General features: G+C 39.3%; 4 protein-coding genes across 7 annotated transcripts; 2 read left to right on the top strand and 2 right to left on the bottom strand.

The window, feature by feature from the left end:
* Positions 1–16,021: 16,021 nt before the first annotated feature.
* On the top strand, positions 16,022–17,857 carry LOC132628673 (uncharacterized). The gene is made up of 3 exons (XM_060344436.1): positions 16,022–16,237; positions 17,491–17,559; positions 17,642–17,857. The coding sequence occupies exons 1-3, from the start codon at positions 16,022–16,024 to the stop codon at positions 17,855–17,857; spliced, it is 501 nt and encodes a 166-aa protein (XP_060200419.1).
* A 4,658-nt stretch (positions 17,858–22,515) lies between these two features.
* LOC132626628 (pectinesterase-like) lies at positions 22,516–24,707 on the top strand. Its single transcript, XM_060341559.1, has 2 exons — positions 22,516–23,775; positions 24,010–24,707. Exons 1-2 carry the CDS (start codon positions 22,716–22,718, stop codon positions 24,705–24,707), a joined length of 1,758 nt encoding a protein of 585 aa, XP_060197542.1. The 5' UTR covers positions 22,516–22,715.
* A 2,771-nt stretch (positions 24,708–27,478) lies between these two features.
* On the bottom strand, positions 27,479–32,549 carry LOC132626630 (uncharacterized). 4 transcript variants are annotated; one of them, XR_009577524.1, is made up of 3 exons: positions 31,789–32,549; positions 28,333–28,396; positions 27,479–28,201 (listed from the first exon to the last, which is right to left on the bottom strand). XR_009577524.1 is itself a non-coding variant. In XM_060341561.1 (3 exons), the coding sequence occupies exons 1-2, from the start codon at positions 32,342–32,344 to the stop codon at positions 28,386–28,388; spliced, it is 567 nt and encodes a 188-aa protein (XP_060197544.1). In that variant the 5' UTR covers positions 32,345–32,549; the 3' UTR covers positions 27,479–28,201; positions 28,337–28,385. The 4 variants fall into 4 exon arrangements, 2 of the variants coding, with proteins under 2 accessions (XP_060197544.1, XP_060197545.1); XR_009577525.1 differs by having other exon boundaries at positions 28,333–28,393; XM_060341561.1 differs by having other exon boundaries at positions 28,337–28,396.
* Positions 32,550–33,315: 766 nt separating this feature from the next.
* On the bottom strand, positions 33,316–45,193 carry LOC132626629 (large ribosomal subunit protein uL3m-like). The gene is made up of 5 exons (XM_060341560.1): positions 44,710–45,193; positions 44,268–44,477; positions 41,965–42,069; positions 35,328–35,441; positions 33,316–33,669 (listed from the first exon to the last, which is right to left on the bottom strand). Exons 1-5 carry the CDS (start codon positions 44,980–44,982, stop codon positions 33,496–33,498), a joined length of 876 nt encoding a protein of 291 aa, XP_060197543.1. The 5' UTR covers positions 44,983–45,193; the 3' UTR covers positions 33,316–33,495.
* Positions 45,194–72,089: the final 26,896 nt, after the last annotated feature.

Below are 72,089 nucleotides of genomic sequence, written 5' to 3'. Positions count from 1 at the left end.
AATAACGAGCAAAGCATAAAGAGTTCCTGTTCCTAAAAGGGTTCTATAAGGATTAATGTCCCTAACTTTCATAGGCGGTCTCAGATTGTTTTGAAACGTTCGTAGAGGTTTCTGTAATGAATAACGTCCATAACTTTCTTATGCAAACTCAGGTTGACTCGAAACGTGTTTATGATCCTTCAAGTGTCGATTAGTGTACTTACCTATCGAGTCTTAAAAATTGATTTATATGCATATAGTTTCTCACTACTCTGCTCGTGCATGCCTCAATATGTCCTTCACTGAGTCCCGGGCCAGGACACGTTCTCGTGCGTACTCCACTGCATTGTTCACCGCGTCCCTCACTAGAGGGCCGGGGCACGTTATATATATATATATATATATATATATATATATATATATGATATGATGACATGATGATATGATGATACGGGCGTGGCGGCCAGGATGGCATATGATGACTCTATTCACCGAGTCCCTCATTAGAGGGCCGGGACACGTTATATGTATATATGATATATGATGTTGACATGCATGATTTTCACTTCATAAGGCAAGTGTATTGATGTTATTAAAAATCATACTTGTTTCTGGTAAATTTCTATTTTAGTTATGGTCCCCTTTACTGTATTTCATGCCTTACATACTCAGTACATTGCTCGTACTGACGTCCCTTCTATGGACGCTGCGTTTCATGCCACGCAGGTGTATGCAGATGAGTAGAGGACATTGCTAGGAGATGTACCAGCTGGATTGGCGAGCTCCATTTCCTTCCGGAGTGTTGCCTTGTCAGATTATTCATGTTATGGTATCTTGATTGATGTTAGAGACTTTGCAAACGGAGTCACGTATATAAGATGTGATTCTTGTAAGCGTCTCTGCAAGCCGACGTACCATTGTGCATTATGTTACAAATTCCATATGATTACAGATTTCACTTGATTTGAGAACGACGAAAAGAACGGTTTTGACAAGTTTTCATCATGCATTTCATTTCGTAACTTAAGAGTCCAGTGAGGTTATGAACATAACGAGAACTAAAGGGGTTCGCTCGGCTCTGAGTATGGGGTCGGGTGCCCATCATGCCCTATCAAGGTTAGGGTGTGACACATAGTATGCAATGTTATCCAGATATGAGTATAGAGGTGTTTGGTCACTAGAGATCAGGCACTCGTCGCGGCTCATCGGCTTGGGTCGTGACAGAAGTGGTATCAGAGCAGTTTCGTCTTAGGGTTATCTACAGACCGTGTCTAGTAGAGTATTTTTTATGGGTGTGTCGTGCACTACACTTATAAACAAGAGACTACAGGACATTTAGGAAATTGCCATTCTTTCTCTCTTAGATCGTGCGATAGAGCCGTGTGTTAAGAGTTCGCTTCCTAATAGTTTGTTCTGATTTCAGTGATGCCCCACGAGAAAGCTACAGCCGCCTAGAAGGGTAAGGGAGTGGCTGGTGAGGCCACTAGCTGTACTCAGTCGGCTACCAGGGCTCGGGGCGAGTCCCAAAGTGAGAGCCCCTCCCAGACTTCACATACACCGCCTGCAGCACCTGCCCCAATGCCCCTAGTCCCTCAGCAGATGCACCGGGCCAGGATATGTGGGATGCTATACAGCTATTGACTAGATTAGTAGCCGCTCAGGCGCAGCATCAGGGAGTTGGTGTTGATCAGCGTCACGACCTGGCTAGGGCCATGACGGGTACCCGAGGCTAACCACCGAGCACCACTCGTTCTATTACTCATTCTGCGTACAATCGTATTTCTTATACTTATAATCGCAGGAAAACCATTTCCATTTGAAGCTTATTTACCTCTATATACATAAGCCCTTTGGCTATCAAAATAATATATATATATATATACACGTGGGAAATCGTGAGACCATGCTACCCACACATACGTATCTACGAGCCTCTACTAGAGTACTAGACATATGGACGGGACAGGACCCCGTCGTGCTCAAATCATATATGTACACAAAGTAGTAAATCAATGGCACCTCCGGAGTAATGGAGTGGTCTCAAAAGTCTGCTTATCGGCTTCTATAAATCTGGGTTGCCTCCCTGTCTACCTGTGGGCATGAACACAACGTCCAAAGAAAACGGACGTCAGTACGAATATTGTACTGAGTATGTAAGGCATGAATGAAATGAACATAATAGAGAAATCATAAGACATAAGATGAAGATATAATCTGCATAACTTTTAAGGGTGGATACCTTTCATGCCTATATCATATATAATCATAGTACATGTATCATCATAGCGCATATATCATCGTATCATATATATCATAGTACCGTATCTGCTCATACACATTAAACATTATTCGTATTCGGCCACGTAGTGGCTCTACAGTATCACATACATGCCCTCCGGGCTTTTCATACATTTGAATACACAGTAGTATCATACCCGACCATATAGGTTCGGTGTCTTACGTACCCAGCTATGATAAAGCTTGGTGTTGTCCGTACCTGGCCCTACCAAGGCTCAGTAGTATCCGTACCTAGCCCTACCAAGGCTCAGTGTTATCCGTACCTGGCCCTATCAAGGCTCAGTGTTATCCGTACCCAACTGCAGTGGTGCGCGCGCATTATACATATATATATATATATATTCTACCCGGCCATATAAGCTCGGGGTTTCATAATAGCCATACATAGGTACATATACATCAAAGCCCATAAACATTTTTAGCGTCATCACTATTATCATCGTCATCATTATCATCATCACAATTATCGTCGTCATCATTATCGTTATCACTATTATCGTCGTCATCATTATCATTATCACTATTAACATCGTCATCGTCATTATCATCATCACTATTATTGTCATCGTGCTCATAACATAGCTGTTACCTTCATCCCATATGAAACCCCCTATGAACATAGACTCGTAATTTTTCGGAACATTGGTCATAGGACATGCATTAGAGGTTATAGACAATCTATAACAATATCGGGGTGACATAAGGTCGAGAACCCCCGATTACATTATGGAGTGATCATATTCATCATATCTCACCTTGAAGGAACTAACATTTTAAGGTGAGTGTACACCATGAACAACATCAAGGGATCGTAAATAGGATTATTAACTTCATAGACATCATATCTTGCTTTAGAATCTCTAGGCTTAAAGTTATCATCATTATTATCGCATTTATGATATATTTCTCATCTTTATCTCATAAGAAGCTCTTTATCCACGTTAAATCATAGTTCCCGGAATGTAAGAAAGTCAAGGAGAAGTAGGGAAAATAATATCATAGGAATCATATAAGGGTCATCAGCTTCGTAGGAATGTCATATCATGAGGTTGAGGACTTCTAGACTTAGATTCATCATCAGTATTGTCATGCTCGTAACGTATCTCTTTTCTTTATCTTGTATGAAGCTCTTTATAATCGTAGACTCATAATTTTCAATATGTAGGAAAATCATGGAAAGATAGGAGGATTCATGCCATAGGAGTCATGCCTTAGAAAGAAGGGACTAGTCTTACATACCTCTTTCATTTAACAATTCCATCGCTTGATTGTTCTCCTTCAATGCTCACGTTTCTACCTTCAAGAGAATTCGCATTAACATTAGCTAATCGATTATATGAACGTGCTTACTAAAGCTAGAGAAAATTGGGCAGCATTCCCTTTATTTATACGACTTTCCCCATATCATCTATCAACTCCCAAACATCTATAATAACATTCTCAACATTATAACCAACAATCTTCATTCATCTACATTATCCACATTTCACAACTTCACTTCAATTCCTCCATAATCATGGTCATGGTACACTATTACGTTTTCTTGCATATAATGTTTAACCCATGTTCTTAATATCATTTATAGCATAATAATAATCACAATATATCAAGAATCATGACTCATACTCAAAATCTCATTATTCTCATCTTTATAACCCATTTTCTATCTCCTTTCATAATCTAAGTCTTTCAACCTCTCAATATCTTAAACAACATGGAATGACCATAAAACTTACCTTAGATAGAGTAAGAATAAGCCTTGAGTGGAAATACTTCTTTTGCACCAAAACCCTAGTTCACTTCCATTGGAATTTCTTGGCTTAGATGAACTCTAATGAGTTTCTTACACTTGATTCTCTTGGATTTATGATATGAACCTTTGATTTGTCTTGAATTTGTGTTGATGAAATATTTAGAACCCTCTAGAAGTCTTGAGAGAGATGGAGAAGTGGAAAGAATGAGAAAATAAAAGTGGGAACATGTATTTATACTTGCAACTTAATCAGCCTGTCGGGCATTATACGGACCACTTATACGGTCCGTATAACATTGTACGGTCCGTGTAAGTGTCCGTGGTTGGCCATCAGGGAAATAACATTTCTGTTGGGTGTTATACGGACCCTTATACGGACCGTATAAGTCAGTCGTATAACCCCATTTCCCTGGAATGATCTCTGTCGTTCGTTTGATCTCCAATCCTTATGGAACCTTTTTAACACCTGTTTAACACTTCATTACCAATCTAAGGGACATTATAACACTTTTCCAAAACAACATTAAGCCATCATTAATTCGATACTCGTAATTCTTTCCCGACACACAACATATACCTTGCTTTCCTTAACAACTTTCGTCTCCTACCTCAAATGTCTTTGAAATCTCATTTAGAATCATCAAATGTTATTTCTTACTTATCAAAACATCGTATACGTCGTGCCCTTCGTCAGTCTATTCACCGTGCATGAACGAAATGTTTTTCGAGGTGTAACAATCAGGCAGACCGAGTGGGCAGTGCGAGGGTTAGGACTTTCCTTGGGTTAGACCCTCCAGAGTTTTATGTGTTGAAGCAAAATATGGATCCTCAGGATTTTATTGATAGTATGCAGCGGACTTTAAGGATTATGCATGCCGATGAGGTCGAGTCAGTGGAGCTGGCATTTTATAGGCTCCGTGATATTGCAGTACAGTGGTATCAGACATGGGAGCTGTCTAGAGGAGAGAATGCTCCTCCAGCCATTTGGTGAGAGTTTTCGAATGCTTTTATTCGTCATTATTTACCACTGGAAGTCAGACGGGCCCGAGCAGATAGGTTTTTGCGTATTGAGCAGGGCAGTATGAGTGTTCAAGAGTATTGTGTACACTTTGACTCTTTGGCTAGATATGCCCCAGATATGGTGGTTGAGATGGAGGACAGAGTTGATCGCTTCGGGGCGGGTCTAGGGCCACATTTGATTGATGAGTGCACGACAGCCGCGTTACAGCCGGGTATGGATATTTCCGGTATACAGGCATGTGCCTAGAATCTGGAAGATCGTAAGCGTCAGCGGGGAATAGAGTGTGAGGGTGACCTAGGCCATGGTAAGAGGGCTAGGTCTTTAGATATTGCTGGTGTGTTCAGAGGAATACGGAGACAGCAGCATTCCCGGTATCTATTTCATTCAGCAGAGGGTGTACCTCTATGGTTTCCAGGCCCTAAATTTGATTGGTATCCTTATTCAGGAGTGGGCCAGAGTTCCAGAGCCTCAGGTTTTCAGCATTGACCCGAGTCAGGCCGGATGAGGCCACCTGTACTGCGGTGTGCCCAGTGCAGTAGATTACATTTCGGGCAATATCGATTTGGATCGGATGCTTGTTATGCTTATCTCCAGCTAGGCCATGTGATGAGAGAGTGTCCGTCACGGGGTGGTGTAGGCATTGTTCAGCCCACCGGGTCCGTATCTGGTTCTTCTTCTTCTTCAGTACGCCCTTCAGGGTAAGTTCCTCAGACATCAGCGGGACATGGTAGAGGAAGGATTGGAGCCTCTAGCTCGAGTGGGCCTCAGCACCATGTTTATGCATTAGCCGATAGACAGGATCGTGAGTTGTCTCCTGATATGGTTACAGGAACATTATCAGTTTCTTCCCATGACGTATACACACTGATTGATCCAGGTTCCATTTTATCATATGTTACTCCTTTTGTTGCTAGCAAGTTTGGGATAAAGCCTAAATCGATTAAACCGTTTGAGGTGTCTACGCCAGTTGGTGATACGGTTATAGCTAGGTGAGTATATCGAGGTTGTGTAGTGGCAGTTTGTAACCACCATACCTTAGCAGTTTTGATTGAGTTAGACATGATTGATTTTGATGTTATTATGGGCATGGATTGGTTGGCCTCTTGTTATGCTAATGTTGATTGCAGAACAAAGATAGTTCGATTCCAGTTTCCCGACGAGCCAGTCCTAGAGTGGAAGGGAATTGCTGCTTCGCAGAGGGGTAGGTTTATTTCCTACCCTAAGGCAAGGAAGATGATCAGAAAAGGGTATATTTATCACCTAGTTCGAGTTCAGGATGTTCAAGCAGATTCACCGACCCTTCAGTCTATCCCTGTGGTCAATGAGTTTCTAGAGGTATTTCTAGATGAGCTTCCAGGCATTCCGCCAGAACGGAAGATTGATTTTACTACTGATCTATTGCCAAATACTCAGCCAATATCTATTCCTCCTTATAGAATGACACATGCGAAGTTGGAAGAATTGAAGGAGCAATTGCGGAATTTACTCGAGAAAGGCTTTATTAGTCCTAGCACATCACCGTAGGGGGCGCCGATATTAGTTACAAGAAAGAAGGATGGTTCTTGCGAATGTGTATTGATTATCGGCAATTGAACAAAGTGACTGTAAAGAATAAGTATCCTCTGCCGAGGATTGATGATTTATTTGATCAATTGCAAGGCGCCAAATATTTCTCGAAGATAGATTTAAGGTTGGAATATCATCAGGTTAGGGTAAAGGAGGAAGATATTCCGCAGACGACATTCAGGACTAGATATGGACACTATCAGTTCCGTGTCATGTCATTTGGGTTAACTAATGCTCCAGCTGTATTCATGGACTTGATGAATCGTGTATTCAGACCCTTCTTGGATTTTTTCATGATCGTGTTTATAGATGATATTCTGGTTTATTCACCGACAGAGGCTGACCATGCAGATCATCTACGTGCAGTGTTTATAATTCTTCGTGATAGAGAATTATATGCGAAGTTTTCTAAGTGTGAATTCTGGTTGAATTCTGTGGCTTTTCTGGGTCACATTATTTCAGGTGAAAGCATTAGAGTGGACACTCAAGGGATTGAAGCTGTGAAAACTTGGCCAAGGCCCACGACATCAATGGAGATACGCAGCTTCTTGGGCCTAGCTGGATATTATAGAAGGTTTGTGGAAGGATTTTTTTCTCTTTCAGCCCCATTGACCAAGTTGACTCAGAAGTCAGCTAAGTTCCAGTGGATGGATGCATGTGAGCGGGGTTTCCAGATATTGAAAGACAAGTTGACCTCAACACCTGTCTTGACTCTTCTAGAAGGAACAGAGGGCTATGTGATTTATTGTGATGCTTCAGGTATTGGTTTAAGTTGTGTATTAGTGCAGCATGGCAAGGTTGTTGCTTATGCTTCTAGACAGCTGAAGCAACACGAAAGGAATTATCCAACTCATGATCTGAAGTTAGTTGCGGTGATTCATGCTCTGAAAATATGGAGGCATTATCTATACGATGTCCATATTGATATCTATACTGATCATACGAGCCTCTAGTATATTTTTAAGAAGAAGGACTTGAATTTACATCAAAGGCGATGGCTAGAGTTGCTGAAAGATTACGACGTGGATATTCTGTACCATCCTGGGAAGGCTAATGTAGTGGCTGATGCTCTTAGTCGTAAATCTATGGGTAGCCTGTCATATATATAGCCAGAGAAGAGGGAGATAGTCTGCGAAGTTTGTCAACTAGCCAGCCTTGGAGTTTGGCTGTTAGATTCAGGTGATGCAGGAATTATGATCCAGGATACAATGATGTCATCTTTGGTAGCGGTTATAAAGGAACGTCAGTACCAAGATTCTGTGCTAGCCCATACCGAGATATGGCTCCTCAGAAAGAAAAGACACCCTTTGTAATTACAGGAGATGGAGTACTCAGTTATTGAAGTAGGGTATGTGTTCCTAACGTTGCAGGACTTCGTTAGCAGGTTATGGGAGAAGCTCATTATTCTCGGTATTCTATCCACCCTGGCACAACAAAGATGTATCATGATCTCAAGGAAGTTTATTGGTGGGATGGAATGAAAAGAGACATAGCAGAATTTGTCGCTCAGTGTCCAAATTGCCAATAAGTCAAGATAGAGCACCAGAAGCCTAGAGGTTTATTGCAGGCTATGGAGATTCCAACATGGAAATGGGAGGTAATCAATATGGATTTTAGTGCAGGTTTTCCCTATACTCCGCGAAAGTACTATATGGGTCATAGTTGATAGGCTTACAAAGTCAGCCTATTTCGTGCCTGTCAGAACTACTTATTCAGCTGAAGATTATGTGAAGCTTTATCTTAAGGACATTGTACGACTTCATGGTATTCCTACAACTATTATTTCAGATAGAGGGGCGCAGTTCACAGCTAATTTCTGGAAGTCTTTTCAGAATGGATTGGGGAATCAGGTAAGTCTTAGTACTGCATTTCATCCACAGATAGATGGACAGGCGGAGCGTACTATACAGACACTTGAGGACCTACTAAGAGCCTGCGTGATTGACTTCTAAGGAAGTTGGGATGATCATTTGCCTCTTATTGAATTTGCATATGATAACAGTTATCATTCTAGTATTCAGATGGCCCCTTATGAAGCTTTATATGGGCGGAGGTGTAGATCACCTATAGGATGGTTCGATGTTGAGGAAAATTAGTTAGCAGGCCCAGACTTAATACAGCGAGCAGTTAACAAGGTGAAAGTAATTCAAGAGAGGTTACTAGCGGCGCAGAGTTGATAGAAGTTCTATGCAGATAACCGGCGGCGCAAGCTAGAGTTCGAGGTAGGAGTTGGGTCTTCCTAAAGTTCTCACCTATAAAAGGAGTGATGAGATTTGGAAAGAATGGTAAGTTTAGCCCTTGATACATCGGGCCATATAGAATCGCTCGTACTGTGGGTAAGGTAGCATATGAGCTGGAACTACCTTCAGAGTTGGTGTCTGTACACCCAGTATTCTATGTATCCATGCTTCGTAAATGTATCGAAGATGGTTCGAGAATTGTTCCAGTAGATGATATCCAGGTGACTGAGCAGTTATCATACGAAGAGATTCCTGTGGCTATATTGGATAGGAAAGTTCGTCGATTGCGAACTAAGGATGTGGCTTCCGTTAAAGTTCTATGGAGAAACAATAATGTTAAAAAAATGACTTGGGAAGCTGAAGAGGAAATGAAGGCTAAATACCCGTACTTATTTCCATCATCTCAGGAGGCTCAGTCTAAGGCATCATCTTCTCCAGGTATTGATTTCATCTATAGTTATTGTGATTGGTCGTGTGAGGCCATAGTGTTGCATATTTTAGCATGTGGCCCTGTGTGGTATTCTTTTGGGTTGCTGTGTACAAGATGGATTGGCATATTTACAGGGAAGACTCTGCCGAAATTTTTATAGCCAATGACCTATATGAACATTCGAGGATGAATATTTCTAAGGGGGGGGGGGGGGGGGGGGGGGAGAATGTTACACCTCTCGTTTTGCCGCAAGCGATCCTTGGCGTATGAGTGGTTTATACCCTTAATATGGATATTCATACCCGAGTTTTTGAGACATTAAGTGCTTTACCTCGTGGGTACCAAAGTATGAATATATGTTCTTTGCAATACAATAGGATTAAAGCTAAATAAATAGAATCGTCGCAGCGAAATGGACTCAGGGAACTGGCAGAAAACTAGTCCCTTTTGACGAACCATCGATGTGTCAACGGTGGCGTCAATGCACGCTGTCGAGACGCCACCGTCTCTGATTCACTGATGGTTGATCGACGGCGCAAGTCAACGGACCGTCGACATGTCGACGAGCCGTCGACCCGCACATCAAACCGCACCTCTGGAACTTTCTAGTTCCATCTATATATAGTTGACCCTTACATTTTATTTTCATTATTTTCACTCCCAAATTAGAGAAGGGCCTAAAATACTCCTTTTAGTATTTTCTATCATCATAGTGAAGATTTAGCAAGATCCGAGCCCCGTAAACCCGAGCTTGTGAAGAAAAAGTTGTTCCTAGGTTTTCTTTGAAGTTGATGAGCTTGGGAATTGGAGTTAGAGATTGATTCTTGATATCCTAGTTTCTTCAAGGTATGTACAGGATTTTTATCCTTGTGTTTGAGTTAGTATCAAGAATTTTGGTGGTTTTAAGAAAAGAGAATATAGTTATGAAAGTTGTAAGTTGAATAAGAGTAGAGTTGGACTTGAGGGCTATGTTGGAGGGGTGATTTGGAGTAGAACTGGTTTTATTTTGATATGTAAGTATTGATATGGTTGTTGTTAGTATTATTGTGATATTTAAGTTAAATTGGAATTAAGGGATTATTGAGTTATGAAGGGGGTGTTGTCCGGACCTCGTTAAGTCCCCTTTTCACTTGAATTGGATGGAAGTGTTATAAAGGGTCTAATTGTTGCCTATGTTATCTTAGTTGTAGACTTACGAGTTTAATAAGTAGACGTTGGACGAGTAGATACGCTTCAAGGTATGTTAAGGCTGTCCTTTTTATTATTTTTGGCATGATCTTTACTGTCGGAACGAACGAGTAAGCGAGCAAGTTCCAAAGACTCTACTCTTAGATGGTACAGGATTCATCGTATCCTTGATTCCTTATATTCATGTTCATGACTCTTGCTACATTCCTTTTGCGGCGTAGATGTGTTTTCAGGTTGTTGCTTGGAGGTTTTAGTGTGTCGCAGCTGTAGATATCCTCCGACAACTTTTGTATATCTTCTTCCAGACAGAAGCTATGTCATTATTTTATTTTATTTGACCTTTCTTGAATGTCATAGAAGCTCTTGTACACGTCTAGACTAGGTCCGGGGAATTCGTATTGGTTTAAAATTGTAAGGTGTGAATTTACTAGAAAAGCATTTTATTTACTTACTTATTTCAATATTGTTGGCCTTAATTGGTAAATCTATTTTACGAAGGAAGTGTTGGGTAAGGGTTCGCCTACCAGGTGGGATAAGGTAGGTGACCACACGACTCGTGAAATGGGGTCGTGACACTGTGTAATTTTAGTCTGATGACTAACAGATCTGCTAAAACTAAACAGAGCGTTAGTGGATAGTAAGGGTACTTTAGGTATTTAAAATATTATGGTTTTTGCGATATAAACTGCTGGAAAAATACTACTTCTGCATACCCTAATTCTACACATATCAAAAGTACTCGATAATCCTTGTTCGGTAACAACAGAATTGCGTTCTGAAAGTGGATTACTCTTCACCCCATCATGTAAGTACTCTTATGTAAATGTAACACTCCGGTCAGGAGTGAATGTATTAAATGAGAAGTAATGTGACATTTTAGGCATATGAAGTCCTATCAATATGAGTTTGGCTGGAAATAGTTGATTTAAGATCAATACCAAATATTGAAGTTCGTAAGAGTTCTGAAGCTCATCTAAATTTCAGTAGGTCTGACTTCTAAGCCAGTTTCGTGAAAATAGATTAGGAATTTGGGAAAACTTCCTTAATTAAAGTTGTAGATCTTTAAAATACCTTTCCAACGGTAGGTTTCCCAGCTCCAACAGAGGTCTGTGTTAGGAGTTATGCCCATTTTACTGAGAATCATCTGTCCAGTGCGAAAATTAGGCGTGCGCGGCTCCCTAGGCGGCGGCACCCCATGGGACGCACCAGGCCATTTTACACCGTTGAAATGGATACACTATGTGTGCTGCCCTGGGCGACGCCCCAGGCCACGCACCAGGCCATTTTACGCCTGAAGCGATTTTTCCCGAATTTTATAAAGGCCTAACTTCGTCATATTCATTCCCACTTCGTTTTGGCCGACTTCCTGAGAGGAAACAACCCTAAAACATCCCCAAAACATATAAGGTATGTTCTTGATCAACTCCCATCATTACTTCATCAATCTAACATCAAATGAACACTAGTTCATCTTCTAAAAACCTTAGATTCTTGAAACCCAAGAAAGAGAAGAAGAAAGGGATGTTTGGAGAAGTTAATATTCCTTCAATAAGGTAAGATCCTTGACTTTTGTGATATTATTGAAAGGGTTTAGACTAGTGTAGGTTGTCCTATGAGATTAAAATCCATGATTGATTCATGAAGTGTTCAAGAACACGTTCTAGTCATGAAAACCCTAGTTTTCGTTTGTAAGAAGGGTTTATGGGTGGAAATAGGTTAGAGTTCTAACCTTTCCTATCTAAAAATATTGTAGAATAATTGTTGGATTGTGGGAAGTACGCTTGAGCGGGAATTATGGTATGTCTCTTGTTGGAAACTTGTTTTGGATGTATATCTCTTTTTTAAAGGTTTTTTATTGAATAAAGGGTGAACTTTTCAGGCTTTTGAACTCTATTCCTTGCATTGATTATGGTTGGTGTGCGTGAGGGGGAAAACCCACACTAAACCTTGATTGTATTATCCTCTATATACGTATATGAAATCATAATCGTTTTTCCTCGATAATAGATAATCAATAATGATGGCTAAGTATTGGTCTTAATGTTTTCATGATGAATTATGACATTAAGATCTTTGTTAAAGAAGTGTAAACGTTTTCAAGACATTCATTGAAATGATTTATCTTTACGATATGGCATAATGAACTTTAATGCTAATTGATGGTGTAACATACTTTGAGACAAATTGTGAATCGGCTTCTATGCTATGAACTTTGTTGTTATGTTTGGCCCAGCTACTCGGGAGGAAGGGTAGCTACTATGAATCCTAGTGTGGTAATTGCCTAGCCATTCGGGAGGAAGAGTGGTCGCTACAGGGTTCGCTACCCGGAGTGCGGTTAATGCCTAGCTATTCGGGAGGAAGGATAGCCATCGAGAATTCCATATTTTGTTGTGGTGCGCTGTGATAAGGGAACCTCTACGGTCACCCCTTCGATGTGCTTGATTCTTGGGCTTGTATTGGCATGTGTGATATTCTTATTCATTCATGGCACTGTTGTTGATAGTCTTCATCAATTGTAAAAGGCATATTTGAAAGTTGTAATTGACAAGAGGCTTCGATTTGACAATGCTTGTTGAGATACACCAGTTGAATAATTGGTTTTACACTGATTTCATACGGTTTTTAGAACTGACTTCTTAATGTATTATTGTACCTTATTTTCATATTACTTGTTGTCCCCGAGGCACTCACTGAGTACGAAGTACTCAGACATACCATTGTTATTTTTTATGGTATGTTAGGTAACGGTGAAGAGCAAGTTCTTGATACTCCGGACGTTTCGGAAGGACTTGCTGTTGCTGCTGATTTGGTGAGCCCACACATTCATTCGTGGGACACCCTATTTATTTAATTCCATTTATTTATATTAGTTTATGGGCTGCGTCCCGATGAGTTAGACATTTATTCCTTATTTTTAGAAGCTCCTTAGTATACATTCGATGTGGGTAGAAGAAGAGTTGTTATTTAACTCTTTCGGGCACACTATCATGTTTTGGCTGAATAATTTAAATTATAAATACTTCCACTGATTTAATTCATATATTCATGATTTGTTACATTTATTTTATAAACTGTTGGAGACGAATATTGAGCCTAGAACACTATGATGATAAAATACTTGTTTGTCATAAATTTGTCGAACTCAATTGAGTTATATCTCTCTCAAATCTTCCAATTATCTTCTTATTGAACTCCTACTAGTAAGAGTTCAGATCTGAATATTGTAAAGGAAGATGTCATCTTTATCTATGTTACAATAATAATTTAAATTGTTTTGATTCGAAAAATGACTGTGTCAAGAAGCATAAAGGTTTACTGATAAATTACAAGATGAAGTACAATATAGTAGTTATTGTACACTTTGATACAACAATATTTGTTGCAATACTTACAGCTGCAAGACCCAACTGAAGCAAGCATTGGCACACTGTGGCTTTCTCTGCAATACTCTTTCCTTTTATGAACCTCTTTCTCCTCATTTTCTCTGGTTGGTGATAAAATTCCTTGTCAATATAATCCATGAAAAAGTTTGAAGTCACACTAAGAATATCCAAGAGGTAAAGTCAATAAAAGATTGCTTAATTAAACTCAACCAGTAAACATTTTTTTTTTTTGATCAAGTAACAACTAGTAAACAGTTGTGGATAAGTGTTGAAAATGAACTTAAACATTTTTGCAGATGATTCTGATTTTCATGATTGTATATTCTCATGCGTTAATAATATATTTACTTGGTTTCAATGAAACCTATACCCTCATCTTTCCACAAAATCCATATCTAGTTTATTTGAATGAAACTAAAACATTGTCCTTTTTTAAAATCTCTTTACAGATGAAGGTGAGGATCAAGATATGTTTACAATTAAGCTGCATTATATGGGTAGGTGGGTGTTTGAGCCAAAGATGGATTATATCGGCGGAAGAATAGATTACTATGACTATTGTAAGGGAGGTGAAAACTCTATTATTCAGATGAGACAATGTATGAAAAAGTTGAAAGTGGATGATAGAAAAGTAAAATTTTGGTTTAAGTTTGGACCTCATTTCGAGACTAGTATAAGACTCTTAACAACTGATTCAGATATATATAACCTCATCTACGAATTATCCGAGAATAGAGAATAGCAAATATTTGTTGAGCATATAAATGAGGAGCAATGGAGCTATGATGTGAATGATTTAGAGGGCCAACTACAAAGTGAAGAAGGCTTCACAGATGTGAATGTCATACAAGAAGATAATGACAGTGATGCTACAAGTGAAGATTGTTAGTCATTCCATGACTGACTATCCTGTGGAAGAAGATAACATAATCTTAGATCAAACCAATGAATCTATTATAAAGTCAGTTGCTATCAAAGGAAAAGACAAAGCTAATCCGGTTTGTGGAACTAAGAAAAGCATGAATTTTGGAGTTGTCTCAAATGTGCTTGTAGAGTTTCCTAATCACACTCAAGAAGATGATTTTGTTTCATCAGACGAGGAATTAATGAGCTTGCAAGGAGATTCTGATGATGATGATGATGATGATAACCCTAAAAGATCCATTGTTTTTAATCCAAGCAAGGATTTGGAGGATCCCAAGTTTGAATTTAAGATTGATATGATTTTTAGTAACAGTAAAGCGTTTAAATGGGCAGCGGAAGTACATGCTGTGAAGCAGAGAAAAGACATTAAGTTTCTAAAGAATGAAACTACGTGGTCCAGAGCAATTTGTGAGGTGTCAAGCTGCAATTGGTTTATATTCGCATCAAAGGCTAATCAAGATGAACCTTTCAAGATCAAGTTAATAGGCCCAAATCATTCATGTGGCAACCAAAGAGATAACAGGACAATTGACTTTAGATTTTTTGCTAAGAAGTACAAAGAAGAGATATCAATCTCATGCGATGAGAACTCACAAGTGTACAGTTAGTAGATATCAATCTTACAGGGCAAAAAGAAAAGCAATGGACTTGATCACTGGGACTAAAGAAAAAACAGTTTAACATGTTGTGGGACTATTGTGCTGAGCTACGAAGAAGTAATCCAGGGACCACATGTATCTTGAAGCTAGATGATAATCCAAAAATAACATATAAAGGCAAGAAAAGATTCTCAAGGTTCTATATTTGTTATGCAGCTTGTAAACAAGGATTCTTAGCTGGATGTAGACCTATTATAGGGGTTGATGGAAGTTATTTGAAAGGACATCAAAAGGGTGGACAACTGTTGACAACGGTAGATATTGATGGAAATAACATGTATCCCATTGCATTTGCTGTAGTAGAAGGTGAATTGAAGGAAACATGGAGTTGGCTCACTCTTATGGATGAAGACCTGGGAATCCCAAAAAATTCATTTGTATGGACTTTTATTTCTGATAAGCAAGAAGGTCTACTTCCTGCATTTGATGAAGTACTTCCAAATGTCGCACACAGGTTTTGTGTGAGGCACCTACACAACAACTTCAAGAGTGAAGGTTTTGGAGGGCAAGAATTGAAGGATATCTTATGGAAAGTTGCAAGGGCAACTACTGAACGAGAATTCTCCAGGCTATGGAAGAAATGATAAAGCTGGATCCAAAAGCCCCTAAGTGGTTCATTAATAAGCCTCCTATTAATTGGTCAAGGGATGTTTTTTCTTCTTTCACAAAATGTGATATGCTATTAAATAATATGTGTGAATCATTTAACAGTGTATTGTTGGTTGCAAGAGACAAACGCATTTTGACAATGCTTGAGTCAATCAGGATGTACATGATGTCAAGTGTTGTTTTCGAAGTAAGTTCTCAAAAAAGCATTAAATTAAAGAACGGAAAAGGTCCAAAAATACCCTTAAACTATTGAAAAAGGCTCATAAATACCCTCCTTCCATCTTTTGGTCTAAAAATACCCTTCCATCCACCTTTTAGGTCTAAAAATACCCTTAAGGTTTGTTTTTGGCTCAAATATACCCTTTAAACTAACAGAATATGTTTTTTTGTTTTTTTTATCGGAAAAGGTCCAAAAATACCCTTAATCTATTGAAAAAGGCTCATAAATACCCTCCTTCCACCTTTTGGTCTAAAAAAATATGAACGAAATATGTTTTTTTGCATTTCATGAATAAAAAAATGAAATAGGAAATTATAATTTTTTTTTTTGCATTTCGTGTATTAAAAAACAAAATAGGAAATTATAAGTTTTTTTTCATTTCGTGTATTAAAAAACGAAATAGGATAAAAAAAAATTAATTTCGTTCATATAAAAACGAAATTGGAAAATATATATATATATATATATATATATATATATATTTTATTTATTTCGTTGGTATATATATTTTCCAAGTTCGTTTTTATATGAACGAAATTAATTTTTTTTATCCTATTTCGTTTTTTAACACACGAAATGAAAAAAAAACTTATAATTTCCTATTTTGTTTTTTAATACACGAAATGCAAAAAAAAAAATTATAATTTCCTATTTCATTTTTTTATTCATGAAATGCAAAAAAAACATATTTCGTTCATATTTTTTTAGACCAAAAGGTGGAAGGAGGGTATTTATGAGCCTTTTTCAATAGATTAAGGGTATTTTTGGACCTTTTCCGATAAAAAAAACAAAAAAACATATTCTGTTAGTTTAAAGGGTATATTTGAGCCAAAAACAAACCTTAAGGGTATTTTTAGACCTAAAAGGTGGATGGAAGGGTATTTTTAGACCAAAAGATGGAAGGAGGGTATTTATGAGCCTTTTTCAATAGTTTAAGGGTATTTTTGGACCTTTTCCGATTAAAGAATTACCCCTTATTAATTATATTGATTTGCTTTGCTTTCTAGAGTCACAGGTGTCTGGCTGAATAATGAATTTGAGACTGGATCTGCACCTACAGAAACATAAATGAGATAACTTCTATCAACTGAAATAACATATTACAAGAAAGCAGCAAACTAAATAAGAACTATTTTAAACCTTTTTAACAGACTCTAACACTGCTATTTCCATCATTTAACTTGTTGGAATTAAATTTTGAATATCTAATTTTATTGTAGGTTTCAAGTATTATTAGCGAGAGTGGAGCATCAATGCAGTCTAGTTCCTCGTTTGTGAGCTCAAAAATTGTAATTCATTTTCTTATCTTCTATTACATATCGTCATATTGAAACTTACTAGCAGTCGTATATTCTAAAATGTATATTGCAGATTAAACAACGTAATCAGGAAACAACACAACCTAAAGAGCAATTGATGAGGTCTGCATTCCTTTCAGCAGAAATTGACAAGCATTCTAGGGAAGATACAGGATCATTCCTCATCCAGAAAGGAGGAAAACAATATGTCCCAACATCAAGTTACGAGAGGCGCTTTCTCAAACCAGCAAAAGAAGAGGAAAGGGACCACAAGCTAAGCAGAAAATAGTTGGCTCACATGAATAAGGAAATCACACCGAAGATTGCGTTTTTACATCTATTTTCTTTTTAATGACTTTAAAGTTAGTTATGCTTTTGGAGATGGATAAATGTTCTTATTTTCCTGTTTAAATTGCAAGCACTTTATGCTTTTAGATTCATTGTTTACATTTATCACATAATCATCATTTTGATAGACTTTCTTTCTTTTTTACATCAAGAACCAACTAAGCACTGCCAATTTATTTTCTGCACTTCTGTTATCTACTTAAACTACTTTTTGTGATATATAAGTTTGGTGCATTGCGGCATGCCGCAGAGGAGTTGGTTTTTCCTTTACCTTGTCATAATATTAAAGGCGGATGGAATCAGATTTACATACATTGTTCTTAGAAGAGATAAGTAATCAGAAGTACACACATTGTTCTTAGTTTCGACAAGTTCCTCTTAAAAAAATTTCTTCTACTTTCTCCCCTAAAACAAATTGTGAACTTGATAAGAGAAACTTTACAAATTATAGGATGTACATTAATTTCCTGCATCATAATGCTCTTTCCCATTTAAAAAATGATCATTAACATATCTTTATGAAACAATGGAGCAAATCACATAGAAAGAGCATGCTATGTGTAACAATTTGGGGAAACGATCAACATCAGATATGTCATTCTCAAGGATAAAAATACCAGTTTTATAGTTATCAACTGTTGAGAGGAGACTTGTAGTTTGCGAACGGCAGTCAGCATCGGAGCCAGGCCACGAATTGGTGCTTCCAGCAACATAACTTGATCCTTAAACCTTCTATAAATGAATACAACTGCAACCCAAATTGACATGTCTTAGTATAACTTGGACATCTGAATATTCAGAAAACTTCTCTAAAGTTGAGGCTAATACATTTTTTAGGTGCCAATTGTATTATCTCCACAAAAAATGAGTTGATAAATCTTGCAGTGATACGAGTAGTCCATTAGCTTCCTCCTTTGAAATTGGGAAGACAAGATCACCTACATGCCAAGGAAAATTCAGAAGATTGTCGATTCGATTTGAGTCTCTCCTTCAAGAAAAGATTTTGGAAATCTAATTGTTTACAAAAAGCTATCTAATAGCTTACGGAGAGCTTTCACAAATTTTATTGAGCCAAATCATTTTTTAGGGAAAGAATTTTGCAATTCAAACCAACTCTAAAAAGAATAGACCAACCAGCACTTCAAAATCGCATCTTCTAGTGCAAAAGATACATTCGAAATCGTATTATTGGAACGTCAACAAAGAATCCTACTTTTCACAGAAATCACAAGCTAGATAGAAAAAAGAATCACATATGAGAATGATCAGTTATGTTTGCTCTCAATCTTTATTTAGAGATTCAAAAAGTTTACAGCAACACTAATTTGAAATACCCACACAATTCTTCACACAAAATTTGAGAATCAACTTCAAACCCAGATTCTTCGAAATTTTCAGCAATGGTAGATTCAATTTCTAGCTCAAATGGTGGAAAATGATACGTTCGCCAAAATCACATATGATACATTTGTTGATTCACTCCATAGAACCGATTTGCCAAGAAAAATATAACAAATCTATCTACAAATTGAAGAAGAATCCCAACAAGAAATGCCAAAATCGAAGAACTGGAGCTCGATGAAGCAATGGAACATAAGAACCCTAGCTTAATCAGGGAAAACATGAGCAGAGAACTCAAAAATTGATACAACCAGAGCAAAATACACTCAATTTTCATCTCATCATTGGATGAAGTTTAGCTCAAATAAAGGTCAGATACTATCAAAGACAGAAAGTTTCTTGGATAATTTTACAAAAAAAAAAAAAAATGAAGTTTCTTGAATGGTGTTAAAGGAATGTGAATGATGTATTTATTCTTGCCACTTGGAAGTGTAAATGATCTGGAACTAAATATAAGAATTAATACAGTTCACTATAATTATTATGTATTTGTTTATTGAAAACAAACAGTTAACGTGTAAATATCACATATATCCTTAAGACTTAAAAATTGTATGTATTTTACCTAAAATATCCTTACTAACCACTAACGCTCTGTTAGTTTTAGCAGATCTGTTAGTCATCGGACTAAAATTGCACACATTGCTTAATTAAAGATCCAAAATGCTTAGTCGGATATCACAGGGACTAAAACTAGAATTACGCGGTAACTCAGGGACTAAAAGCGCCATTTTCCCATTACTTTAACATATTTTAATATTACTCGTGAGTAGTGAACATTAGCGTTTAGTAAAAACTGCTGATTCTTTCCTTAGTTGCTATTTTAAATCAATCAGTTTGGGAAGAAGAAACTGAAAAAGAAAATAGTAGGGTACAAGTTTCGTTTTCTTTTGTCTTTGGAGCTTTACGAAATAGTGACCGTAATTAAAGTTTAAAAATGATTTAGGTTCAAACTACAAAATTGAAAAAGTCCTTGTTACGAAAGAAGAAAGCTTACAAGCTTTGTCTTAATATGCTGAATCTTAAATTTCTAAATTATATATTAAATAATTCTTTTAGTGAAATGAACTTTAATGCATGAGATAAACAAATCCATCATTGAAATGCACACTCTAAGCATCAAAGCATGTGGTGCAGCGGATGAGGTTGTTCGTCTCTTAATCAGAGGTCTCGGTTCGAGCCCTGGGTATAGAAAAATCCTTGTTAGGGAGCCATTACCCCCAAATGGACCCTACGCGATGTGAATCTGGATATAGTCGAGCTCCAATGCGAGCATCGAACACCGTGGGAAACCAAAAAAGAAATGCACAACTCTAAACAAATCCATCATTTTGTTAACTGTTTAGCACGAGGGACTTTTTGTCTTGAAGTACAAATTTGATGCTCAAGAATGCACAACTCTAAGATAGAACAATATTTTTAATATGAAGAACGTCATTTTTGAAATAATTACGAAAAAAATTTGTAAATTTATTTTGTGACCAATATGTCACCAAACAAATGAATGCATGCTATGTGTTTGAATATACAATAATATTATTTAACCATGGTTAATATATATATATATATATATATATATATATATATATATATATATATATATATACTTAACTACAGTAAGTTACATTGATTTAGTGTAAATACCCGTTACGAATAAGTATTTACCCAATGGTGGCAAAGCGCCATTAACATTTAACGCGATCATGCTTGTGAAACCTCTTCATACAAATGTCCGGGAATTGTCACAATAGTTGGTTAACATTGTTAATCAAGGGAAAAAACACTAGAAGAAATTAAATATTGAAGTTTTGTGTTTACTTTGTTAAACTCATGATGGAGCACTAATTATTCTACCGTCTTTTTTGGGCAACACACCTTTTTTTTTTTCCCCCTTTTTCACAACCACTGCTTTTTAGACTTAAAGAAAAAATTTATAGAAAATTTGTCGATCTTTTTTGTAATAAAATTTGCTTAAAAGCTCAAACATCTAAAAGGAAACACTTCTAGAAAATATATCTGCCACGTTGTTAAAATGGCTTGTGACAATAGCTTTTCATAAATTCTAACAAATTGTGTTACAATATTTCGTCTCAAATACATCATCGTCCATATAACTCGACTTGGAAACAATTACTTATACTCAAAATTACATACCTTTGAATTCAAATGGTATTATTCATGAAAAACTTGTCAATTTAAACTGAATTCACATGCTAAGTGATAAGAATATGATTTTAAGTTGGAGTTGATGCACTTGGCCATTATATATAGCTTAATGAGTTTGATGATAATTTTTCTTAAAAATATTGTTTAAAATATAAATGCAGCTCTCTGGTAGGAAACACGATACATGTATGGGATTTATGATAAGTATAAAGATGTAGATTTTAGATACATGCATCATCATTAGTCATTTGAAGATTTTTCTATATAACTTAGAACTCATAAAACAAATTCTGTGGCTTATGTTTTTGACTCAATAATTTTATGGGTCATTTCGAGTTAAACCTGTTACTTCAAGTCAAATCGGTCATAACACTATGTGGGCAGGTCAAGCGAACTAGTGGAAAAGGTTGATCGATTTTTTCACCTATAATTATAATTAAAATTTAAGTTATATACACTAATAGTGTGATTTTTTTTATATTATCAGTATAAATATATTTGTATTTACGTCGTTAGTGCACATAACTAAAATTCTAGTACTTTTTGTGGCTGGCTCAGCCAACTGAAATGACTGCCTGTGATGATAAGTGTAAGTAAATACTACTTGATTATTCATTTCTCGCGTATCTTTAGACATACCAAACACAGTAGCTAGTAGTTAAACGTCATAGACTGTTCAACATTCATCCATAATGGCATGTTATAAGGGATAATTTACATCGTGCTTATCGTATTAAAAGAAGTTGGCAATGATACTTGCAGACTGCAGTACCAAATTTATTTGTATGAGTTTTTTAAAAATGAAGGGCAAGTCGTTTTAGATTTTTCAGAGAAGACAGTTTTAGCTTGGAAGGCTCAAATAATACAAGAATCATACACCTCCAACTCCTCTGTAATACTTGGTGTTCAGTTAAGTAACATCTCCAATGGCCACAAATAACCAACTTCCCCTGTTTGGCTTCCTATTTTAGAGGAAATCCATGCATTTTTTATAAGATAAAGAAGAGTCAAAGCAACTAATCTACCTCTTCCTAATTTCCCTGCGCTTCTTTCCCTTGTCGTCTTTCCAATATCACCATTATCCTTTCTACAAATTTATTCTTTTTATTCCTTAGAATATAACCACCAATAAGTAATATACTAATAGTATTTCCTAAAAAATGCAGTAATCCTTTTTGCTTTTCTTCATCTTCAAGACATAAATAAATAGACAACATAAAAAGAAATAAAGAATGAAAGGGGGAAAGCTTGTTGCATTTGGAGTATCGCTCATCCTGGTTGTTGGGGTAGTCATTGCTATTATTGTAGGCACTAATCATACCAAAAACTCTTCAGGCAACGGTGACAAGGATGATCAAGTGCTCTCTAGCACTTCCAAGTCCGTTGCTTCCGTTTGTTCCCAAACGGACTATAAGAAAGCCTGTGTGAATAGCCTCAGCTCTATGGCCAACAACCAAAGCGCCACCCCGAAAGACTTTATCCAGAAAGCCATTGAGGTGGCCATCCAGGAAGTTAAAGCTGGAATGGAGAGGTCCGCCTCCATTGGCAAAGCAGAGGCCCATGACCCCTTGCAAAAGATGGCCACTGATGATTGCAAGGATCTACTGCAATTTGCTATCGATGAGCTTCAAGCGTCTTTCTCCTCTGTTGGTGACAGCAACCTCCACACTATGGGTGACAGGGAAACAGAGCTCAAAAACTGGCTCAGTGCTGTCATCTCTTACCAGCAAACCTGCATGGATGGTTTCACTCAACCAGAACTTCAGAATGCCATTTCTACCTCCCTCTTAAATGCCACACAGCTCACCGACAATGCTCTTGCCATTGTCGCAGCAATCAGTGACATCCTTTCAGCATTTAATATCCCCATTGGGAACAAGACTGATACTAAATCAGCAGGAACAGCAGCATCTCGACGATTGTTAGATGCTAATGACAATGACAAGGAGGCAGCCCAGAATACAGAGAATGGATATCCTGCATGGCTTTCTAGTAGTGATAGGAAACTGCTGGCTGCAGGAACAAACATTGCCCAACCACCACCAAACGCTGTGGTAGCTAAGGATGGGTCTGGACAGTACAACACCATTGCAGCAGCTCTGGCCGCGTACCCTAAGAACCTAAAAGGCAGGTATATTATCTATGTGAAGGCCGGAATTTATGATGAATACATAACTGTAACAAAAGATCAAGTTAACGTATTCATGTACGGAGATGGCCCCCGAAAGACAATAGTTACAGGACAAAAGTGCAACCGTGATGGCGTATCTACTTACCAGAGTGCTTCCTTCAGTGAGTTTTTTCATTTTATTTTCTCATCCCCTCTTTCTCTTTCACCATAAACATGAAAATAAATTTGGGTATAGTTACAGAATAAACATTTCGAGATTGCGAAAGAAAACAAGTAAAATTCAGATAAAGAAATCTCGGTCGGAGTTGATTTTTTTAATTTTTTATTCAAGCATGGACAACAGTTTTTCTTCCAATTGGCACTGATTGAAATTTAATAACATTAAACATTTTCAGGTGCCGTTGGAGATGGATTCATAGGCAAGTCCATGGGATTCCAAAACACAGCAGGGCCTGAGGGGCACCAGGCTGTAGCTCTCCGTGTGCAATCTGATATGGCTGCTTTCTACAATTGCAGAATGGATGGAAATCAAGATACTTTGTATGCTCAAACACATCGACAATTTTACCGCAATTGTGTGGTGTCAGGCACAGTTGATTTCATCTTTGGTGACGCAGCAGCTATCCTCCAAAACTGCTTAATTATTGCAAGGAAGCCAATGGACAATCAACAAAATACAGTGACAGCTCAAGGAAGAACTAACATTCGGGAGACCACAGGGTTCGTAATCCAAAATTGCCGCATTGTTCCTGAGCAATTACTGGAACCTATGCGTTTCAAGATTCCTACCTACTTGGGACGGCCATGGAAGATGTACTCAAGAACTGTTATCATGGAATCTACTTTGGCAGATTTCATCCAACCTGCAGGTTGGATGCCCTGGTCTGGAAACTTTGCCCTTGACACATGCTACTATGCCGAGTATGCAAACCGTGGTCCAGGAGCCAATACAAACAATAGGGTCAAATGGAAGGGATTCAAAGTGATCACAGACAGGAATGAAGCCCTTCAGTTTACAACAGCTCCATTTATTCAAGGAAACCAGTGGTTGGCATCCACTGGTGCCCCATACTTCCTTGGCCTGAATAACTAGGTGACAGTGACAAGCAACAAGCAAGTATACATGGAGTACAGCAGTAGAAAGAGGTAACCACAGCACCAATAAACTTGTAGAGATGCAAGATTCTAAATTTGTAGAATGTAAGTTTCCTGCTTTCTGAAGTTAGGGTAGCTATGAGGGTGAGAGGATGGACCTAAACTGCCATCCCTACCTTTTACTTGAACTTGATTGGTTCAACAATCAATCTATTGTATAATATAAAAGTAGAATCGACCTACTGTTTTGAGGACTTTCACAGTATCCACATTTGTTTACATATGCCAAACACTGTCCTTTCTAGTTTTCTTCGAATCAGGCATGATGGTGCAAAATGCTGTCAATTTGTTGCCAAACAACTTGTCACTCCTAAGAGGCCATCAATGGCCAGGCATGTTCTATCACAGAGCCATAATCAAAGATAAGAAAGTACCCTAATAAATAAGCATGTATAAAATGATTTCAATATCATTTTAATAACTAAGGAGATTCTCCAAAGGTGCCTTAACAAACTCCAATACGATTTACTGCTAGTTATTCCAATAAACAGGGATAAAATTATGTTGCAGGAAAACCCAACTGCTTATTGTTTGACACCCATACTAAAAGAGTGAGATCCAGCAATCAACATCAACATATGTTGAAAATCTTTTGAGAGACGAGTAAAATACATAGTGGGAGACATGCTATGGATCGACTGAAAAGAGAGTAAATTTCTCAAAAAGTCACTCAATCTGATAAATTTATCTACTAAAGTCACTTTTCTTTATTTTGTATCAATAAAGTCACTTAACTATTCTTTTGTTTCTCTGGAAGTCATTAACTCCAGAAAGTAAGATAAAACCACTGGAAAACCTTAGAAGTCCAAAAGTTAGTGCATTGTTCATTTTTCCAGCAACTTCACCTTAAATGCACTAAAATCTGTCCAGCAACTTCACATTAGATACACCTTAATAAAGCAACAGCACACCCTATAAGCAACAAAACGGTAACCAACTGTAAAAATGCAGCTTAAGAAACAACAACATTCTTCAAAAGAACTTTCACTTTAACCAACTGCAAAAGGCAGCTTAACAGGCATCACAGCAGACATATAAACATCCCTAATAAGCATCACTGGCAGCAAGAGAGAGAAAAAAACATGTGTCAAATTCAGTGTTTGACACATAATTACAAAAATACACTAAAATAGGACAGTTCCTAGATTATGCAAGGATTGTTGGTCATCTTCTGAATTATAATAACATACCCCTGCATATCTTAAAGTACTAGAGGGTCCAATAGCAGCAGGTTCAATGGTTCTAGTAGCAGCAGATTCTACTCCATGCTCATTAACAACTTCTTCAGTTGGTCCCTTGTGAACAAAACGCAGTAAAAAAGCAGCACTTAAGCTTCTTCTTCTTCTTCTTTTTTTTTTTTTTTTTGGATGAAAGAGTAAAAAAGAATCAGTACCCAAGTAAACTTTTTGGATGAAAGTAGTTTTCCGATAATTTATGTTAGTTTCCGGTGTCAATGATTTTTTTTGAGAAATAAAAGAATAGTTAAGTGACTCGGAAGATATAAAATAAAGAAAACTGACTTTAGTAGATAAATTCATCAAGTTGAGCTATGATGCTCGGACTCTCCAAAAATGTTGATGCACTCCTGTCGGGTTCTCCAAAAAGGCGCTACATTTGGAGAATCTCACACACACCCGTCGACATTTCTGAAGAGTCCGAGCAACAAAGAAGTTGAGTGACCTTTTGAGAAATTTACTCTTGATAAGAGCACAGGGACAATCTCCATATGATGGAACACTACCAATATCTACATTGGAAGATTGATAGGCAGCAATACAGAAAAACCTACGTGCCAAAGAAAACTCCAACAAAAAAGATATAATTTGAGCATAGCTTAAATCAAAGATTATAATAGAACTCGCCAGTAAAATTGTAAAATGCAAGAGAGGCCTTAAAAGTAAGCTAGATATAGTTGAATGAATAATCCTATTCGCCAAAAAACAGCTCCAGAAATAGCCGGAGCATTCGAAAAAAGAGTGAAGTTGCAAGAGGTCTGCAGAAAAAGACAAAGAAAAGCCTTATAAAGCATGTTGCTATAGTGCCAATTATATAGCAATGTTTCAAAATTGCAACTGCTTAAGCTAATCATAATGGGTATCAATCATCTGCATCTGAAGGTTGAGATGAGCATCCTTTTGCTTCATGTCTCCCGTTTTCTCCTGTACCGTTACCTGATGTGACCATCAGATTGTTTAGCCTATCCAAAACTTGCTTAGCTTCAGCCTTAGCTAACAGAGCTTCCTGTACCCTAATATCGGCGTTAATCCTAGCCATAACAGCAGCATTGTTGATAGATTCAAAAGCAATTGTAGCAGTAGCAACCAACTGTTTAGCCAAATGAAGGTTGATTTCAATAGTGTTGTTATTGGCATTGGGAGTAACATGGAAGAAAGTGAAATTAGGGTTAGAACAAAGAGGGCACAAGTAGGAGGAAGGACGAGGATGAGGGATGCAAGAGAGGTGAGAAATAGAAGGGCATTTTAAGCAAAGGAGACGGAGACGGGGTGGAGGAGGGTTGTTAAGAAAGACATCGAAACATATGGGACAGAAGGAACCTGGGTGGGAATCCAGTACGCAGGCGGTGCAAAGATGGCGTTGGAGACCTCTGTAGGGGATAAGGTGGAGGATGAAAGGACGCGTGGTGCCGCAAATCGCGCAGCGGACAGCTTCAGATGGATGATCCTCATCTTCCTGCTGCACCATTAGACCGAACAATTTTTTTTTTTTTTAATTAAAACAAACAATTTTGGAAGCCCTATGGCGTATTGTAATGGTAATTGAAATGTTACGTTTATTTATATGGGGACTGATATAGGAATCTTGTTGAGATTCTAAGTATCTAACCCACTCCTTGCTCTCTTATGTTCTCTGCATGCATTCATTACTCATTGAAATACATACATATTTCCCTTTTTACATGGAATAAAATATCACATAAATTTGTTCCAGTTATCTGCAGCAGCCAGTTCTTACTACCACTTCTCTTTTCTCTCTATTCCTCTTATCTATCTTGTCTCGTATAATAGCTCCACTTATGTTGGACATGATCATTGTGCTGATATTTCGTAGTAGAACCCAACACACTAGAATGACATTTTTTTGAAAAATCTATTGGCGTTGAAGGTACCATTCAGTCGCCATTAGCAACATTTTTTGTGCTTCCATAATTGAAGTACTAGTAAATTTAATCATATAGGCTCATTATTAGTTTGAGCTTGCACTTTTCTCTTTCAAATTCCGTATCACTCACTATATACACTTATTTTGATGTTAAGTAGTATATCGTTTTAAAAAAATTGTACGGATTAATTAGCATTCGAAAACTAGTATCAAGAAAAATGTGAAACTCATAATGATATAGCAACACACATTTGGGCAGGCGTAATGATATATGAGCCCATAGGATCAGCTAGATGTCGTCTTCTTGAAGATCTGTATATATAAGGAAAAAGAGACAAATTCAGGTTTTGATCTTAAGGGATCAAGAAGATATCTATCTCGCAAAATCTATCATTTCCAGATACAGTAAAATCAGACTGAGTTTATATTCGTTTGAGGCTTACCTACCTTTGTTCCAGCAAGTGCAGTTGGAACAGCAGGTGCGAAACAGGGAAGTTCAGCTATCTACTGCATCCAATGCAATATAAATGAGTAAATACCCATCAGGCGATTTACGATTCAGTTATCTCATCAAGTCATTTCACACTAAAGAACCACATAAGGCATAAAGAAAAATTCTAAGAGAGGAGGTTGTTAACTAAGCTGTGAGACTTGTTTATACTTTTGGTAAATCTACAGATTTTTTAAAGTCAACATTCACATTCAAGAAGCAAATGCTAATTCACATCGAATAACTCCTAAAGAATATTCATGTTAACTTGACATTTTATTTAACACTGAAAAACCAAAATAACTAAAACCAACGATTGATTCCATATCCAAAGTATTCATTCCAGCAAGTTGAATTGTATTTACAATGTTCTCATTTATAATCTATTCTTTTTTATAATCTTCCTTTGTAAAGAAGCCAATGGGAGACTTCAACAAGTTCTGTACCAATGTTACTTTTTTTATTACCAACCCATTGATGCTCAAATTCAAATGGCAAAAAAATTGAGGAGAGAAATTTAAGAAGTAAATAAGGAAACAAAGAATTTCACATCATGCACATTGATCAATCAGTTATTTGAGCATCACTGAGAACAATTCATAAACAAAACACCCTGTATAAAAGTTTGGATCTTCTTTTCAGGTGCTCCATCCGCTTTGTCTTAATTTCTTTTTAAGAACACTATTTCATCAAAGCAATAAGATATGAGCAGCATATGCTTGGTCACTTCTAGTGGTATTCCTAAGTTCCCATCTCCTAAACGCGTATAGTTTCAACGCAAAAGCTGCAGCAAAAGTGACGAATGGAATGAATATATTGAATGCCGAGGCTCAACTTATTATTAGTTTTATACATACACTTCTATCCAAACACGTAAATGTTCATTAAAATTAACTTTAGTACTTGATGCTTACCAGTTGCTTTCGATAACTAGCAAACAGAATCTAGAGTTCATACCAGTAGTCTTAGTAACTTCCTTCACAAAGGGATTACATATACAGAATAAATATTATTGCTCGAAAAACCACTCAAGGACTGTATCTGTATAATGGACCGCTTCTCCTCTGTTATCTTTGTTTCTCTACATTTTCAGTTTTTCAACATGAAATCTAGTATTCTAATAAAGAAAATCATCCAATATTTGTAATTAACAACAATCTTCCTAACGATTTGACGGTCCCTGATGTCCATATGCATTAGATATATTTCTCACTTTTGACCATGCTGCTAATTGTTTTTGCTTGGTTTTGTTCCACATAAATAAATCAAAAGTGTAGTCGAGCTCACAAACATCAGGAAGCTCTTCCTTCTTTATCAGATTTTTTTTTTTTTCTCATGATCAAAACTGCAATCACAGCAGGGGGCGATGAAGTATGAGTCTAAAACACTATATGCAGAGCTGTCTTAGCAGATGAACTAAGATAAACTCAGTCCACCTATCAAAAGGAGTTGGTGAAAAAGGTGGAGTTATAAACTCACTAACCAGTTATGCAGAACATGAACAATCTGATCATGCAAGTCCAGTATTTTTTTATATTTTATTTTTAATCAAGTAAAAGTATTTACATTCATAAACATTCCCACAACGGCTGTATACAAAGGGTAGACCAAAAGATCAAGAATCTACAGAAAAAAAAAATTGATTCTCTACAAGCTCCACCCAATCCTCTATACAACAAGGAACTTTTTGTTTACACCAAAAGAAAATAAGAGAGCAGAGGCTACTCCTCAACTGAGAGAAACTCGACTCTACTCCTTCAAAAGCTCTTCTATTTCTCTCTCTCTCCACACCACCCACATTAACGCAAGCGGTACCACGTTGCAAGCCCTTCGTCTTCTCCTCCTCCCGCTCTTCCAATTGAACATCAAATCTTTCACAGTTCTTGGCATTACCCAATGTGTGTGAAACCACCTAAACATATTCCACCATAATCTCATGGTAAGCCCGCAACGTAGAAGAAGGTGACCCACGTCCTCCTTCTTGCACATACACCAACTGACCCAGACAACCTTCCGCCTTCTAAGATTTCCCGCTGTCAAAATCACCTCTCTAGAGGCTAGCCAAGTGAAAAGTTACGCTCTTCTCGGCACACTTGGAACCCATATTGCATTACATAGGAAATCAACCTCAACCAAATGTTTCTCATAAAAAGACTTCACATAGAACACTCCATTATTTCTAGGATGCAAGTGCAGTATATATTGTACTTCCACAAATGAGTATCCAAACAAGGATTTCATGTCCAACTTATTCCATTTGAGCCCATTTTCGTTAAAAGGAAGAGACAGAAATTTGAGGCAGGTACAAAATTAAAATTAAATCTCATCATAATGGTTTAGCAATTTCTTGAGAAGTACCTAATGTTATACCACAGAAATGATCTGCATCTCACATCATGCATAGAGCACCAGCGGAGCAAATTACTAATAAATATACTCTGAAACAATTTTTTTTGTGGGGGGGGAACAAAAGAGAGACTCTGGCTCACATCTAGTACAACATATGAATAGCAAGACATAAAAATTAAAATGACTTAATCAATATGCTATTGTTTTTTTAAAGGCCATAAGTAATCAATAATACAACAGTTTCCGCTCGGTCAGATATTCATGAGAATCAATACAATATACCTACTGAATCAGAACATCATATTTTTGTTGTTGACAGAGCATAGCCTCAATTTTACTTTTTTGTATGCTACACGATTGTCCTCCAGAAATCGTGGGAGTCACAAAGGGGTGCACGCTCTAGGTTTAATCAGAAACAACTAAATCTTATTTTTGTATACATATAAGAAGCAGATACTCCTCAATACTACATAATAGAATCTAAATTTGTAGTGTCATACTAGTATGTAAGTTTCCTGCTTTCTGAAGTTAGGGTAGTTATGAGGGTGAGAACTTGATTGGTCCAAGAATCAATCTTATAAAAGAAGAATGAATCTGCTACTTTGAAAACTTTCTCTGTATCAAATTTCGAGAACAGAGGCCCGAAGGAGCTCAAATGTGGCTTCTTATATAAGAGAATATTAGGGATCAAAATTATGTCGCAGAAAAACCCAACAGCTTACACCCATGCTCAAAGATATAATTTGAGCATAGCCTATTGAAACCAAATATTATAATAAAACTCGACAGTAAAATGTAAAATGAAAGAGAGACATTAAATACAGTTAAATGAATAATTCCAATTCCTCTATTCACCAAAAAAAAAAAGCCTCAGAAATAGCCGAAGCATTCGAAAAAAGAGTGAAGTTGCTAGAAGTCTACAGAAAAAGAAAAAGAAAAACCTTATAAAGCTTGTTGCTATAGTGGCAGTTACATAGCATTCAAAATTGCAACTGCTTAAGCTAATCATCTGCATCTGAAGATTGAGATGAGCATCCTTTAGCTTCATGTATGCCGTTACCTGAAGTATCAGATACAAGTGTGGGGTCCATCAGATTGTTTAGCCTATCCAAAACATGCTTAGCTTCAGCCTTAGCTAACAGAGCTTCCTGTACCCTAATATCAGCATTAATCCTGGCCATAACAGCAGCATTGTGAATAGACTCAAAAGCAATTGTAGCAGCAGCAACCAACTGCTTAGCCAAATGAAGGTTGATTTCAATAGCATTATTATTAGGAGTAACATGGAAGAAAGTGAAATTAGGGTTAGAACAAAGAGGGCACAAGTAGGAGGAAGGATGAGGATGAGGGACGCAAGAGATGTGAGAAATAGAAGGGCATTTTAAGCATAAGAGACGGAGACGAGGTGGAGGAGGGTTGTTAAGGAAGACATCGAAGCAGATGGGACAGAAGGAACCGGGGTGGGAATCCAGTACGCAGGCGGTGCAGAGATGGCGGTGGAGACCTCTGTAAGGGATAAGGTGGAGGATGAAAGGACGAGTGGCGCTGCAAATAGCACAGCGGCGGCTGGAAACAGATTCAGACGGATGATCCTCATCTTCTTCCTGCTGCACCATTACAACGGACAAGTTTGGAAGGTGGCTGCTCTATCCCTATGCCGTATTGTAATGGTAATTGAAATGTTACATTTATTTATACGGACGACTGATACAGGAAACTTGTTCAGATTCCAAGTATCCAACCCACTCTCTTATATTCTCTGCATGCATTCATCATCACTCATTGAAATACATACCCTCTCCCCCGTTGAACCCGGAAATAGAGTACACTTTTAAACTTATGACTAAAATGAGGCATTATGTAGTCATAAATTATTACATAGGTAAATTATTTCAAATATGAAAAAAGTCATTCTTTTTTATTTTTTACACGGATTATAATAAGAAAATAGATTCACTTAAATTGAAACAAAGTATTTCCCTTTTTTACATGGAAATATCACACAAATTTCTTCCGGTTATCTTCAGTTCTTACTGCCACTTCTCCTATCTCTCTACGTTCCTCCTTCTATATTGTCCCGTATTTTAGATTCAACTTACATTGGACCTGATCATTGTGAGGATATTCCATAGTAGAACCCAGTACATTAGTATGCCATTTTTAGAAACATATGTGCATTGCAGATACCTATTAGTCGCCACTAGCAACGTTTCTTGTGCTTCCATAATTGCACTACCAGTAAATTTTGATCTTTTTAGCGAAGGATTTGGATTTTCTGATATTGTTGCATTTAACGTAGGACACACAGTTTAGGCTACAGCTACAACCCAAGCCTGATTGCCTTTGGGACCACCTTCTCAAAAACACTTCTTAGACCAAAAAACAAACACATCCTTGAATAGGAATACAAGTAAAATGAGACATTTCTTTTATTAGCTCGTCATACAGCCGGAAAATAATCAATCAGATTGTGGCAGTACAACTTCCCTGAATAAGATCTAGAATCACGGTCTAGCAACATCTCCTTCTATCCAACAAGTAGCTAAATTTTTGTAGTACCATTCAAAATTACTATTTGAGCACCGAGAACCACCAAAAAAATGTCATCAGCCATTTATATGAGCCAGAGAAAATGCAAAAATACAACTACAAATAAATTCCTTCTCAACAAACCCCAGCCCAAGCAAAGCCACTTCGCTGCTTCTTTTCAAGAATAATAAAAAAGGTAAAAAGAAGACCACATAGTCCATAGCTAGGTTGCCTACAACTAATCAGCAGCCATAAAAGGGTCTGTATCACCCAGATCAACCATTAATGGTTCCAAATCTGCTACATCTTCATCGTCTTGGGCAAAGTAAGTGGGAAATGGAAGCGTTGATATATCTGGTTTCTTGTACACAGAATCTTTGATGAACACAAAGTTACCTTCAGCTCCTGGAACCTGTAACGGAACATTTAAATAATTGGCTGAGTTATCAACCCAAAGAACAGGACAAGGACTCATACTGAAGAATCCACCTTCTTTACTAGGGATGGCAGTGGGGCGAGTCAGGATGAAGGTTAACCTGCAAAATTTTAACCCGCACCGCTCCACATACCATTTTTTTTTTCTATTTTCTTCAGTGCTCATGCAAAGAAATCAAAATTTACAGAACAAAGTTTGGTTATAATCTTCTTGTTGTACGGAGGTGTATTGACACAATTAACTGAACACAAATTAGTTGAAAATACAGTTTTGTTTGCCATTAATCGGGAACCTTATTTTGCTCGTAATGCTAAAAAACGAAAGGAAGTGAGTGAGGATAAGTAAAAGAATGTGCCTCATATAAATTTTATTTTAATTATTAGGATAGAGTCATTATATATACATATCTGGAAAAGAAAAGAACTTGAATTTTATCTTCAAAATAACTAAAACAAAAGTGTATCAAGTTCACGTTGCCATGGTTGGAGTAATTGGGAAATAATATTGATTAATCGAGTTTAGATAAAATGTAGATCTCAATTAATTAGGATTAAGGATCAAAGAATAATAAAAATAGTGGTTCAGTTAGTTTTTTTTTTCTTCTTCAAATAGAACAATGATCAAATATGAAAAATAGCCACAACATCAATTGATTATCCAAAATTTTGGAACTTAGAATTCAACAATCACATATAAAGAAAAGAAAATAAAATTGTCATATATAGGACAAGATCAAAGCATTTCCTTGATTATCTCAGGATCATAAGGTCCTTGTTTTTTTGATGAAAAGGAACACAACGGTCCTAACAATAATAAGAATGAAAAGGGTAGACTAGGAGAATCTGTTAGTTTAGACCAGCAACCAGCCCCCGCCCACTATGAATTCTTAAAAAGTTGTTTAAACCTGCCCCACATAAATTTAAAGCCGTCCTGCCCCGCATAGGTTTAAACCCGTCCCGCCCCATTGTCATCCCTATTCTTTACAAGATCAAAACAGTGTTGTAGCCCTGAAGCGAGGCGCAAAACATGTTAAGCTCTTCGCCTCGCATATGGGCTTCAGTGTCGTTATCAAAGCTCTAAGACATACCCTTGCCATTGACCACCTCCTGAAGAGGCAACACTAAACAATTGATACGTAAATGTTTTGCTTATAATATTAGTCTTGGACTAAACATATATTCGTTTTCTCCAATTCCGCCTTTTCCCTTTAAAACCCACGCTTTATTTGCGCTTAAAGCCCCAACGGACCTTAGAGCTTTTTTGCGCTTTTCGCTTTTGATGACACTAGATCATAACAGTTTTGTTACAGTCCCATGTAAGAGATCTAAATGATGCGTTTCTCCAATTACACAGTTACTTCCAAGAGGGTAAGGTGAACCGCCCTAGTTCCCATAGTTTTTTTATAGGTAACTAATATTCATTAGAAAGCACATGGGGGAGGTTAATTTTTTCAATCTCACTCTCCTTTTTGGATAAGTTGCAGTCCTCATTTAGTCAAGATGAGTTTGAACACAAAGAAGTTCATACGAAAGATTGCACAAGAAAGAGAATTATATTTAATTAAACACACCGATTACTTTCATATCAACTAGTTTCAAATTTAGAAAGAAACAAGGAGGATATCAAAATCTTGCCTGGCCTTTGACCCACATCAAGTTTCTGGCAGGATCAATCTTGTAGACCCAAACATTTTTAACAGTTCGTTGCACTCCACCCATGCGTCCAGGCATCTTTTTCCCTTTAAATACCTATTGAAGAAAAACAATAAATGTAAGCAGAAGCTTGTAACATTAACTAGATTACACAATGGCATTTTCCAAAAGCAACTGTTTGTTTACTTCAAATCATGTGCTCAGGAAAAATGAGTTAATCATAGAAACTTTTGGTGACAGTGTCAAATGCAACTTCCGCAATGCAAGTTATCTGCCGCATATGAGAGATCAAAGGTCCCAGCTAATTTAGAATGTCTCAGGCTCTTGAGTATCGAGTACACTATACACCACAAGGGGTCAAACTCAACGACAGGATGGAGGATTGCATGAGTATACTTATAGAAGTGGCCCATAGTGTATTAGAAGCTATGTTGCTCAGACTCTCCAAAATATTGCAGCACCCGTGTCGGATTCTCCAAGAATGCACTACTTCTAGAGAATCCCCAACGCACCGGTCAACATTTCTGAAGAGTCCAAGCAACATAGATTAGAAGTAACCTGGCAAAGAAACTCATAGAGACAATGAAGATTTTTAGCAAGAAGAAAGGGCTTCTTGTATTTCTGAATGAATATACAATCCATAAGAATGGATACTTATACATGAGTTCTAAGACTAAATAAGGAAAGACAACATTACACAATCAATTCCTAATCATTTACATCAATACAATATATTCCTAAAATTAAGCTATCAATCTTAATCATCAATATCACATCAACATCTCAATCTTAATCATTAATACCAAATCAACACTCCCCCTCAAGTTGGTGCAAAGATGTCGCACATACCCAACTTGCAAACCAGTGTATGAAAAGTCCGTTTGTTGAGGCCTTTAGTAAACACATCAGCTAGTTGTTTTTCTGATGACACGCGGAATAAACTCAAGACACCACCCGTGACTTTTTCTTTGATGAAGTGTCGATCAATTTCAACGTGCTTTGTTCGGTCATGCTGGACTGGATTTCGAGCTATACTGATTGCAGCCTTGTTGTCACAATACAAGGAAAGTTTCCTTTTTTCAGACAATCTCAATTCTTCTAGTAACTTTTGTAACCACAAAAGTTCGCAAACACCCTGGGCCATAGCTCTATATTCTGCCTCCGTACTTGATCTAGCAACTACACTTTGCTTCTTGCTTCTCCAAGTGACCAAGTTTCCTCCTACGAGTGTACAGTAACCGGGTGTAGACCTTCTGTCATCTAAAGATCCAGCCCAATCTGCATCGGTAAAGGCTTCTATTTGGAGGTGACCATGTCTGGAGTAAAGTAGACCTTTTCCTGGAGCAGACTTCAGATACCGCAAAATGTGAAAGACAGCTTGCATATGAGAATCTCGAGGATCATGCATAAACTGACTCACTAGGCTGACTGAATAGGCTATGTCTGGTCTAGTATAAGAGAGATAAATGAGTCTTCCAACCAGCCTCTGATATCTCTCTTTATCAACTGACTTTCCAACTCCGCTTTGTAGTTTGTGATTGCTTTCAATGGGTGATTCTGCTGGTTTGCAACCTATCATACCTGTTTCTTTCAAGAGATCCAGAATATACTTTCTTTGAGAAATAAAGATTCCTCTTTTTGATCTAGCAACTTCAATTCCCAAGAAGTACTGCAATTTTCCTAGATCCTTGATCTCAAATTCCTGTGCCAACAACTTCTTCAATCGGGTCATCTCCTCTTTGTCATCTCCTGTCATTACTATGTCATCAACATAAACTATGAGAAGAGTGAGTTTACCCTTTAAATGTCTTATAAAGAGGGTGTGATCCGCATTGCTTTGTTGGTAACCAAAGGAGATCATTGCTTTATAGAATTTGTCAAACCAAGCTCTAGAAGATTGCTTCAATCCGTACAAGGCTTTCTTCAGTCTGCATACCTTTCCTTGACTTTGTTCAGTACCAAAACCAGGAGGAATCTCCATGTACACCTCTTCTTCTAAGTCTCCATGAAGAAATGCATTCTTCACATCAAACTGTTGCAAGTCCCAGTCAAGATTAGCTGCACAAGATAGAAGAATTCTAATAGTATTCATTTTTGCAACAGGAGCAAATGTCTCTTGATAATCCACTCCATAAGTCTGAGTGAATCCTTTAGCCACCAATCTTGCTTTGAACCTTTCAATGGAACCATCAGCTTTATGTTTTACAGTGAAGACCCATTTGCAACCAACCAACTTCTTGTCTGGTGGTGATGTGACAAGTTCCCAAGTCTCATTCTTTGATAAGGCCTTCATTTCTTCCATCATAGCTTGCTTCCACTTAGAATCTGCAAAAGCTTCCCTCCAATTCTGGGGAATAGACACAGAAGAAATAGACAAGGCAAAGGCTCTATAGGAGGGCGATAAAGAATTATAGGAAACAAAGTTAGATAAAGGGTGTTTAGTGCAAGATCTGACTCCTTTCCTGTGAGCAATAGGCAAATCTAACTCATTAGGAAGTATAGATAACTCACCAGAAGAAGGTTCGGCTTCGGCAGGTTGCATGATGGCTTCTTCTGCTCTATTTCTCCTTGAGTAAGTTATCAAATCAAGCCTATCCAAACGCCCAATAGTCTCCCCCTGAATTCTTTCTCCAATTTCACTTTCTCTTATGGCAGTAGTTTCAATAGTCTCCCCCTGAATTCTTTCTCCAATTTCACTTTCCCTTGTGGCAGTAGTTTCAACAATAGAACTAGGAAAAACCATCTCTTCTTCCTTATAATTCTCCCCCTGAAGAGGTGATGGTGTAATACTGAAATAGGGCTCAGATTCCCGAAAGGTAACATCCATACTGACAAAGAATCTCCTAGAAGGAGGGTGATAACATTTGTACCCTTTTTGTGTTGGAGAATACCCAATAAAGACACATTTAAGAGCTCTAGGTTCAAGTTTTCCAGAGTTCCTAGCGTGAACAAAGCAAACACACCCAAATATCTTTGGAGGAACAGTATAGTCATTTTTACCCTTTAGAAGCTCTAAAGGACTCCGGAAATTAAGAGTTTAAGTGGCATTCTATTGATGAGGTAGGCAGCTACTAGAATGGCATCCCCCAGTAAGGCTTCGGCAGATTCATGGTAAACAAAAGAGATCTTGCTACTTCTAACAAATGCCTATTTTTTCTTTCAGCAACCCCATTTTGTGCACTAGTATAAGGACAACTAGTTTGATGGATTATCCCAAAAGACTCTAAGTAAGCTCCAAAAGTTTTATCCATGTATTCTGTGCCATTGTCAGTTTGAAATATCTTTATCTTAGCCTCAAACTGAGTACAAATCATCTTATGAAATGACTTAAAACAGGAGAAAACTTCACTTTTGGCTTTTAACAGATATACCCATGTCATTCTAGTGCAACAATCGATAAAAGTAACAAACCATCGACTACCAGACAAAGAAAGTGTTTGAGCAGGACCCCAGACATCAGAATGAATAGTCGAAAAAAGAATTGTGCTTTTATTGTCACTCAGAGGATAAGAGTTTTTAGTGTGCTTGGCATATTCACATGCATCACAAGACAAAGATTCAAACTCAGTTCTAGAAAATAAACCAGGGTATAACTTTTTTAAAGCAAAAAAAGATGGGTGTCCCAACCGTCTGTGCCACTGTATTATTTCTCGGTTGACATCCTTATTTCCTACAAAAAAAGGCCTGACCAGAGTCTCGAGCTCCATCGATCAAATATAAGCCATCATGCAATCTACCACTGCCAATTTTCTTCCCTGTATGAAGGTCTTCGAAAACACAATAATCAAGAAAGAATCTAACACTACAGTTTAGTTCTTTGGTGATAGCGCTAACAGATAATAGGTTAATAGGAAAATCAGGCACATGAAGAATGGATGATAAGATAATATCACGAGTACAAAAGATTGAACATGTTCCAGAGACAGGGGTTAGGGAGCCATTGGTTATTCTGACATAATCCCCTTTGGGACTAGGAGAGTAATTTTGAAGGCCTTTAGAAGAGCCTGTCATGTGTCTATTCGCATCAGAATCAATAATACAACAATTAAGCTGAGCATTAAGAGCAATACCTGACTGCACATAATTGGGGCTAACAACACTAGAAGAGTCAAGTTTGTTCAGAAGACGACGAAGATGTTGAACTTCATCTTGAGACAAAGTCTCTCCAGAAGTAGTGTCACCCATATTATCTGGATGGGAAGGGTTAGAATAGGCCTACGACCCGAGAACTGAAAAAGAAAATTCTAGAAAAAAAATCGCCGCAAAGTTGGCTGCCAAGCCGGAATCCGATGATCGAAAAAAATCAAAACAGATAGGGATAGGCTCAGAATGTTCCAACGAACCCAACAGAGAAAAATAATCCAGAAACGAACTGAACGGGATGAGTTTTTTGTGCGGACAGCCACAAAGAGAGAAAAACTCGACCTCTTTGATAAAACACGGAACCCTAGTGCTACGAGGGAGAAAACTCACCTCAAAAAGGCAGCAATGGCTCTGATACCATAAAGGTTTTTAGCAAGAAGAAAGGGCTTCTTGTATTTCTGAATGAATATACAATCCATAGGAATGGGTACTTATACATGAGTTCTAAGACTAAATAAGGAAAGACAATATTACACAATCAATTCCTAATCATTTACATCAATACAATATACTCCTAAAATTAAGCTATCAATCTTAATCATCAATATCAAATCAACATCTCAATCTTAATCATTAATACCAAATCAACAGACAAGAAATAATTGCTATAAGAGTGGTTGCTTTTTTGTAAGCCCAATCTGCCCCAAAAATGTGTGAGCGGGTGGGGTGGGGGTTTCAAAATTCTTAAGTTCCATAACACACCCTAGATGTATAAAACTCAACTCTATGAGCCCCCAATCTGTATTAACAACTCACCACAGAGCTAAATACATGCAAGTTTCAATTATTAAAAAAAAACTCTCAGCAAAGGAACTTTGTCCATGATATCGTGGATGAGCATGTTTTGGCACTTGTAGGCAGTAAATTTAGTTTCTAACTTGTCTTTGCCATTGCATTGTGGATGAGCATGTATCGGAATTGTAAGGGTGAGATCAAAATGACAAAGTGGAGATAAAGGATTTAACAGCTCAAGAGAATATACAGAGGGGAAGTCCTAGCCGAAAATAATATAGGGAAGAAACGTATTTGAATTTCATTTTTGTGCAATTAACATGAGTTCACCTGGCCTCAGTAACCTGCTTGAGTTGAAGCAAGTAAATGAAGCATCTAAAATGCAGCTCCTTTTTGATAGGATTTAAAAGGTATTACATTGGGTAGTCATTACTTCCACTACTGAATGATTATACAGTCAATAGACACACATAATTTGATCCAATCCATTTCAATAAACAAGATGTGGCTAGGAGGTCAAACGTGCAACACCAAATAATTTCCAAAACAAAAGCAGCACGGTAAAATATAAAACCAGGGGAGTATGACAAAAACAAAAGTGTAGAAACAAAATGGACATGCCATCACGCCCAATATAAACATAAGCAAAGAATGTAAATTATGAAAATAAAATAAGATACAAAAGAATATCTTGAATCTTAAATGGGAAAATACACAAGTTACTCCCTCAATTTGTCCCGAAAAGTTACTTACACACTCAAACTTTGTGGGTGTTCCCTTACCCCTAATTCTTGTTTAGAGTGGAACTAGTCCTGCCAGATCCAAAGCCAGTTACGAATTTAGCAGTGAAAACACGTACTCCATGTCAGCTTCCACGCAAGAAAGTCTTTAAATTCTTTATCTTTCACAAAATTTCCCTCTTTCATCATCTTCCTCACCCGCACCTGCCACTCCCCACTCCTGACTGGTCTTTAATGAGGAAAAACAATCAGCATCTGACTGGTCTTTTAGAATGTTTTCCTTTTTACCCACAAATATTCTCCGATATCTTTCCTTCCGGATTGATCAGCCACCAAGTATCTGCTAGTATCGAAGACCATATAGCCATGTCATCCCTCCTTAATCCTCTCACGTGCCAGCTACGGATAAACTCTAGTGGCATGCTCCAATTAATGTCTAAACTGCTGAAGAACATACTCCAGAGACTTCACCAATATTCCCTATTTTCATTTTTTTTGTTTAATCATATCCCTCATCTTCATATCCCCTAGATAAACCCACCAACCCCCATATTACCTAGAGCTATTTGCACTTTATTCAATATTTACATATTGTAAGCAGCCCATAAAACATTTAACAATGACAACATATTTGATTTTACATTGTGGAGGAAACAATAGAAGGGGGGAACTCAATTAAGCAATGTTCAACAAGTTTCGCTCAATTTCACTGTGCCAAATGACTACACAAGTTATTGCTAGAATATCTTTTGAAACACTTCCACTGAAACATCAGTTAGTTATTAGTTCACAGGATTTATTTTTCTTCAAATAAGTACCACCAATTGCAATTAAATAACATTTTTACTTACATATCATGTTTAAAACAATTAATATGATATACCAAGCATGCTATTAGCATACAATTAGTTATAAGGAAGGCCAAAAGAGCCGTGTAGCAAGTGCCAACATATTTAATTGCAATACTGGAATAAAACAAAGGAAAAAGAGGAGGTAGTACCTACCTTTCCTGGAGCATCTCTTTGACCTGTAGAACCAATACTTCTGTGAGATAATGAAGCACCATGTGATGCAGGCATACCGCTGAACCCCCATCTTTTCATCCCGCCCTACACACATGAAATTCCCCAATTTTAGTACAATTCATAAAATTAGATATACCCTCTGAGAGTTCTTTTTGCATAATAAGAGGTGGAAAAGAAAGTAGAAAGGTGGTTCAATTTTGTTCCACAAATAAGACAATCTTTCTACCATTATCTAAGGCTTACATAGTTCATATCCAATATATATAACGATAGCAAGCGATACTACTTCCCGACAAACTGCCCTGAAGATGGGAAATGTTCAATAAGCAAAAAAACATTGAAAAATTCAGGTTGTCTTTAACTTGGTTTATGAAAAATTCAACAAAGTGCAAAGACATGGTCTCAAAGACAATTTGAGATCAAAATAAGAGTAATCCTCATCAAAGAATATCACTAGTGCTTATAGAAGTACTCCTAGTAACAAACACATGTTTACTATAACCTGTATGAATATCTTACTAGTGTTGTTTGATATATTACCAATTTTGTCCATAATTGCATAACTCCACATGACAAAAACATTCATCACAATTTCACAATCATTACATGCCACTTCTCACCATTTTGTTTAACCTAATTACTTTTTTATAACCTAATTACTACTAAACCATGATTCTCTAACTCTCTTTTTATTTATCAAAATCAGTATTTTATAACTAAAATTAGATAGTTACTGAATCTCTGTCTGAAACTAGACGTCTTGATGAACTGTCTGAAGACATAATAATATTTGATCAAAGTCGATCAATTAGTTAAGGACAAATGAGTTCTTTCATATGCATTTCCCACATGTATATTTACTTGTATTAATCTAAATTTGGTATTATGTAAGAAAGGTAGCTAAGTAAACAAATTATCTAAGAACTCTCTGGTTAACCAAAAAATTTACTTTCCCTTGCAGCATTTTTTGGGCAAACCCATTTCGTCATACTTTTCATTATATATATATATATATATATATATATATATATATATATATATACACACACACCAGGAGCGATAGGATTAGGAATAAGGCTATCCGGGACAAGGTGGGAGTAGCCTCGGTGGAAGACAAGATGCGGGAAGCAAGACTGAGATGGTTTGGGCATGTGAAGAGGAGAGACACAGATGCCCCAGTGCGGAGGTGTGAGAGGTTGGCCATGGATGGTTTTAGAAGAGATAGGGGTAGGCCGAAAAAATATTGGGGAGAGGTGATTAGACAGGACATGGTGCAGTTACAGCTTACCGAGGACATGACCTTAGATAGGAGGGTATGGAGGATTCAGATTAGGGTAGAAGGCTAGTAGATAGTATCGTTTATCCTTTCATATTAGTAGTCGCATTATCGCGATATAAGTTCTTGTGCTTTGATTTCTGCTACTATCTGGTATTTCCTGTACTTTGATTATCTTATTTTATCTGTGATAGCTACTGCCCTTTGCAAACTGCTTCATCATGGCTTAGTTGCTTTCGTTATTTTCATTTCCATATCGCTTTGAATTTCTTGGCCTTATCTGACCTCTTTTTATGCTTTCTATTGAGCCGAGGGTCTTTCAGAAACAGCCGTCCTACCTTGGTAGGAGTAAGGTCTGCGTACACTCTACCCTCCCCAGAACCCAGGTTGTGGGATTTCACTGGGTTGTTGGGGTGTGTGTGTGTGTATATATAATAGAGAGAGAGAGAAAGAGATTTGAAATTACCTTATTCTCCCTTCATGTTGCTTGATATTTATCAATTTTCACGCCATGCATATTTTAAGGTAGTTTGAAAAAATTAAACAACCCCTATTTGAACTTTGCGGAGTGCTTCATTGGACTACTTCGCTAGAGACTGATTTCAAGGAGTACATATGACTCTAGATAAGTTCAAACTTCAACTAGGTTTCAGAAACTTTGATGTGGTCCATAGAAAACTTCGAGTATCTTCTGGATAAGATTAGTGTCAAGTGGTTGAGATGAGAGCCATTTCAATTTTTTGTTAGGGTAGCTTGTATATATTGATATCGAACATGAGAGTGGCACCTTGCCTTCTATTTATGAAATTCTAGGCACTTTTTTTTTATCAAGAAAATTGTGTCAGAAGTTGGATTTGAACCCACGCCCTCTCATGAGGACCAGAACTTGAGTCTGGCACAAAATTTTCTTTTAATATTATATAGTGTGGTGAGTAAGTACACAACAGGTACAAAGAGAAATCAGTAAGACTAATCAAAGAATAAACAGAACAAGATTACTCCACACCTGAAAACCTTTCCCTCTTGTAATTCCAGCGACATCCACATATTGGCCCGGAACAAAATGGCGGACACTGATGCTTGTTCCAACAGGAAGAAGTGCATCTTCGGTAACAGGAAACTCCTTCAACTTTCTCTTCATGGGCACACCTTGTGCTCTAAAATGACCTGCTTCTGGTTTTGTCAAATGCTTTTCCTTTTTGTGAGCACATCCAACCTAATTACCACCATAATAAAGATCAATTAAACCACACCACAGCACAAGCAGTAATTTCATAGTCCTCAAAGCCATTTTATTTAACCAACTTCTTTATTTATTCATTCTTTGTCAATTGGTAAATAACTTATTCAACCAATATCACAAGATTCAAAAGTTTTTTTACTTTCTTAAACTTCGTGCCAAAGTATCAAAATAGATTTCAAAAGTAGAGATGTTGGGTTGAAGGAACCTGTAAGGCGGTGATGCCTTCCTTTTCGGGGGTTTTGACTTGGGAAACAATGTTATCATCTAGCCAAAGGATGGAGATGGGAATGCGTTCACCCCATTTGTCCCATAGAGCTGTCATTCCACATTTGATTGCTATTGCACCTGTACGCTTGGAGTTTGGTGTCATTATTCCAGGTTTCCCTTCTATAATCCGCTCCACTTGGCTACTACTCATGCTTCTGCACTGACTGAATATGCGCAGATGAGAAATGAGACTTCTCGATAAGGCCGCCATTGAGGAGCTCAAGTCACCTCTCTTCACACCTGTTCAGTACTAACACTTTGATGTGTTGCTTATTACTGGAAAGGAGAAAAGATGAAACAAGATGGAGAAGAACGACCAGGGCTTTGGTGATGCTCCTTTTTTCCGTAGGGTTTTAGACGCTCTTGGTGTTGGGGTCACCCATTCTTTTGTGGGGTTTTACAGAGAAAATGGCAAAAATAGTCCCTTATGTTTTTAGTAGGTTTAAAATAGTTTCTTAAAGTATTATTGAGCAGTTTCGATCTTTTAACTTTGTTAAAAGCGGGCACCTTTGATTCGTCGGATGATTACCAAACTCTGATTGATAATTCAATCAGGATTATTAAAAAAAAAAAAAAAACGGGAACTCACAATTGAAAGTACAGGTTTGTTGTTTATGTTATTTTTTTTATCTATTTCAAGAGCGTGGTGCAAATTTTTGAGATGCAATTTTTATTATTTTTTTGTCTATATTTTGCGTCTAGCGTAACTTTTTGTGTTGCAGTTCATGATAGAAATTTTCTAGTATTTTTGGTTAAATTTTTCTTTTCACAATTTGGATTAAATTCAAGGGAGAATAGGTAGTTAACCCCTCAAAGTAGGACTTTTTTTCTAAAGAGACTGTAGTGGGTAAAATTTGTAGACTCCAAGTGGACGTATTAAGTGATGACACATGGAAAGAATGACAAATCAGATCCGAGTCACACAACAAGAGGCTCCGAGGAAACTTGCATGACCCCAGAGGAGTGGCGTGACATCTCGCTTCTGGGAACTAAAAAGTGTAAAGGCTCCAAGGATCATTCTATTGCACCGGCCACACGAAGTTCAACGTTCAGAAGTTACAAGAAGACCCCGGGTCTTCCTGTCACGACCCGACTAGGGGCCGTGACGAGTACCCGATACTTGTACCGAGCACCCCTTAGCTATCCTGTATAAACAGTGCCATATTTTTTTTTTTTTAAAACATTAACATTAGTAGTAATCTTTCTAATATCGCGTCACACCGGAGCGCGAACCATTCAGAATACAATACATTAAACTGTACATAACTGACTGTGTATATCTGTCTACGAGCCTCTAGACATAGTACATTTATACAGAGAAAGGGCCGAGTACTGTCGCGCCCGAAAATACATACACAAAATAGTACCGATGATATAAGGCTCCGGAACAACTGGAGCGCTGTCGAATGCTGCTGATAGGGCGCTAGGAATCTGGTCCGTATACCTGCTAACCTGCGCGGCATGAAACGCAGCGTCCACAAGAAGGGACGTCAGTACGAATAATGTACCGAGTATGTAAGGCATGGAAAACAATGCAAGCAGTAACATAAAGTACGATCAATAATAATATCACGGAGCCATAGGGCGTATAACGAGGCAAGAACGTAACCTGTACATAGGAAGGCCCCTCTTTAGGCCGGCTGTCATGTAGGCTTGTCTTTTCATCTTTGAAACGTTTCTTTTCATAGGCATAGGAATCAACATCTTTATATTACTTATTCTCGTGTACAGAAATAAAACAGTACGTTTCAGTAACGGTATCATTTGCTCACGTTTTCGGACGCCGAATACAATCGGCTCTCCCAACCCCCTCGGTGTCCCTTATTCATGTATACAGAAAACAGTACAATTCAGTAGACGGTATCTTTCATTTACATTTACAGACGCCGAATACAATCGGCTCTCCCAACCCCCTCCCCAACGATGACCCAACATAGCTGTTACATCCGACATTTTTGTTCATTCGGAAAATTCAAGATAAAATGACTTGTGATGAATAAGGCCACTATTGGACCTTACTTGGTATGCATGTGTAGGTTATGAATACAATGATGTGGAATTACGAAAGGTGGCCAAGGGCAATAATTGGAATTTTGGAAACTTGTTCCATGAATTACCAAAATTAGCCACCACTTTTGGGCCAAAAAAAAAAATAATAACAACAAAACAAAGGCCCAACTTAAGGGGGCCCAACCGGCCACCATAGGTCCAAGCCCATGGAATAATTAAATTCCATGGGAAATTATATATTGGATAAGTGTGAGGAATATTCAAGAAGCAAGAACAAATCAAGAAAGAAAAAAAAAAAAGAGAGGGTTCGGGTTTGGAGAGAAAAAAAGGAAAGAAAAGAAAGAAAAAATTTTGGAGCCAATCCCTTGGTTTAAAGAGTTCATCTCTTGAGAGATTATTGCTAAGCACAAGATTCTCTACAAGTTGATATAGAGATTGTGGCAAGAAAACAATTTCATCCTCCAAGTGAAGAACTTGAAGAAAGGTAAGGATTTCATGCTTTTGTTGTGTTAAAAATGATGTATGTATGTTGTGGTATGTGTGAATGAATGAAAAATATGGAAATTTGGTGTGTTGGAATTTTTGGGTGTGTGGCCGAATGCATATATGTGTATTGCATGATTTTAATGGTTTGAATTCTTGTGTAACTTAGTTGTAGTATGGTGGAAATTGTATTAGAAAGGAAAGTGGGATGAATTAGTGAGAATTGGAAAAATATTGGAGTTGGCCGTGTGGTACTATGTTGACTATGGGACGTGAATTTGATTTTTGTTTGTATGCTAATCGTGTTATGGCTTTGTGAAGTAGATTGAAGGATAATGGTTAAGCTAAAACGAAGAATTGTTGGTTAAGTTGTTGTCGGAAAGTATGTCGCTTTAGCCTAAGGTCTTGAAATTGTGATTGATGATAATGAACTTGGAATATGAAAATGTGTTTATGAACTCGTATGTTGAAAGTTAGGAAAAGATTGGAAAAGTAGTGATTTGATAGAAAGTTGAACGTTTGCGTATCTTGTGAACATTATGTGAACATGTTATGGATTCCTCCGATGTGTGTCGTAATGATTTTGATGGATAATGGATATGAAAATAATAAGTTTTGGTTGGAAATGTAAGCTTGAAACGAAAGATGATTCGTCGTGTCGAAAGGTGGCTAATAATGCCATAGCGTATGATTTAGTGTTTATTGATGTTTGTTGTTGTTTGGATGTCTCCTCTGGGTTGTTGTGTTGCTAAATTGAGCCGAGCTAAGTCTCGGGGATGTCGTATATACAGAGGAAATGCTGCCAAAATTTCGGTAGGCAATTATGTGTAAAGTTAGAGTATTGAAAGAATGGAACTAACCAAATGGTAAACTTGACCATTTCCAGATTTTGGACGAAATTTGGATTGACGCCAAGCGAGCATAAGGCGCCATCAAGGTATGTGAAGCACTTCTCTACGTTCCTAGGCATGTTCTGGATGTGGTAGGCTCGGCCGCGAGCCTTAAGTCCGACTCTGTTCCCCGGAATTCGAGACGTAAAACCGCTCCAATTCCTTCAATTCAATTGAACCTATTTTCTTACAAATTGCCCTTAAAGTGAGATTTTGTACAAAATTTCCCCAAACGGAGTCGGAACACTTCCGAACGAGTATGGGTGACCTCATAAGGTCAATTATCAATAATTTACATATGTAGCCTCGGGTTGGTCCGAGGTGGGCCCACAAGGCCCGATACTCCCGGTACGATTTTAAATACTTCCATTTTGGGTCCGATTTTCTTTAAAAACTTCTGAACTATTATTTTGTGTATATTATGGCTATTTTGGTGCAATTTATACAACATGATTTCTGAATATCTGAGGATCCCATTCTGATAATAATCTGTCGTGCCTTCCCAACTAGGATATAGGCGCGTACTGTGCATATTATCTGGATATTCTGATTTTGGCTCGCCGTTTGGCACCCCTTCAGTTTGATCGAGTCTGTATGTTGAGTCTGTAGGTAGGTGGTTTCTCATTTATCGATTCGTGTCTGTCTCAATGCATTCCTTCACTGCGACCCGGGCCAGGTTCTGTTATCGTGCATATTTCTCTGCATTGTTCACCGCGTCCCTCGGCGTACGGGCCGGGATCTGTATGTCTGTATGATCTGTGTATGGGGATGGCGGCCAGGATGGCATATGATCTGATATGATTCTGTCTGTCCACCGCGTCCCGTACTAAGAGGGCCGGGTTCTGTTACCGCGCCCCCAGACAGGGCCGGGATCTGTATGAATATATGCGTGTGCCATCTGTATTTATAAAGCACACGCCTCTGTATGATTTTGTATGATTCTGTGCTACTCTGCATGCATAATTCTGTCCGTCATACTACTGTCTGTCCGTCTGTGTTACGACTATTTCTGTATGTCCGTATGGCTTCTGCTTCTGTATGTCCGTATGGATCCAGATTCTGCTCGTCTGTCCGTATTATGATTCCGTTTGTCTGTCCGAACTATAATTCTGTTCAATTGTGTGTAACACGATTCTGTATGTCTGTCTGGATCATAACTCTGTCCGTCAGTTTGATTTATGATTTTGCCCGTTATATTTCTGTGACTCTAGTTCGGACTATGTTTATATCTGTTACGTTTCTGCTTTACATACTCGGTACATTTTCCGTACTGACCCCCGTTCTTCGGGGGCTGCGCTACATGCCCGCAGGTACAGACGCGCCAGGTGATACGCCGCCAGCGTAGGTTTCCGACTCTGCTATCTGAAGAGCTCCCTTGACTCGGAGCATATCTTTTTGGTATATATCTTCTGTCTTCTGTGTACTCCGTATGTGTGTATATTCTGGGTACGGCGGGGCCCTGTCCCGCCATATGATTCTGTATGTCTGTAGAGGCCTGTAGATAGATGTGTGGGTTACGGGTTTCGTCTGTATGTTAGCCTTATCGGCTTACTTGTAAATGTCTGTATGTTCAGGTATATATGTATATATACGTATGGTTGCGCGCGTGCCGTATTTGTATCGGCCTATTTCCGTACTTCTGTTTTGAAACGAAAAAAAAAAAAATCTGTATGATTCGAATTCGATCAGATAGGTACGTATGGGTATCCAGTTAGGGTACCAGTCGCGGCCCACGGGGTTTGGGTCGTGACAAAAGTGGTATCAGAGCGGTTAGTCCTCGGTATGTCTACAGGCCGTGTCTAGTAGAGTCTTGTTTATCGATGTGTTGTGCACCACATCTATAAACAGGAAGCTACAGGGCATTTAGGATGTTACCCTTCTTTGGATTCTTAGATCGTGCGATAAAGCGGTATGATTAGGATGATTCTCCCTTGCGAATTGTTGTACCTACAGCGAGGCTCCAAAGAGCAGAAGTGTCGGTATTTGGGGGAAATGTATCTGACCCGCTCCTTGCAGGTGATTGCAGGTTGGTGAAGAATGAAGAGGACGGCTTCCGACGATGAGGATGGGGGTGCTAAGAAGGCCCCCAGGCTGTCACCGGGGCCGAGTAGGCAGGGCCCCAGTTACTCGATCGAGACGGGTCCTTCGGAGGATTCCCCGGAGGATAGCTACGATACGGATCCGTCGGAGGACCCATCTACGACTCCTCCAGAGTCTCCGAACCCTGGAGCAGAGGATCCCGTGGAGGATGGCTACGATACAGATATCTCGGAGGATTTGGCGATGACCCCTCCGGAGCTTCTTACCTCCGAGGAGGAGGATAGTCATGAGGCAGGCCCTTCGGAGCATTCTTCTGGGATGACGCAGGAGGAGATTTTCAAGTATGCACCAGCTCTTATTATTAGGGAGAACCTTGATAGCCCGGCCACCTCGGAGAGTGCTATGGATTTCTCCTGTTCTTGGCCTGGGTCACCAGTGGGCCGGGATTTGTCTGATCGTCCATACCCCTCCGATTCGGATGCGAGTGATAATGGAGACCGCATAGGTAGGGAGCAGGCAGACGTGGATGATAGTGGACATACCTCTCACGGCAGCTCCCCAGGTCAGACTCAATATTGATTATTCATAAGTGTATGAGTTTTTAGAACTTCCTATGTGTGTATGATATTTGTAAGACGTTGTTCTATGAAGACGACGGAAATTTAAAGGAATTAGAGATCTAGTGACCCAAGACAAGGGCGACTAAATGTCCCCACCGTCAGAGTGATTTTGGAAATCCTGGATGGAAGTAAACAGGAAAGTGCCTCCGATGCCATTTGAGTGGGGCACGTGTGGTAAGTGTCGACGGCGTTATAATTCTTATTTGAAGTTATCAGCCCCGTGTGGCTGCGATACGACATGATATGATATGTATGTGAGTATATCTGTGTTAGCCCTGTGCGGCATGGCTGGTATTTCTGGTGTACAGGTTCCAGATAGTAAGAAATATAGAGGAAACTCTGCCCAAATTTTCCAGGGATATGGAGGTAAACATGTAGATTAAGTACAAAAAGGTCCCGCGATACTTGTCAGACTTTAGTTCCTTCTGTCGGTGGCCGAAGAACACCTTGCGGTGACATTTTATCAGATTCCACCGATTATTTGGAGGCAGAATTCGTGTTACGAAGACTTAAATCCGTGGGTTATCTGTAATCATATGTATATGTGTATGAAAGTGAATGTTTAAGATTCAGAAAGGCGACATGGTAGTGGTACGACTTAGCCGGGGGTGGGACCCGCTACAAAAATTTTCCGAAAATTTGCGAAGACCCCGATTTACTCTAAAATTACGTGACAAAGGTCGTGAGGGGCAATCGACGAAATTATATTAGCCCTAACGTGTCGAAATGCATGAAAGTTTCGGAGTTAAGCGTGCTCAGGCCATAGCAATTCTGGGATGGGTGACCCCCTGGGAAGTAATGCAAAGTTTTTGCTCAAGTGTAGGTATGACCGATATAAATGAAAATTTGGGGTAATCTAAAGGTGAAGGAGAATGTGTGGAGTAATCGGAGACTTTACAAAAACCACACAGTCCGACGCGGATTAAATGGGCAAAAAGAAAAGATGCGATACCGCTCGGAAAATTGAGCGAATCTGGATAACAGTTAGCGACGACCCGAATGTTGTCAGGGGATAGGAAAAAGCCCAATTACATCATAAGTTAGTCTGGTATGACGATGGTTGAAAAAGGAAAGAGAGTATGGATAGTAGGGGAGAAGAGAGATAAGAAGGGCGAGTAAGCAGAATCCTTGAAAAAGTCGATAAGCGACACCCAAGACGATTTGTATGATTGATTCTGAATATGTTTCTGTCTGACATATCTCTGTACGATTAACCCTGATTACGAATCTGTCTGACACACCTCTGTATGTCTGACTCTGGATATAAATCCGTCTGGGCTTGGTCCAAGAGGTGGCCGGTTGGGCCTAGAAATTTTCCAAAATTTTACTTTCAAGCCCACTTATATTTAGCTAGTTTATGTAATTCATGAAGCATTTTTCCAACTTCCAAATTTGCCCTTCGTCTCTCTCCATATTTCCACGAGTCATATTGCGAGTTTCCCCTTTTTGCCCTTGACCTTTCCTAATAATCCCACTTCAAAATTTTTATAAACAACTTGTACACCAAATAAGATCAAAATTATAATCTTGCTCTTAATCTCCCGCAATTATCTTAAATTATCCGAATGCGGAAAAATGCGGGATATAACACTTCCTCGAGCCTTAAATGAGCATTATTGCCCCTTTTTATTATTCATCATTGCCCTAGTATTAATGTTTAATAATAAAGGGAGGCACGATTTATGGAATGTGCACCCCATAACTCAAGTATAAATAGAGGTTCTCATTTCATTGTAAGGGACATCTGAAATCTAATAGAAAACACGTACTCTTATGCAATTTCCTTATTTGTGTTCTTGATTGTTCTTGAAGAGGGCTTCAACACTTAGCTTGCTCGGAAACTCTAGCTCATCGCTTCGTCAAGGCTCAGGCTATTTACTTTGAATTTTTTTTATCTTTCTTTATAATTATTTTACTTAATCTTGCGTATCATTTCACTATTTTGGTCATATTGATCCACATGTCTATAACCATGTATACAAATTCAGCTGTACCGATTTATGTGTAACCAGTTTGACGCCCACCGTGGGGATGGACAATTGTGGTATCATTGTGACCCTGTCTATTATACTAATTCTCTTTAGTTTTATCTAGTATAATAGCTATTTTAGGTATGACAAATACTACCGACGACCAAGCACGTCTCTACGTAAAAAATGACGGTAACAATAAGTAGCTTAATCTGAATAGTGTGCCTTCTCATGATCCTACGATTGGGGCCCGGTACAGATGAATCAACTGCCTCGGGGAGCGATGAAAATCAACGAGTTACGGAGGAAGCAACTCCTATTGACGAGACCCCCGAGGAAGCGATGCAGATCGTGAGGGCGCAACAACGGTCGTTGATGGAATTCATGAGGCAGACTATGTCAATACTTTTCAGCAACCCAAATGATGGAGTAAGAGGCCCCAAAAGGACTCCCCCAACTCCAACAGTTGGGAATGACACACCTAGGGCGGATTGATCGGAAAGAAGAACCGTCGGCAATGGATATGCATCCAGGAGCGAGAATGCTCCGGAGGACCTCTTTCGGGTGCAAATCTTGTAGTTCATTCAATTGGCATATAAACATGAGGCCGCACCGGAGTTGGCCCAAAACGATTCAAGGTGCCAAACATCCCTAAGTACGACAGGACAACGGATCCGCAGGAACACATAATGACGTCTACCATGGGGGTCAAGGAGAATGAGATTGAATTTGTCTTAATTATGAAATTTGGTGAAACACTACCCAAATGGGTCTTAACTTGGTATTCTATTTTGCCCGAACACTCATTGGTCCGTTTGCTATACTCGTATATATGCTTATTAAGGCACATGCTGGAGCCCAGAAGGTGCAAACGCGAAAGGCAGACATCTTCTATATATCATAAGAAGAAATCGAATTACTCTGTGATTTCATCACTCAGTTCCAGAAGGAGCGGATGCTGCTGCCAGCAGTACCGGATGAATGGTCTGCAAAGGCTTTGACCAAAGGTTTAAATCCTCAAAGTCAGACGCTTTATGGAAACTCAAGTAGAATTTGTTGGAGTTTTAAGCAACAATGTGGGCAGATGTATACAATAGATATGAGTTAAAGATACGGGTAGAAGACGATATGTTGGGGGTGGTCACTGAACGACACCGAAATCAAGAGAAGACGAGCAAAGGGGCTGGGCTAGACCATCTCATCAAAAAACTGGTTTACGTGTTATACTCCGTCAAAGAGGTCCGGTGGTAATCAGGGGTACTGGTCCTTGGAAAGGTCAAATGCCGATAGAAAGGGTGATCGTGGTAGAAACGATCAGGGTTTGTAGAGTAGAGATAGAAGAGAGTCTCCCCGATCCTTTTCAAGGCATATAGAATATCCAAATCTCTTAAATATAACTTCAGTGTCGATGAGGTGCAGATGGTAGTCGCCTTGAGAACTATATCGGCGGCACAATTTCCTAAGCCGCTCCAATCTGACCCAAATTTAAGGGATACAACCATGTGGTGCAATTTCCATGGCACGCAAGGGTATAGGACAGCAGACTGCAGGCATCTTCGGAAGGAGGTGGCGGACTTGCTCAATAGAGGACACCTAAGGGAGTTCCTGAGTGAAAGAGTGAAAAACATTATGATAAAAGTAAGGGTACAGATGAGCAGATCGTGCCGACCTTCACACGTCAGGTAATAAATATGATAATTGAAGGAGCTGAAGTTGATAGTACAACCTTCATGATGGCAAAAAAGACAAAGGTGTCAATTATTTAGGAAAAGAGACCTCGGGAACTCTTAGATGAAGATGGCATCACTTTCACCGAAGAAGACGCAGAGGGGATCACATCGCCTTATAATGAGATACTGTTAATCACTATAGACATAGTTGTTTTCAAATTAAGCGTGTCTTAATTAATCCGGGTAGTTCAACCAATATCGTCCAATGGAAAGTAGTAGAGCAAATGGAGATGTTTAAAAAGTTGATACCAGCTGTCACAACCCAACCGATGAGCCGTAACGGGAGTCTGACCTCTAGCGACCAAACACCCATATACTCATATCTGAATCATTCTGAACATTAAGGGCCCATAAAATGGCTTAAACTGCTCTCATAATTAGACGACATCATGAACGCTGAATAGTCTGTATATACATAAATATGCTGAAGGAACAGTGCAAGCCAACTAGGCTGCTACATATGCTGTACACAAAAGAAAAGAAGCCAACAAGGCTACATCATCTGACTGATACATACAACTGTCTACAAACCTCTACTAGAATGAAAGCTGTAGAAAGAACGGGACAGGGCCCCGTCATACCCATATGCATACACATCTAAAAGGGCATACCAAAATTGACTATAGCTCCGGATCGAATGGAGCATACTGACTACTGCTAGATCTAGAGGTCCTACTGAGCTGGACCACCTGTTTGTCTCCCTGTACCTGCGGGCATAAACGCAGCCCCCAGAGCAATGGGGAGTCAGTACGGATAATGTACTGAGCATGTAAAACATAAGAGCAACATTATATATATACATTTATATATATATATATATATATATATATATATATATATATATATATATATCTACTGCTAGATCTAGAGGTCCTACTGAGCTGGACCACCTGTCTTTCTCCCTGTACCTGCGGGCATAAACGCAGCCCCCAGAGCAATGGGGAGTCAGTACGGATAATGTACTGAGCATGTAAAACATAAGAGCAACATTATATATATATATATATATATATATATATATATATATATATACATATGAGAACCATGGATAAGATCTGAACTCATAAGCTGAAATAATTGAATACATGTACTTGTATGAACTAGTATTTGCCTGAATCTACATAAACCTGTATAATTGACAATGCCTCTGTGGGCGCATAATATGCATGCTCATGCCTATCAATGAATGTCATACAGCTGTATATATGTGCGTATATATCGCCTGATATGCACGTATATTGTCATGACCCAGCTAGGGGCAGTGACGGGTACCCGGGAATAGCCACCGAGCACCACTCGTGCTACTACTCATCTTGCTCATTTAATGGTCTTTTATCAGCTTTATACTCAAATTACAAGAAAATCATATTTTATATGGAAACATAAGCACTTTTATATACATTTGCCTCTCGGCCATCAAAATGATATATACATATAATAGCATTCTCGTGAGACCATCTAACCCACACTGCGCATCTACGAGCCTCTACTGGAGTGCTACACATAAGGACGGGACAAGACCCCGTCATGCCCAAAGATACATATGCATGAATATACACAAAAAAATCGTCATAAGCACCTCCGAACAAAGGAGTGCTTCCAATCAGCTGACAGCTACTACGGATCTGGGTCGAGCTCTCCTCCCTATCTACCTGTGGGCATGAACACAGCGTCCAAAGAAAACGGACGTCAGTACGAACATTGTACTGAGTATGAGAGGCATAAACAATGAAATAAGACAATGATGTAAATAAGATACTAATATGGAACATCTGAATCTAACTGTCAAGTATAAGAGAAACAAGTCATACTGTCTTACTGATGCTCATCATCATATCATATATGCATAATGTATAAATTGCCCGTCCATATCGGATCGGTGTGATAATCATATCATGAGCCTGCGTCCAGGCTTCCCGCGTCCGAGGTACCATCTCATGCCGCCCACTAGTGGTGTCTGCCCATGCCATTCGGCTATGGTGTATAACATAGCTGCCTACCTTAGCGGTGACTGCCCGGCCAAATAGGCGCGGTGTAATATCATCATCATCATAATAGGCTTATCATAGTACATGCATAAGGCTCAAGAACAACCATGCTCTATCGGGGTGACGTAAGGTCGTGATCCCCCGATTTCATTATGGAACAATCATTGACATCCTGCCTCACCTTGAAGGAATGAGCATATAAGGTGAGTGTAAGCAATAAATAGCATCATTAACATCATAGGATCGTCACATCATAGGTATTAGAATTTCTATACTTTACTCATTTCCTTGTGTAGCTAATTATGGACATAGACTTATGTCTTTCCGGAACTTAAGGGATTCAGGGATAAGAAAGAGAGTCATGATATAAGATTCATGCCATAGAAAGAAAGGGACTATCCTCACATACCTTTGACGTTTAACTAAGCTATCGTTCGCTTGTTCTCCTTCGATATCACGTCTCTACCTTCAAGAGAGAATTCGCACTAACATTAGTTAATCAACTATAAGAACGCGCTACCATTTCTAGAGAAAATTGGGCAGCACTTCCTTTGTTTCTACTACTTTTCCCGTATTCTTTATCAACTCTCAAAAGCTCACAATAACATCCACAATATTGAAATCAACAATCATCATTTACATGCATTAACCACAATCCACCATTTCCCTCCAATTTCTCCACATTTATACTTATAACTCATTATCGCATTTTCTCGTATATAGTACTTATTTCATGGTCTAAGTTTAATTTATAACATATTCATAATCACAACACGTCAACATTCATGATTCAATCCAACTACCATCCAACCATAGCACAATTCACTCATTTATGACCCATTTGCTAGGTCTTTCTACAATTCAAATATCTTAACCTTTCAACACCTTAAACAACATGGTATAGACATGAGATTTACCTTATATGATGGTTGAACAAGTCTTGAGTGGATTTTCTCCTCTAGCACCAAAACCCTACTTCACCTCTTTTGGTTTTCTTTGAGGAAGATGAACTTGAGCTAGGTTTCACACTCTTGTTTTCATGAATTTGGTGTTTTTGATCTTGGATTTCCCTTGATTTTCTTGTGGATGAGTGTTAGAGAAGGTTCTAGAGGTCTCTTGACTTGTGGAGTGAATGATGAAATAAAAATGAAATGAAAAGGGTCCCCTATATTTAAACACAAAAGCTGGCCGAACCACTTTATACGGACCAACATACGGTCCGTATAATTTTTACTGACCGTATGTTGGGACCGTATATTTGGTCCAGTGAACCTTGTTGTTCTGGACTGGATCTATGGACTGGACATACGGTCTGTGAATATTATACGGCCAGTATGTCTGGCCGTATGTTATCCAGTTCTCCGGAACTTGTTTTCGTCGACTCGTTTGATCTCCATTCCTTATGGAACCTTCTTGGCACTTGTTTAACATCTCAATACCAATCTAAGGGAAATTATTACTTGTCTCCAAGACATCATTATTCCATCACAGATTCATTGCTCGAAAATTTTATCTGATACACAACATATGGTTCGCTTTCCTTGGCAACTTTCTTTCCTTGCATTATATGCCTTTGGAATCTTGTCGAGGGTCATCAAATACTATTTATTTCTCATCAAAACATCGCGTACGCTATGTCCTTTTTTATCCTATTCACTGTACATATACAAGGTATTTTCCAAGGTGTAACATTCTTCCCCCATTTTGGAACATTCATCCTCGAATGTTAAGCACTCGGGATTCTACGGAAATTTTGCCAGAGTTTCCCCTGTAATTTGGCACTACCAACCTGTCACAACAACCCATAATATCATCGCCTCATAGGGATACATTACAATATCCACATACCCGTGGCCACACACGACCAAAAGCATAAAAAATAAAGCGTACATACCTTATATCGTCGGCGTTTCGTCTTGGATCTCTCCTGGGGGTCGGAATAAGTGTGGGTACTTGAACTTCATACTCTCTTCCGCTTCCCAAGTCATTTCTTCCCGGTTATCATTTCGCCACAATACTTTGACTGACGCTACCTCTTTATTTCGAAGCTTTCGCGCTTGCCTATCTAGGATGGCAATAGGCACTTCTTCATAGGTTAGCTTTTTTGTTACTTGCACATTGTCTATCGGGACAATCTTTGTGGGATCTCCAACACATTTGCGGAGCATCGAAACATGGAAGACTGATTCAAGCTCCGAAGGCAAATCCAATTCATAGGCGACATGACCCACTTTACCGATAATTCTATAGGGTCCAATATATCTAGGACTTAGCTTCCCTCTCTTACCAAATCTCATTATCCCTTTCATTGGCGATACTTTCAAAAATACCCAATCACCAACTTGAAATTCCAAGTCTCATTGGCGGTTGTCCGCATAGGACTTTTGGTGACTTTGGGCTGTCAACAGCCGATCTCGGATTACCTTAACCTTTTCCACCGCTTGCTGAATCAAATCAGGACTTATTAATTGTGCTTCTCCCGTTTCAAACCATCCAATTAGAGACCTACACTTACTTCCATATAAAGCTTCATACAGAGCCATGTGAATGCTGGAATGGTAGCTATTATTGTATGCGAATTCGATTAGCGGCAAGTGATCATCCCAACTTCCACCAAAATCCAACACGCATGCTCGTAGCATATCTTCCAAGGTCTGAATAGTACGTTCGGCTTGCCCATCAGTCTGTGGATGAAATGTCGTGCTGAGCTTAACTTGAGTACCTAGACCTTCTTGAAAGGATTTCCAAAACTTGGCTGTAAACTGTGCTCCTCTATCTGTGATAATAGATAATGGAATTCCATGGAGTCGCACAATTTCTTTGAGATACATCCTCGCATAGTCTTCTGTTGAGTACGTGGTTCTAACTGGAAGGAAATGGGCTGCTTTCGTCAATCTATCCACAATCACCCATATAGAGTCATACCTGTCACGGGAACGAGGTAATCCCACGATGAAATCCATGTTGATCACTTCCCATTTCCAGGTAGGTATCTGTATTGCTTGCAATAAGCCTCCTGGGTTCTGATGTTCAACTTTTACTTGTTGGCAATTTGGACATTGTGCTACAAATTCTGCTATGTCTCTCTTCGTGCCATCCCACCAATGCATCATCTTGAGATCATGACACATTTTGGTCGCACCTGGATGAATAGAATACCGGGAATAGTGAGCTTCTTCTAGAATCCGTTGGCGCAATTCCGCCACACCCGGCACACATAGTCTGCCTCGGTATCTAAGGATTCCATCCATAGAAACTTCAAATGAAGACTTCTCTTTTCCATGAGATACATCTCTATGACGACACAACTGAGGATCTTCATACTACCGTTTCTTCACTTCCATATCCAAGGACGACATTGTGGGATCGTTGATGCTAATCCCCACATTACCCGAATCAATTACACGTACGCCAAGATTAGCTAGTTTGCGAAGCTCACGAACCATCTCCTTCTTTTCCGGAGGGACTTCACATAAATTGCCCATTGATCGGTGGCTAAGCGCATCGGCAACTACGTTCGCTCTTCCAGGGTGGTACAAGATGTTCACATCGTAATCTTTCAACAATTCCAACCACCACCTCTGTCGCAGGTTCAACTCCTTCTGCTTAAAAATGTACTGAAGGATTTTGTGATCTGTATAGATATTCACATGCACACTATACAAATAATGCCTCCATATTTTCAGGGCATGAATAACCGCAGCCAATTCAAGATCATGAGTTGGATAATTCTTCTCATGTTTCCGCAATTGTCTCAAAGCATATGCGATAACTTTACCATGCTGCATCAATACGCATCCCAATCTGACACCGGAAGCGTCACAATACACAACATAGCCATCTGACCCTTCTGGAAGTGTTAAGACCGGAGCTGAGGTCAATCTGTCCTTCAACTCTTGGAAGCTGCGCTCCCAAGCGTCATTCCATTGGAATTTAGCCGATTTTTGTGTTAGCTTTGTCAAGAGGGCTGAAATAGATGAGAAGCCCTCTATGAATCTTCTATAATATCCTGCCAAACCCAGAAAACTACGAACTTCTATAGGCGTCGTAGGCCTTGGCCAAGTCTTCACAGCTTCAATATTTTGAGTGTCGACTCGAATGCCATCATCTGAAATAATATGGCCCAAAAATGTTACAGAATTTAGCCAAAACTCGCATTTTGAAAATTTTGCATACAATTCTCGGGCTCGAAGAATGCCAAGAACAATTCTCAAATGATCTGCATGTTCTAATTCTGTGCGAGAATACACCAGAATGTCATCAATAAATACTATCACAAATAGATCCAAGAGGGGCCTGAATACGTTGTTCATCAAATTCATAAATACAGCCGGAGCATTAGTCAACTCGAATGCCATTATCTGAAATATTTTATGCCATCATCTGTCGAAAGTGATTCTTGGGATTCTGCCCTACGTGTCTACGGTCCGTCAACTTGCTCGTCGACCTGCGCCTGCAGATGCATGGCTGTGGAATCCCATTGACGCCGTATATCAGCGGTCCGTCGAACCTGTCGACGACCCGTCGCTGATGACTGGTGTCCTGCAGGTTTTCTGGTTCAGTTCCGATCGCGTCGACTTGATTTGCTCAACTTCTAACTTTGTAAATTACCCGAAACGCATACTGGTACTCTTGTACATGGGGTAAGACACTTCCTATCTCCAAACACGGGCTTGGGTCTCTATTCCAAAGGCATACCCGACTAAGAAACCATAGGTTCTACTACTACGAAGACGAGGGGTGTAACATTCTCTCCCCCTTGGAGCATCCGTCCTTTAGTGTTCGAACAATCCTGGGTTATAAAAAAATTTCGACAGAGTTTCCCCTGTACTTATACCAATCTGCCCTGCACATAGCAACCCAAAATAATGCCACATAGGGCCACACACTACAACACACAATACCATGGCCTCACACGACCAAATCACGATAACTGAAATGAAAACAATACCTGGGGAAAGTGATGTCTCCGACTGCACCTTCTGTACTGCGGGGAACAAATGCGGGTACTTAATCTTTATCGCTTCTTCCGCTTCCCAAGTCGCTTCTTCAACATTCTTATTCCTCCACAAGACTTTAATGGAGGCTACATCTTTGGTTCGCAATCGACGGACCTGCCTGTCCAATATAGCCACTGGAACCTCTTCGTACGATAACTGCTCGGTCACCTGGACATCATTCACTGGTACAACTCTTGAAGGATCTCCGATACACTTACGAAGCATTGATACATGAAATACTGGATGTACCGATTCTAACTCAGAAGGCAATTCTAGTTCATATGCCACTGTACCCACTACACGAATGATCTTATATGGCCCCATATGTCGAGGGCTCAGCTTACTCTTCTTACCAAACCTCACCACTCCCTTCATAGGCGAAACTTTCAGGAACACCCAGTCGCCCATTTTGAACTCTAGCTTATGTCGCTGATTATCCGCATAGGATTTCTGTCGGTTCTGGGATGTTAGCAACCTCTCTCTAATTACCTTCACCTTATCACTGCTTGCTGAATTAAGTCTGGGCCTAGCAACTGATTCTCCCTAACATCAAACCATCTTATGGGCGATCTATACCTCCGCCCATATAAGGCCTCATAAGGAGCCATTTGAATACTGGAATGGTAACTGTTGTTATACGCGAACTCGATAAGAGGCAAATGATCCTTCCAACTTCCCTGAAAGTCAAGCACATAAGATTTGAGCATATCCTTAAGGGTCTGTATAGTACGCTCTGCTTGTCCATTTGTCTGGGGGTGGAATGCGGTGCTAAGACTCACCTGAGTCCCCAATCCCCGCTGAAAAGACTTCCAGAATCTGACTGTGAACTGTGCTCCCCTATCTGAAATAATGGCTGAAGAAACACCATGGAGTCGTACAATCCCCTTAAGATAAAGCCTGGCATAATCCTCGGTTGCATAAGTAGTTCTGACAGGCAGAAAGTGAGCTGACTTTGTGAGCATATCAACTATGACCCATATCGAATCACACTTCCGCTGAGTACGGGGCAACCCTGTAATAAAGTCCATATTGATTACCTCCCACTTCCATGTCGGGATCTCCATAGCTTGCAATAGACCTCCAGGCTTCTGGTGTTCTGTTTTGACCTGCTGACAATTTGAACACTGAGCGACAAATTCTGCTATATCTCTTTTCATACCATCCCACCAATAAACTTCCTTGAGATCATGGTACATCTTTGTTGAGCCTGGATGAATAGAATAGCGGGAGTGTGCCTCCCCCATAACTTGCTGACAGAGTCCTGCAACACTAGGGACACACAATCTACCTCGATATCTGAGTACTCCATCACCTGTGATCACAAAGGGTGTTGTTTCTTTCTGAGGTGCTGTATCTTGATAATGAACTAGAGCAGGATCTTCATTCTGACGCTCCTTTATCTCAACTATCAAGGATGATACCGCTATGTCTTGAACAATAACCCCTGCATCACCTGAATCTATCAATCGAACTCCGAGGCTAGCTAATCGATGGACCTCACAGACCATTTCTCTTCTCTATGGCGATACGTGGGACAAGCTACCCATAGATTTATGATTGAGGGCATCGGCTACTACATTAGCCTTCCCCGGATGATACAGAATGTCCACATCATAATCTTTTAACCTCTCCAACCATCGCCTCTGACGCAAGTTCCAATCCTTCTGCGTAAAGATATACTGGAGACTCTTATGATCAGTATAGATATCAATATGGACACCGTATAAGTAGTGCCTCCATATCTTCAAGGCATGAATCACTGCCGCTAACTCAAGATCATGAGTTGGATAATTCTTCTCTTGCTTCTTTAACTGTCTAGAAGCATAAACGAAAACCTTACCGTGCTGCATCAATACACAGCCAATCCAACACCTGAAGCATCACAATACACCACATAGCCATCTGCTCCCTCTGGAAGAGTCAAAACTGGTGCTGAAGTTATCTTATCCTTCAACGTCTGAAAACTCTGCTCACAAGCATCTGTCCATTGGAACTTAGCTGATTTATGAGTCAATTGGTCAATGGGGGCTGAAAGAGAGGAAAATCCTTCTACAAACCTTCTATAGTAACCTGCCAAGCCCAAGAAACTACGTATCTCCGTTGGTGCCGTGGGCCTTGGCCAATTCTTCATAGCCTCAATCTTCTGGGAATCCACTCTAACGCCTTCCTCTAAAATAATGTGACCCAGAAAAGCCACAGAGTTCAACCAGAATTCACACTAAGAAAACTTGGCATACCACTCTTTACCTCGAAGAATTCCAAGCACTGTCCGCAGATGTTCTGCATGATCGGCCTTTGACGGCGAATAAACCAGAATATCATCTATGAACACAATCATGAACAAATCTAGAAAGGGCCTGAATACACGATTCATCAAATCTATGAATACGGCTGAGGCATTAGTTAGCCCGAATGACATAACACAGAACTCATAGTGGCCATATCTAGTCCGGAATGCCTTCTTCGGAATGTCCTCTTCCTTGACACTGACCTGGTGATATCCTGATCTCAAGTCTATCTTCGAGAAATATTTGGCGCCTTGCAACTGGTCAAATAAATCATCAATTCTCGGGAGCGTATACTTATTCTTTACTGTCATTTTATTCAATTGCCTATAATCAATACACATTCTCAAAGGGCCATCCTTTTTTCTCACAAATAACACCGGTGCTCCCCATGGTGACGTACTAGGCCTGATAAAGCCCTTCTCGAGCAAATCTTTCAAGTGTTCCTTCAACTTCTTCAACTCCGCAGGTGCCATCCTATAAGGAGGGATAGATATTGGCTGAGTGTCTGGCAGGTGGTCAATGGAAAAGTCAATCTCCCTCTCTGGGGAATGCCTGGAAGCTCATCTGGAAATATTTTTAGAAACTCATTAACCACAGGAACCGACTGAAGAGTGGGCGACTCTACTGGCACATCTTGAACTCGAACTAGGTGAAAAATATACCCTTTTCTGATCATCATCTCTGCCTTAAGGTAGGAAATAAGCCTGCCCCTCGGCGAAGCAGCATTCCCTTCCACTCTAGGACTGGCTCGCCGGGAAACTGAAATCGAACTATCTCTGTTCTGCAATCAACATTAGCATAACAGGAAGCCAACTAATCCGTTCCCATAATAACATCGAAATCAATCATATCTAGCTCAATAAAATCTACTACAGTGTGGCGGTCACAAACTATAACAACACAATCCCGATATACTTGCCTAGCTATGACCGGATCGCCAACTGGCGTAGACACTTCAAATGGTTTAATCGACTCGAGTTCTACCCTAAATTTACCAGCGACAAATGGAGTAACATATGATAAAGTAGATCCTGGATCAATCAATGCATACACATCATAGGAGGAAACTGATAATATACCTGTGACAACATCAGGAGACGACTCACGATCCTGCTTACCAACTAATGCATACACGCGGTGCTGAGGACCGCTCGAGCTGGATGCTCCACTCCTCCCTCTACCTCGCCCTGCTGGCGTCTGAAAAACTTTCCCTGAAGGGCGCACTACGGAAGAAGAGCCAGCCACAGACCCTGTAGGCTGAACCATGCCTGTACCAATCCTCATCAGGCACTTCCTCACCTTGTGGCCTAGCTGGCCACAAACATAACAACCATATGATCCCAATCGACACTGACCGGCGTGTAACTTGCCACACTGGGCCCATCGCGGCAAAGAGGGTCTCATTTGGCCTGACTCCGGTCTGTACTGAGAGCTTGATGCTCTAGAACTCTGGCCTGCTCCTGAATAAAGAGACCGGTCAAATCTCGGACCTGGAAATTGCGGAGATGCACTCCCTGCTGAATGGAAAGGATATCGGGGATGCTGCTGTCTCTTTCCTCCCCTAAACTCACCCCCACTATCAAAAGATCTGGACCCCTTACCATGGCCCCGATCACGATCACTATCTGTCCTCCTCTAGTGCTTGCAATCCTCCAAATTCTGTGCATATGCCTATATACGGGAGATATCCATGCCTGGCTGTAATGCGGAAGTCATACAAGCATCAATCAAATGTGGCCCCAAACCAGCCACAAAATGATGAACTATGTCCTCCATCTCAGCCACCATGGCTGGAGCATATCTGGCCATAGAATCAAAATACACAGAATACTCCTGGACGCTCATACTGCCCTGCTCATTACGTAAGAATCTATCTGCTCGGGCTTGCTTGACCTCAGGAGGCAAATACTGGCGGATAAAAGCATCTGCGAACTCCCGCCACACAGCTGGAGGGGCATTATCTCCCCTAGATAACTCCCAAGTCTGATACCATTGTACTGTAATATCACGCAACCTATATGAAGCCAACTCTACAGACTCGACCTCATTCGCATGCATAACCCTCAAAGTCCTCTGCTATTATATCCCGTATTTTGTACAATCAGACATTTTAAGATAATCGCGATAAGTTAAGGGCAAGTTTATACTTTCGATTTTGTTTAACGCACAAGTCGCTTATGGATATTATTGGTATGGAATATTAAGGACAAATTTGGAATTAGGAATTTATTTGTTCATGAACTACGAGATTATTTCGGGACATGGGGTAGAAGCTCTTAACCCCGATCTTATTTTAATACGCAAGTTTTTTATTAATTGTATGGAATTATTGAGGAAGGCTAGGGGTAAAAAGGGAAAAATAAAAAAAAGGGGGTTCATGATAAGGCACATGGCCGTGTGGTCCCCTCCCCCCCATGGCTTGGCCAATTGCCTTGAGCCATGAGTGGGGGCATGTGTCCACCTTTTTATTTGTTGGGGCTAATTATATATATGGACAAGTGCTTACATAGCAAGACATAATCTTCTCTCACAAATTCAAGAAACTTCAAGAAAAAAATAGGGGAGCATTCGGCCATGGCTAGAGGAGAATGATGCCATTGAAATTGATCAAGAAAAATAATTTTCTTCTAGTATTCCAACCAATTGGAAGGACCTTATTAACATGGAGTAGTTGTTGGAGCAAGCAAAGCATTCATTTGTGCAATATGCAAGCCCTAGCCAAGTTGAGAAGTTAAAGGGTAAAGGTAAGAATTAACCTCCTTTTCTATGTGTTAGAGATGATTTGTGAGTGTTGTAGTAGGTAGAAATGGATGAAATTCATGAAATATGTGTGTGTTGCTTGTGGCCGAATAAGGGTTGTGTTGGTAAAATGTGATGAATTGATTTTATTTAGTATTTTGATTGTTGTTGTTGTGGATTCCATGATAAAAATGAAGGTTTGATGGCTTGAAATGAAGTTGTAATCATTGTGGGATTGTTGAAGAAGTTAATGTGACATTAGCATGGTTTCTTATATTTGTATGAATGATGTTGTTAATGTGTGGTTGTTGGTATAATTCATGAACTTGGAAGCGAGGAATGTGTTGTTGTTGTTCTTATTGAGTTTAGAAGATTGTAAGTTGGGTTGTTGTGGTTAATTGGAATGTAAATGGAATGCCGTCGAATTATGTAGAAAGGGTTGCTAATGTTAGAATGCATTTTGAATTAATTGTTGAAGTTGTTAATATGGTTGTTGGTATTGTTGTTGATGATTTGGCCGAGTTGAATTCTCGGGGTTGGTTGAATTTATAGGGGAGATGCTGCCCAAATTTCTGTAGGTGAATTGCTAGCTTGGAATCGGATTCCTAATTACCTAAGGCTAATGTTTCATATCTTCTGACGTTGTTGTAGATCTTGGGAAAGTCGAGACTTAAATTCGGATTAGCCTAGGAAGCGGACAAGGTATGTAAGGCTTACCCTTTCTTTCTTTGGCATGTCCTAGAGCTAAGTAAGATATGACACGCACCTTGGGGTAACTCTATTCTTTAATTCCGAGCTTGTTTATGATTCTTATTCGCTTCTTGATATGAGCATGCTTAGTATGGTCGAGCTTATTGTATGATGGAATAACGAGCAAAGCATAAAGAGTTTCTGTTTCTAAAAGGGGCTTATAAGGATTGATGTCCTTAACTTTCATAAACGGTCTCGGATTGTTTTGAAACGTTCGCAGAGGTTTCTATAATGAATAACGTCCATAACTTTCATATGCTAACTCAGATTGTTTTGAAACGTTCATAAAGGTTTCTGTAATGAATAACGTCCATAACTTTCTTATGCTAACTCGGATTGACTCGAGACGTGTTTATGATCCTTCGAGTGTCGATTGTGTACTTACCTATTGAGTCCTAAAAACTGATTTATATGCATATGGTTTTTACAAATGATTTTGTGGAAATTAGTTTTATACTAAAGGAAACATGAAGTTAGACTTTCAAAACCACTCCGAAGGGGGTGCGAGATTTTACTATTTAGACTTTCAAAACCACTCCGAAGGGGGTGCGAGATTTACTATTTAGACTTTCAAAACCTGCCCGAAGGGGGACATCATTATTATTAAGCCGGAAGCGGCTGCTCGAAGGGGCCATCATTATTATTAAGCCGGAAGCGGCTGCCCGAAGGGGCCATCATTATTATTAAGCCGGAAGCGGCTGCCCGAAGGGGCCATCATTACTATGCCGGAAGCGGCCGTCCGAAGGGACTATTTTGTTAACATGTCAGAAGCGGCACGTGTGTTAGATTGCATCATTTACTTAAAGAATGTGTGTTAGATTGCATTATTTACTTAAAGATTGTTTTGAGACCTCGTGTATACATTTATGTTTCTTCCAGCGAAGGCTGCAGGTATTGAGTTTGATTGTGATTTCTTCTCTCCTAAATCAAGTTATGGTTATGATTTGTTACCACCTTACATACTCAGTACATTGTCCGTACTGACGTCCTTTTGCCTGGGGACGCTGCGTTCATACCTGCAGCCCCAGATTGTTTGGCAGGTTGAGTATACAACTAGGACGCTCTGACATCTGCTGGGATTGGCAAGTTCCACCTCATCCTGGAGCTGTGCTGAGTCATGTCTAGATATGCGTGATTATGGGTATGTTGGGCCCTGTCCTGACTCATAATGTTCAGTTCACTTCTTAGAGACTTCTGCAGACAGTGTCCTGTGGTATGTTTGTCGAGATGTCGACAAAACGATGTCAGGCGAATCATTTGTAGATTTTAAAAGAGTATGTATTTTAGATGATTTCAATTGGTTTAAAGTACTTAATTGATTGAAAGTTTTCATAATCATTATAAAGATAATGATCTCTATGTGAAAAAGTTTCATGTTTTTAAAAGTTTTTGAAATGACAAGTTTTGATAGAGCGAATGTTTAAGGGTTCGCTCGACTCTGATAGGAGTCGGGTGCCCGTCATGCCCTACCATTGCTAGGGTGTGACATCTGCATACCATCGATAAAATCCTGAGGGTCCATATTCTGCTTTACCACGGAAAACTCTGGAGGACCTAACCCAAGGAAGGTCTTTACGGTCGAACTACCAGTCCCTTCTGCCTGGTCAACACCAACTCCCTGCAGCTGAGCCTGAGCGGTTACTAATATGGTCAACAACCATACGGCATCCCGCACATCCTGGCCCGGTGCATCCGGCTGAGGAACAGGGGCAGGTGCTGGAGGCGGTGTATGCGATGTCTCAGACGACCCCTCACTCTGAATCCCATCCTCGAAACTCGTGGCCTGTCGAGTGCGGCTAGTGGCCTCACCTGTGGCTTTCTTGCCTTTCTGGGCAGCTGTAGCTATCTTGGGAGGCATCCCTGAAATCATAAAAATTCATCAGAAGGCGAACGCCTAACACATGGCTCTATCGCACAATCTAGGAGAGAAAGAATTATATCATCCTAAATGTCATGTAGCCTCCTGTTTATAAGTGTGGTGCACAACACACAACAAGACTCTACTAGGCACGGTCTGTAGGCAAACTTAGGACGGAACTGCTCTGATACCACTTCTGTCACGACCCAACCGATGAGCCGTGACGGGAGTCTGACCTCTAGCGACCAAACACCCCTATACTCATATCTGAATCATTCAGAACATTAAGGGCCCATAAAATGGCTTAAACTACTCTCATAATTGGACGACATCATGAACGCTGAACAATCTGTATATACATAAATATGCTGAAGGAACAGTGCAAGCTAACTAGGCCACTACATATGCTGTACAAAAAAAAAAATAGAAGCCAACAAGGCTACATCATCTGACTGATACACACAACTGTCCACAGACCTCTACTAGAATGAAAGCTGTAGAAAGGACGGGACAGGGCCCCGTCATACCCATATGCATACACATCTAAAAGGGCATGCCAAAACTGACTATAGCTCTAGATCGAATGAAGCGTATTGACCACTGCTACATCTAGAGGTCGTACTGACATGGACCACTTGTCTGTCTCCTTGTACCTGCGGGCATGAACGCAGCCCCCCGAGCAACAGGGAGTCAGTATGGATAATGTACTGAGCATGTAAAGCATAAGAGCAACATCATATATATATATATACCCACATGAGAACCATGGATAAGATCTGAACTCATAAGCTGAAATAACTGAATGCATGTACTTGTATGAACTAGTATCTGCCTGAATCTACACAAACTTGTATAACTGACAATGCCTCTGTGGGCGCATAATATGCATTCTCATGTTTATCAACGAATGTCATACAGCTGTATATATGTGCGTATATAAATCCTGATATGCGCGTATATAACGCCTGTCTCTTTTGTCATATCATATCGGCCTCTCTGCGGCCATCATCATATTCATTGTTGCGATATTTGCAGCTCGATTCTCATATCATCATCATAGTGCACCAACTGATCAGGGGGTAATGTGTATATAACACCTACTCCTTTCCATACCCCATATACATATAATACTTGCGTATATAACGCCTTCTTGTCACGAGTTAACATACATATATATATAAATGAATGTAATGCATGAATAACTGTATACATAAAACTGGACCCATGAACAGAAGGAATAATCATAACGGGGTGCATGAATGTCAAAAACCGAAATACTTCTAATGCTTCTAAGAGTAGAGTAATATGGACTCGCTTATTGGATCATGTCATAGGATCATGCCAAAAGAAGGAAGAGATAGCCTTAACATACCTTGACGTACCTCAAATCGTCCGACTCCTACTTCTCGACTTGTAAATCTACAATTAAGATAGCATAGACCTTCATTAGACTATGCACTTCACTTACTAACCTCCTTTAGATGCAGAGAGAGCTTAACGAATCATGGACAACATTTCTCTCATAAGCTTAACAACCGTTCAACTCCTCATTCACTTTAATACCAACCATAACAACACTTATATATCAAAATATATTCAAATCCATTCCCAATCATCTCCTAAAATAACCCTAAGCTACTATTTTGTCTTTAATCAACTTACCACTTTCATCACTACCCCCTCTTTACTTAAAATCAGTAAAAATCTTGATACTCAACTTAAATACAAAGGTGGAAATCATTTGCATACCTTGAGGGGTCAAGAATCCCAAGAATCACTTCAACTTCAACTCCCTAAACTCCACAACTTGAAGAAACCCTAGAAGCAACCTTTCTTCTTCACCATCTCGGGTTTACGGGGTCCGGGTCTTGTCAAATCTTCACTAATATGATGGAAAATATTGGAAGAGAATATTTTAGGTTTTCTGATTTTTTGAAGGAGGAAAATATGAAATGAAGTCGTGACCCACATATTTATACTTGGAAGCCAAAAAGGCTACAGCGGTCCGGTTCGACGAGCGGGTCGACGGCCCGTCGACACGCTTGCCCGTTGACCTGCGCCTGCAGATGCATGGCTGCGGAATCCCATTGACGCCGTACGTCGACGGTCCGTCGAACCTGTCGATGACCCATCGACGATGACTAGTGTCCTGCAGGTTTTCTGGTTCTGTTCCGATCGCATCGACTTGATTCGCCAACTTCTAACTCTGTAAATTACCCGAAACGCATACTGGTACTCTTGTACACGGGGTAAGACACTTTCTATCTCGAAACTCGGGCTCGGGTCTCTATTCCAAGGGCATACCCGGCTAGAAAACCATAGGTTCTACTACTACGGAGATAAGGTGTCACGACCCAGCCCCGTGGGCCGCGACTGGCACCCTACCTGGGTGCCCAGACCAAATCGCATATTCATTTCCGAATCCAAACTTATTTCAGAATTTTCAAGAAGTTATATCAAACATAATTTATATCGAAAATATGTCTTAAGCGGTCATATCAAATCAAACTCAAACAAAGCGGCGGAATAGACATCGCCGGTCAAAATACAAATATATATAAAAGGGCCATTTGGGGCCATCATATCAAACAGACCGCTTTAAGACCCGAAAGCAAAATCAGACAATAAACACATAGGACCCTCGCCCCACATATATGACTACAGGCCTCTACGAACTCAAAACAAAGACATGTGGCGAGACAGGGCCCCGCCGTACCCAAATAGTCAGACATACCAAATATATACAAAACAAAAGAGTCTGTACCAAAAGTGGACTCCGGATCGGATAAGAGTACTCCGGAATAGCAAGAAGTGAAGCCTACTGCGGAGGATCACCGATATCTGCACCTGCGGGCATAAAACGCAGCCCCCGAAGAAAGGGGGTCAGTACGAAATATGTACTGAGTATGTAAAGCACGGAGTACAGAATTATAGATCAAAACCGAAAGCAAA

This window comes from Lycium barbarum, chromosome 2, assembly GCF_019175385.1.
Source record: "Lycium barbarum isolate Lr01 chromosome 2, ASM1917538v2, whole genome shotgun sequence".
Taxonomy (NCBI): Eukaryota; Viridiplantae; Streptophyta; class Magnoliopsida; order Solanales; family Solanaceae; genus Lycium; species Lycium barbarum.
This window is presented reverse-complemented; position numbering and strand designations above follow the sequence as displayed.

What these genes read in the sequence shown, in the direction of transcription:
- LOC132626630 (XM_060341561.1), bottom strand. Translation starts at nt 32,344, where the DNA reads ATGGTGCAGCAGGAAGAAGATGAGGATCATCCGTCTGAATCTGTTTCC.
- LOC132626628 (XM_060341559.1), top strand. Translation starts at nt 22,716, where the DNA reads ATGAAAGGGGGAAAGCTTGTTGCATTTGGAGTATCGCTCATCCTGGTT. An exon ending in TTACCAGAGTGCTTCCTTCA is followed by an intron (nt 23,776 to 24,009) that starts GTGAGTTTTTTC and finishes AAACATTTTCAG; the next exon opens with GTGCCGTTGGAGATGGATTC.
- LOC132628673 (XM_060344436.1), top strand. Translation starts at nt 16,022, where the DNA reads ATGATAAAGCTGGATCCAAAAGCCCCTAAGTGGTTCATTAATAAGCCT. An exon ending in TGTCAAGTGTTGTTTTCGAA is followed by an intron (nt 16,238 to 17,490) that starts GTAAGTTCTCAA and finishes ATTTTATTGTAG; the next exon opens with GTTTCAAGTATTATTAGCGA. An exon ending in CGTTTGTGAGCTCAAAAATT is followed by an intron (nt 17,560 to 17,641) that starts GTAATTCATTTT and finishes TGTATATTGCAG; the next exon opens with ATTAAACAACGTAATCAGGA.
- LOC132626629 (XM_060341560.1), bottom strand. Translation starts at nt 44,982, where the DNA reads ATGGCGGCCTTATCGAGAAGTCTCATTTCTCATCTGCGCATATTCAGT. An exon ending in AAAGAGATGCTCCAGGAAAG is followed by an intron (nt 35,442 to 41,964) that starts GTAGGTACTACC and finishes TTTCTTCAATAG; the next exon opens with GTATTTAAAGGGAAAAAGAT. An exon ending in TGATGTGGGTCAAAGGCCAG is followed by an intron (nt 33,670 to 35,327) that starts GCAAGATTTTGA and finishes GTTCCGTTACAG; the next exon opens with GTTCCAGGAGCTGAAGGTAA.